The sequence below is a fragment of the Mytilus californianus genome, unplaced genomic scaffold (assembly GCF_021869535.1).
Source record: "Mytilus californianus isolate M0D057914Y unplaced genomic scaffold, xbMytCali1.0.p SCAF_1, whole genome shotgun sequence".
Lineage (NCBI taxonomy): Eukaryota > Metazoa > Mollusca > Bivalvia > Mytilida > Mytilidae > Mytilus > Mytilus californianus.
The window spans coordinates 24,676,891-24,748,979 of record NW_026262581.1 but is presented as its reverse complement, the minus strand read 5'-3'; the positions used below and the strand labels follow the sequence as shown (position 1 = coordinate 24,748,979).

The 72,089-nt window shown below is 33.5% G+C and overlaps 2 protein-coding genes across 2 annotated transcripts in view; both read right to left on the bottom strand.

Annotated features, from left to right (window-relative positions):
- The window catches only part of LOC127717786 (protocadherin Fat 4-like), a 31,211-nt gene extending 11,799 nt beyond the window's left edge, over window positions 1-19,412 (bottom strand). Inside the window, exons 1-7 of the mRNA XM_052223634.1 lie at window positions 19,380-19,412; window positions 18,635-18,872; window positions 17,681-17,862; window positions 16,173-16,409; window positions 9,134-9,383; window positions 4,293-4,433; window positions 1-1,659 (exon numbers count right to left, since the gene is read on the bottom strand). The exon at window positions 1-1,659 is cut by the window's left edge and continues 1,455 nt beyond it. Of these exons, the coding sequence (XP_052079594.1) occupies window positions 1-1,659; window positions 4,293-4,433; window positions 9,134-9,383; window positions 16,173-16,409; window positions 17,681-17,862; window positions 18,635-18,872; window positions 19,380-19,412 (2,740 nt within the window). The remainder of the gene's footprint in view (window positions 1,660-4,292; window positions 4,434-9,133; window positions 9,384-16,172; window positions 16,410-17,680; window positions 17,863-18,634; window positions 18,873-19,379) is intronic.
- Window positions 19,413-40,369: 20,957 nt separating this feature from the next.
- LOC127717735 (protocadherin-like protein) lies at window positions 40,370-54,958 on the bottom strand. Its single transcript, XM_052223545.1, has 5 exons — window positions 54,946-54,958; window positions 53,291-54,202; window positions 50,416-50,635; window positions 41,547-41,876; window positions 40,370-40,415 (listed from the first exon to the last, which is right to left on the bottom strand). Exons 1-5 carry the CDS (start codon window positions 54,956-54,958, stop codon window positions 40,370-40,372), a joined length of 1,521 nt encoding a protein of 506 aa, XP_052079505.1.
- Window positions 54,959-72,089: the final 17,131 nt, after the last annotated feature.

Here is a 72,089-nt window from a genome sequence, read left to right as displayed (position 1 = left end):
CGCTGTTTACTTCAACTACCGTCCCATCAAGCCGGAACGCATTTCCGGTATTTCCTGCTGTTAACGTGTATGTTAGGTTAGAATTAGGTCCATCATCAGCATCTGTACAAATTACTGTTGCAATAAGAGCCCCAATAGCCTCATTTTCATCGACATTGTAACTTCCAGTTGATGGTGTGAATTTAGGTTGATTATCATTGACATCAGTTACCTGAATATTAAATGTAGCTGTTGATGTATCCCCTAACCCGTTGTCAGCTTGAATGGTTAAACTATATGCTGCATTTGTTTCCCTGTCTAACATCTTACTCAGATATATAAAACCAGTATTTCGATCCATAACAAAAGATTGATCAGTATTTCCAGCAGTTATTGAATATGTGATGCTTGCAGTAGCATCAAGGTCTTGTGCTGATATGTTAAAAACCTTAGCTCCTATGGCCGTATCTTCTGCTAGTGATGTAGAATAAATTCCGCCAGCAGCAGTTGAAAGAAACTCTGTAGGAAATTCATCAACATCGGAAATGGCTACGAAACATGTTGTTGAACCTGAAAGAGGTGGGGTTCCACCATCTGTTGCTGTTACGATAAGTATGTATGATGATACAGTTTCTACATCAAGAGCAGAATTTAAGACTAATTTTCCGACGGCATTAATAGTAAATACACTACTAGGATCTCCGTTCGTGATAGCATATACGATATCCCCATTTATTCCAGTATCAGCATCTGTTGCTACCAAATCAATAATTTCTGTAGTCGGGGTTACGCTTTCAACAATAGGGATGTTAAAAAAGTCGGCTGAGAATATTGGATAGTTGTCATTACTGTCAAGGATGTTCAATGTTAGCATATCATCTGTAAATGTAACACTAATATCATCCGATATACGAATTGTGAGAACATAATTAGGAATGGTTTCTCTGTCTAGTGTATTAAGAAGATATATAGCTCCTGTATAAGAATTGATGGTGAATTTATTATCTCCATTGCCATTTGTGATTGAAAATGTTTTAGAAGCAGTTGCAGAATTTCCTGTTACAGTATAGAGAACTGTTCCGACGGATGTCGCTTCATTCACATTTTTTGTGTCAGGTAGAGCAGTAAAAGTAGGAGATGATGCAATAATGACATTAACATATACTGATGACGTTTTTGGTACAGTTGCTTGATCAGCCGCCTGAATTTCTAAATTATACGTCAGTTGACTTAGAGCATTGGCCACTGTCACGTCTCCATTTGCTGCAATACTAAAGTCGGAGTTTGTATTACCAGTAACGAAACCGTAGTTAATCTGACCGTTAATACCAGTGTCATCATCAGTACAATTCAATATGTAAATAACATCAGACACAGCAACAGGTGGGGATAATCGTATAGTTACTACGTTGATGCAACTGGGTGAGAATTCATTTACATCAAGGACATTAATTGTTACAGACGTTGCAGTAGATAATCGGGAAGTGGTAGACAGGTCAGAAACGTTGACATCTACTGTGTAAATATTTAATGCTTCGCTATTTAGACCTGTCAAAAGTCGTATGATTCCTGTGGTTGGTTCGATACTAAACATATCATTGTGTGTCGTCAGGGAGTACTCAATTCGACCATCATCTCCGTTATCTACATCTGTTGCAGCTATTGTAAATATGGATGTTCCTAAAAAATAGCATATGCAAGTAGATATTCTCACAAGTTCACATATCTACCTATTAAAGTGTTTGTTATTGGAAACAAATTACTGAAATAAAAGTTATTGCAAAAGTTTAATGTTTAGTTTATCTATATTGAATTTATGTTTATCTTAACCTGTCAATTGACTTCATTTTTGATTCCTTCAATCAATACAGAAGTTGTGCCTTTGCTATTTTAACAAACATGTAATTTTGACTTAGGACTAATAAGAATGAGATCCGCCACACGCATTTATTTTTAACTATACGAACATTTATATAAGTAAATTTTGATACTGTAGTCGTAGTATATAAGAGATTAAATATGTATTTGTTGGTATTAATTATAGTACATACTGCATTATGATGCTGGTTTATTTTTTAACTCTTCTTTTATACTTTTATCGTTGAGAATTTTATGAGTTAGTATATGCATTAAATATTTCAATATCTTGACATTTTTAAAGGCGTTTGTCAACTAGGATATCAAAAACATATATACAAGCAAAACTCGCTTACTCTCTCTCTGTTTATTTGTGATTTCCCTGGTGATTTTCCATTTTGTTATATTCAGGTTTCTCATTTCAAAAAGCAAAAGGGGGTCTCGGTGGCCGAGTGGTCTAAGTAGTTACTACTGTAATCACTAGTCAGTCAACACTGATATTGTGAGTTCGAACACCGCTCGTGCAGGTACACTCGACTCCAATCTTAATTGACTAGGATTGTCAGTTTTCCTATCGAAGGTCGGTGGTCTTCTCCGGGCACTCCGGCTTCCTCCACCAATAAAAACTGGTCGCCATGAAATAGCCCAAAAGCGGTGCTTAAAAGTGGCGTTAAAACACCAAAAATCAAAATCAAATCAAAAAGCAAAACTTCAGTCATGGAAAATCCAAGGCATCTTTTTTATGAAGTATCTTTATGTATAGTAATGAAGTTTGATAGATGTTTACTGCAACAATAAGGTTAACAATGATATTTTAGACATGATTAAGCATCCTACCGATTGCAGTGTCCTCTGAAACATCTTTACTGTATGGAAGACCAGTGAAACTTGGACTAAACTCATTCACTGGAGTAACAGTAATGACGGCTGTAGCTGTTCCTACTAAGTTAGGCGTGCCACCATCCCTAGCCTCTATTATCACAGTACATGACGCCTCACTTTCATAATCCATATTATTTGTTAATGAAATAATCCCAGTCCCGGAGTTGACAGACATTTCACAGCCAGTAGTTGTGTGTCCACCTTAATCATTAAAAAAGTTTATCGTAATTTTACTGTCAAGAACAGCCATAACCAGGGTTAAACATGACCAAATCAGTACCTCAGTATTTCGTGTTTTTTTTTTATATTCCTTCCAGATGATTTTTCATTCAAAATTGTAGACCCAACAATAATAATTATCAGACATTTTTCAGACAAGTGTAGTCTTTTGAGAACTTTTATTGTGATTGGTTTATGTTGTTGTTGGTACCGTTTCTTCAATATGCCAGCTAAATTTACAGTGCCCAATTGTTTCTTTAAAAATTGTATGAACAAAACAATTCTAAGAAAATCTACTAGGTAAGTACCTGTTAGCACGTATGTGATTTGACTATTTACTCCAGTATCATCAGTATCTGATGCCAATAATGGTGGTGTAAACGAAATCGCTGTAACAGCAGTATCCTCTGGTAATGTTACGGTGTAAATATCCTAAAACGCAATTAAAAATTTGGACCATACTAGTATTTAATACATATTTAATAATATATTTTATAGATTAAAAAAGTAAAGATTAAAAAAGAAAGAAACATGTTGTTTTTCTCTATTTCCATATTTCAATATGTACACCTACTTGAGAGTTCAACAAATTTCCAATTTTTAGTTTCTTTGCTTTGTCTAATTCTATTTATGAGTTAATGTAATATAAAAAAAATATCCATGCCTGTCACGAAACTATTCTAAATAATACCGTTCACTGCGGTAACTATGCTTATGTCGTATCGATGTTTGACAGACTGCGCGTTCACAATCTTATAACCTCAGCAAAGACGCGTTACGGTGTAAAATTATCAGTAAGGTAATACTGTTACATTATCCATTATACCTCTGTAAACGTAGGCGTAACATCATTTTCGTCTGTCACGGTAATTGTTATACTTCCCGTAATCTTTGATGCAGTCATTGTAGATGAATATGCAGAAATAGTAAGAACATGCGAGGCAGCCGTTTCTCTATCTAAAGACGTTGTAGTTATGTATATTTTTCCTATAATCAATAACAAGTAAAAATTAACTAAAAAAAATGCATGTATATCAAACATATAAACATTTGTTTTAATATCTCTTGTAAAATATTGGTTATTTTTTTTCGAACAGTATAAAATATAGCATGTTTGCATATGATGTATTTTGAATAATACTGAAAAAATTAATTGACACTGATTTTCTATACTTAAAACTAGAGTAATATGACGGGTGTCACTAGTGCAGCACTCTTTCAAAGCAGCTGAATACGACATCCGTATCAGAGACTTTACAAATAAACATTTGTAAAAAATCATTAAAAAAAAATCCTTTGGGTAAAAAGCTAATCACATCCACTTATAAAAAACATTATAAGGACCAATCACATACCAGTGTCTGCCACAATACCAAACAACGAAGTCACTGTTTCAATGCCGTATGTAATTGTGGAATCGGCAGTAGCAGCTTGATCAACATCAGTAGCAGTGATAGTCTGAACTGGTGTTCCAACTGCACTGTTTTCTGCTATGGCTACAAAGTTTCAAGATAATTCTTTAAAAATAAGGGCAGCAAACGTTTTTAAATGAAAATTATGATTTAAATCTTTTGTGAAATTTATTATGCTGTTGATGTTTAGAACGATATACATTATGATGATTTAAATAGTTTTTTCGCTTGATTTGTTCAATTAAGGAGGTGAATAAGTTACATCTATGATCACTCATTAGGGAGCTACCATTTGATTTTTATGGGGGATGGGGCTAGGATGAAAAATTGTGTCCTGCATTTTTTTTAGTTGTAATCTCGGTCCTGCCTTTTTGTTCACTTTATTCGGTCCTGCCATTTTTTTTATTAGTTTATCCTGACTTTTTATACATAATTTGTCATCAAATCGAAAGGTAGCTCCCTTAAAGATAGTGACTATGTTCGCCAGTGTTACAGTTTTGACAAGAAAGAATATTGAAAAAAGAACATTGTAGAAATATTTCAGATTATGTGAAGAAAAATAATAATTTTCCATATCACACAACTTATATATTCGTTTACACCATAATAATCAAAACATTTTTTTCTTTCTTCAAAACTGTTACAAGCAAACGACAGATCGTTTTTAAACTTGAAAACAAGTATACTTAATATCTGCATCCGGAATTTGAAATGACAAAAACAAACGTATTACAATAATTCCCATACTGCTGTACACTTTATATATTTTAGTATGTGGAAGTTCTAAGCAGTTGTTATGAGATGGTTGGAGCGTCTGTATTTTTGAGTCCCTAAATTCGTAATATTCAACGGATTCAAGTTCAAATGAGATATACACATTATATTAGTTAATTACGTGTATATGGTTGTTGAATCCTATCAAAATATAGTTCGTATAAAATAAAATACAGAATTTGTGAAATATTACAGAACTCACAAGCCGTATAAACCCCATTATGATCTGTATGCCATACAGGAATATTATCGTCAATACCGGTAACGATAACAATTACATATATTTTAGTAGGCGTGGCATATATCTGTGGTGTCGCATCGTTGACTGTTATTTCTATTGACCATTGATCTGCCTCTGTATCTACGTCTATTGTTGATTTCAATTCTAATGATGCTCCGTTCATTTGGAATTTTGTGGTATCTCCTAATGAAAAAATAAAAATAGCTATATCTCTTTAGATAATTCGTCTTTCTTCTTTTTCATGTAAGGGACCGGTCAAAATTTCTCAAGGCATGGGACCGGTGCAAATTAGCATGGGATATGCACTTTTTTAAAGCAAAATTTCCATGGGACCTGACTTAATCTTACATCTTAATTAGGTGTGCATGGGACATTGACTTTTTTATTGAATCAAATCAAAAAGGTTCTGACTGCAAACTATGTATATGGCCCTAACAGACACAAGGAAAGTCACTTATATCAATTCCCACATTTCACTTATATCATTTCCCACATTTGTTGGCATCTAACATTCTGCAAGTTAAAATTTTCAGTTCAGACAAAATTCAGAAAGTCACTTTTAAAATTTTCTTTAACTTTTTCAAATCAACTTGGATTTTCATAAATTATGACAGTAATCTCATTGTTATACTATTCTTACTAATTCCAAAGTTATTCTGTATTTGGTTTATTGATGTCAAACTTAATATTTTAACCAATACATGAAAAAAGCTACAATTTTCAGTTAAGACTAAATTCAGATGGTCACCTTTACAAATTTCTAAAACTTTTTTCAATTCAACTTGGACTTCCATAAAACATGACAGCTATCTCATTTATATACTAATCTTACTAATTCCAAAATGATTTGGTATTTTGTTTATTGCTGTCAAATCAAATGTTTTAATCAATACGTGAAAAAAGCTAGATTTTTCAGTTTGAACTAAATTCAGATGGTCACCTTTAAAAAAATTCATAACTTTTTTAATTCAACTTGGATTTTCATTAAACAAGGCAGCTAATTCAAGTATATACCATTCTTACTAATTCCAAAATAATTTGGTATTTTGTTTTTTGCTGTCAAATTTAATGTTTTAATTAATAGACTGTTAAAAAAGCTAGAATTTTCATTTTCAATTTGGCCAAAATTCAGATGGTCACCTTTAAAAATTTCCATAACTTTTTCAAATCAACTTGGATTTTCATAAAACATGACAGCTATCTCATTTATTTACATATCTTACAAATTCCAAAGTTATTTGGTATTTGGTTTATTGCTGTCAAATTTAATGTTTTAATCAATATGTGAAAAAAAGCTATATTTTTCAGTTTGAACTAAATTCAGATGGTCACATTTAATTTTTTTTTATTACTTTTTTAATTCAACTTGGATTTTCATAAAATATGACAACAAACTGCTCGACATAACACAATATCAAGTTACTTGTCGTGTAAAACATGGCATTCTTAAACATTAGTGAAACACATTTAAAAGCGTTGTCATCAACCCACATGTCAGTAGTATTTGAATGATGTATGCTTGTCTAGCACAATGGTTTGAAGGACAGTTTATACTGTATGAACTAACATGGGACACCAAATTATTTTGTTGAAAAAATAGAATGGGACATAAACGTTTCTTCATTTGTTTAACCATGGGACCTCAACTTTTTTTATAGATCATTTATGTCTTGCACCGGTCCCATGCCTTGAGAAATTTTGACCGGTCCCTAAGCACGATGGAATACGACCGATTTAATTAAAGCCAAGTTTTTTTCTCTCTTTACAATTACTTACTAGGTGAAAAAAGAAAATATCATATTTATGATAACATAAATTTGATATAATTTCAAAATAATTCCAGCAGTTTTAAAATTGAAATTCTAGATGTTTTTTTGTCTCTTTGTGGTGTTAAGAAATACATTTTTGTTGATAGGACAATGAAAACTTAATTAGGAAATTTAATAGTATTTACTAACTTATTTAAAGACCATCTATGACAGAGAAGAACAGCTATGTAATAAATCAGCAATAAGTATGACTTTTACAATTACATTTATTTAAAAAAAAATATTTTACACTAACCGGAAGTAATGCTGTATGTTAGGGCTGCTGCTGATGTTTCTACGTCAGAACATGTGCCAGATAGGTCTTTCAGAACTGTATTTACTGTTGCATCTTCTTGTATAGTAACCGTGTGTATATCAGGCGTGCATACCTGTTGAAAATACTTGCATATTTGTAGCTGTCTAATTTCACAGAGCACGGGTGTGTAATCAGGACTACTTCAAGTACGAACAGGAAATGATTGTGAAACTCTTAATTTGGAAAAGGGTTATTTCAAACATAAATATGTGTCAAAAATCTACAATTATTGTAAGAAATATTTTTTTTAGAAATCAAGAAGCAATAACTCACAATTATATTGGTAAAATCTAATTATCAAAATTCAGTGCAGTAAGTTAATTGTGTATCCTCATGAACAATCGATCTTGACAAACTTTAACTTAGAAAAAAACTAATGTTCAATATGAAAAAGCTAGATCATTTGAGAATTTAAAGGGGAGAAGTAATTAGAATCTTAAATTAAGTCATTACAGAAACCTAACATACATTTCAAATGAGAGAGAGACAACAATTAGTGTATAGCAGAAATATAAAAAATAAAGACAGGTCGTTTCCAAAAAAAGACATAAAATCAAAATATATGTAAGATGGTGTATGCATAGCTGGTGCAGACATAGCTGGATTTGTATGCCCTTACGACGCATAAAATAGTATTCATTCTTCAATAAATGGGATTCTGACTCTTTTTACTCGCATGTTTATAAGACATTGATATAATATTGTTTTATACTAAACCTATAGCTACCATCAGAGCTTTAGAGTAGTAAAAAACATCAAACTTTTTTGTCGCCCCTTATCTAGTCCCTGATCATTAAGGAAAGCAATTGTCATGAAAACGACATTGTACAAAATATCATTACTATTTAAGAAATAAACGCAAACTTGAAGTGTTCAAAGAGCAACAAACTGTCTTTGACAGAGCTTACCGGTGCATTATCATTGACATCAGTGACAGTTATAGTTAGAAATTTCTGTACTGTTTTAACAGGTACGTATCCTGCATCACCAATTTGAAGCGTCAACACATGTGACGTAGCAGTCTCGAAATCCATATTTTTCAGCAGTGTTATCTTACATGTGAGGGACGTTGTTGTTTCTGCACGGAACATTGCTGTGTCTCCAGCTGTCGTCAACGATATTAAGAAATAATTATTGATAGACATATTTTGAAATAATCCTCAATTCACCTTACAAATATATCTTTCAGCTACAATTGGTATTTTCTCTAATACTAGTATATTGTTGGTTTTTCTTAATAACTTATGATATTAGAGTGTCCTTTGGTGTCATCTGACTCTTTTTTGTATCTTTTCCTCCTTTTTCTAAACTTATGATATGACTTAAAATTATATGAATTGATTTAAATACAGAAACTAAATTTACACAGATAAGACATTTTAAACCGCATATGGAAACTACAAAATAACAACTTAGACATGCTCAACATTTCATGTAATTATGTTGACATATGCAAATGAAAAAGTTTCAAAATGATATATTCATAGAAACAGTTTTAAAACGATTCCTATCACCAATCGTAAGGTTAAACTTCAATGACGCCACAAATGCAAAGAAAACCAAATGAAAACTTTTTCTGGATGTCACCCCCTAATTTTTTTAACGTTCATACCGAATGCTTTAATGAAAAACACATTAAACTTACCTGCTATTGAACAAGTCACTGGCTGGAATGTTCCCAGCACTGAGTCAATCAGATCTAAATCAAATATTGTAGTTTCATAAACAAATCCGGTTCCGTCTACAATAGTGTTTTGATTTTCAGGAAGAGTTGTGGTAAATATTCCTGTATCTAGGAATTCTGGGTTGTTGTCATTTATACCAATTGAATTAATAGTTAAATCCAAATCAGACGATAACACTGGTGTCCCACCATCACTAGCGCGTACTTTTATCTAAAGAAGATTAAAAAGAGTAAATTTCGGAACAATATAAAGATTCCGCAACCGATTTTTTTTCGAGGGGGATGTTTACTGATGTTAGGGACTCGTTGATTTGAACAAGTTGCATCTTGTTTTTTAAAAATCTTCTCTACGTGTCTGGTCTTTTATGTTTTTGTAATAACATTCAACTCAGCCATAAATACTGTGCAGTCATTTTGAACAATATATTTTGCAATGAAACTATATTTGCCGATCTTTTTCCATACACTTCTTATTGTTCATCTTCTTGTAATGATAATAGCGAGAATATTGTTAGGAGTGCTACATTTCTATGTTTAATGAACCGCAAAATATGGGTAACAATCATCTCTGAAGTTGATGTGACCACCAAATCATGGTAAGCCAACTTAACCCAAAACTTTAAACTTAAAACTAGGACGAACTAATGTTCACAAAGACTGAAAAATATTATATCACCAACTACTGTAGGTCGGGCAAAAAAAAACATCAACACGTGTTGTGCATGCCTATCGATATCAATTGTTTGTTTACTTCCATTGGAACGTTTCTTTATTGGTAAGATCCGTCAAATAGCCAGTAGTTCGGTCTTGATTAGATTCAAATACAAACAGATGAGGTATAAGGCCACAATTTGGACCTAAATGCGAAAATCAAAACACATAATATAGATATATATGACAAAACATCTTCTTGATGATAGAGTTTAATTTTGGCTTACTCTATTTGCATTTTGGCTTCAAACTTTATCTTAGTTCTTACCATTTATATCTAAATATGAGTGAGAGACATACCCAGAAAGACGGTTAATGTGGCTAAAATATATTTTTGGGGGTAAGACTTTGGCTTATATTCAATTTTTCCAGAAAATATGTTGAAAATGACAATTTTCAGTCAATTATGTCTATTTTCAACATGTTTATGCTTTCACGGTGACATCACAGCTAATATTTATGTACAGATTAAATTATTCTAGTCATTTATATCTAAAACCTTGTACAATTGCTGCTCTTAAATCCAGTAAGGTCTAGATCACTCAAAAAAACAGCAGGTGCCGTATCAGCAGATGGCTGATCCAGACCTGTCTCCATAAATCAATAATTTTGCTGAAATTAAAGGTGCAAATACCTCAGGCAAAATCTGATTTTTAACTATTTCGCTGCTTTGTTATGTACGTCATTTTGTTTGTTTTGATGTCCATAAATATTTATCTTGTGTGTGGTCCATAATTTCTTTACACCGAGCATGCTTGATGATTGTTACTTCGGAAACATATGTAGCGCTCACTGAAATTGTTTCAGATATTCATTTATAGGTTTTATATTTTGTAAGTTTTTTTTTGTATTCAGAAATATTATTTATTTTCTAAACAACTTGAAAACGTTCATTTAATTCAAGACATTTAATTCTTTAAACTCTGAGCGTTAAAGTAAAGTAATTTTTAAAAGTAAGCTAGGATTGATTTATTGTTGAAAAAGACCGGCATCAAAGTTCTGGAATATAATATTCGATACATCGATAAAAATGTGCAATGATTTATGTTATATTTGTCAGGTAAAAAAAGATATCAATCATATAGAATGAATACTAAGTAACAAAATGGAGATAACTTTTGAAATGAAAATCTACATGAAATTTTAGAACAAATATATCATAAGAACAAGGCGATTAAAAAAATCTGGTTTCCTGCTCTCAGTATCAAAATAGCATGAAATGAAACAATAAAGATATTACACTATGGTTTGCCATGCATCACTAATATAATGAACCTTTGACTGTTTTTTGGAAATTACTGTACTATACAACTTCAGTCATGTTATCGACCCTAGTTCGTGTTGCTCGGTCTTTGATTTTCTATGTTGTTTTGTGTACTGTTGTTTGTCTATTTCTTTTTTAGCCATGGCATTGTCAGTTTATTTCGACTTATAGTTTGAATGTCACTTTGGTATCCTTCGCCTCTCTTTTACTATTTAAGATGCCTTTTCTGGTTATTTTGGGTAGTTAGGCTAGGTATTATTGACATACTCCTAATCCTTCTGTTTTCTTTAATAAAACACATAGATAACAGATCTTACCTGATATGAAGTTTTAGCAAGAAAAGCATCGTAATCAAATGTTTTAGCCAATTTAATTTCCCCATTCTCTCCATTAGCACCAACTGTAGAAACGCTGAAGTACACATCATCATTCCCAGATACAATAGAATATGTAACTTTGCCATTTGCATTCGAATCGAGATCAGAGCAAGTCAAAGTTATTAATTTGTCTCCAACACTTGCATTTTCTGCAACTTGTGCAACAAAGGCAGATGAAGAGCATATCTACAAAATAAGAAAAAAATCCTAAATGTTATTATATTCTTTTTTATAATTGACGTCAATTAAATAATGAAATTCTGGAACAATTAACCGATGTTCAAGTATAGCAGTATCCGTCTCAAATTAACGGTTGTGATAATAAAAGAAATTATTTTAAAGGTTAAACATCAATAAAAATATGACAAAACTTTGTGTCTGACGATTTTTCAACATAAAATGTTAAGGCTAATATTGAAATTGATCTAAAATTGTCATTTTAAGACAACAATTCAATAAATAGTCTATTCAATGGCGATAATATTATAATGAGACAATTGAAAAGTCATATGTGTTTTTTGAGATCATTTTTTGGTTAACAGTTCCTGTCTATTTATAAAAGTTTCCAAGATAAAAGATGAAAAAATTGTCAAATATTTCATTTAGCCTTATTGATATACTTGAATTTTATATACTAGTAATTTGCTAACAGTCCAAAAAATATTTCCTTCATATTCAGCACTACAAAATAATTAACAATAGATCAATTTGGTAGACTCTAAAAGGTTACAGTAGTTGATCCATTTTCAAATCTCGTAAATCGATTAAAAAGAGATAATTCTACGTAACATACAAGAAACTGCGAGAATTGCATGAACTCCAAAATTAGCGAGACCGGATGTGTCGACAAGGTATGCGTCTTCTGCCATGCATGCATCACTTACCATGCGAATTCACTCAGTCAAAATGTCACAATCGGGATTAAGACTCAGACGACTTTACTGGTATCTGAAAATTTAAGACCGCGAAAACATGTCGCTAGTGAGTTGAGACACCGACACATCGTATTGGTAAATCTAAATTGCCTGTGGAATAAGAAATCATTTGGGGGAAACAACCCCCGTTCTATTTTCAATAACAAAGGTCATGCTTTGTGATATTTAAAGGTTTGAAAACAAGGTATAGATCCTAATCTGCACACTCCTATTACTGTAACATTCTGTTCTTTAATGGCGCCAAAAAATCCTTACCGGTGCATTATCATTGACATCGGTGACAGTTATAGTTAGAGATTTCTGTACTGTTTTAACAGGTGTATATCCAGCATCATCAAGTTGAAGTGTCAAAACATGTGAAGCTGCTGTCGCAAGATTAAATTTCTTCAGTAATGTTATCTTACATGTAAATGTTGTAGTTGTTTCTGCATGGAACATGGTTGTGTCACCAGCTGTTTGAACAAAATCAAGCGAATTAAGAAATGGTATATAAACTAAAGAAGTATTAAAAGTCGGAAGTAACATTTCAGGCTGTATTTGGCAAAACTTTTAGGAATTTTTGGTCCTCGATGCTCTTCAACTTCGTACTTTATTTGGCCTTTTTAACTTTTTTTTATTCGAGCGTCACTAGTGAGTCTTTTGTAGACGAAATGCGCGTCTGGCGTAAATACAAAATTTCAATCTTGATATCTATGATGAGATTATTTCTTCAAATGCAAAAACAAAAATTGGCGTAAAAATGAAGATGTGAAAACTCATAAATAAACATGAATATCAATTCAGTTAAAAAAAAGAGTAACGTTATAAGTATCAAATTTTAGTATCAGTTCAAGCCTATAAATTTTACAGACATCTTAGTTGATTCTATACGAAACAGTTTGTTACCAGTTTATCAATTTCTATTTTCTGAAATGACTTCTTAAGAATAAAATAACAATGAAGGATACAACGAAGAATGACTGTAATTATAACGCCAAAAATTTTACGATTGCCATGTGGGTCTTGCAAGTTCGGTGGCCTTCATAGATTAACCGTTTCAGAATATGATGAATGTTTTAAAAAGCGTACACCAAACCGCTGCGATTGGAAAATAACAGACAAACAGATGAATTGACGCTATTTTTGGGGTACAAACTTTCAAATTAGCCATTGTCCATTAGATGTTTACAGGTCTCGGTTTCTCAAATTTAAGAAACATTTCCACTGTGACATTGAACGCACACTTCAACTATTGTTCATTGTTCACATTTAAAGATGCTCCTGGTTACGATACAATCTACTGGCGGTCAAGATCTTAAAGATGTCATAATGATTTGCAACACTTAGTCGCATACCTTTATGCTAAATTACATTTAAATATCAAAATCTGAATTTTTTTGAAACTCCCGGAAAACGTCGTATGAGATAAAGAATTGGAAGAAAGAGTCATGCTACTTAAATAAAATGGCTACCTTTGTCGAAGGGGACTATAATTACTAACACAATACTGACCTACCGGTTAAGAGATGTATTGCTATGACTACATGTAACACACCAAAGACTTACAAGCTATTGAACAAGTAACCGGTTGGAATGTTCCAAGCACCGAGTCAATCAGATCCATATCAATTATTGCGGTTTCATATACAAATCCAGTTCCGTCAACAACGGTTTTATGATTCTCTGGAAGGCTTGTTGTAAATACAGCTGGATCAAAGAATGTCGGATCGATGTCATTTATACCAATTAGATCAATAGTTAAAGCAACGTCCGAGAACAACACTGGTGTCCCTCCATCGCTAGCGCGCACTGTTATCTACGGACAGAAAAGATATTAATCCATTAGATATCTTAAATATAATTGGATAAAGGACAGGTTTTGTAATTTAAAATCTGAAGTGTCAAAATTAAAGAAAGATGTGATATAGATTGAAAACAAAACCGATGATTAAAACTTATTGAAAAACGGACATTTGTAGTTATGATAAGGGTGAAAAAATGTCAGCTGGAATTCTAGGTTAAAGTTGAAAACGAACTTATTAGAGGTTTTAGGTATTCAATGAAATTTAGAATGGAAACGGGGAATGTGTCAACCCGATCAAAGAGCAGAAAACAGTCCAAGGCCACCAATGGGTCTTCAACACAGCGAGAAAATCCTGCACCAGGAGGCGGGCTTCAGCATGCCCCTAAACAAAAATGTATACTAGTTCAGTGAAAATGGACGTCACATTAAACTCCGAAACATATAGATGAACCAAAATAAAAAAAAAAAAAATACAAGACTAACAAAGGCCAGAGGTTCTTGACTTGGGACAGGCGCAAAAATGCGGCAGGGTTAAACATGTATTGTGTGATCTCAATCCTCCCCTATACCTCTAGCCAATGTAGAATAAACAAACACATATATAAAGCAATACGACCAGTAAAACTCCGTTTAAAGGAAGTCTGAGTACGGTGTTAGAATGGGTAACAGAAGTAACTATAAGCAGAATGACGGTGATAACATAAATGTTCTTTATCTTCGTATTTGTTTTTGCGTTCCAAATGTTTTGATTCGAGCTCCACTGATGAGTGTTATGTGAGGGCGTAAAGGGGGGATCTGCACGGAAGAACGCGAAATAAAATTGCCATTTCACGATGAACGAACAATTAAAAATTTCTTGCACGTTGATCTTTTTACCGATTTCACGAAACACGGTGTATAACGAACCTTTTTCACGGCTGCACGTGAAATAAAAATGGCAAAACACGCTGCACGAAAATAACCCTTTACCACCCTCTTATGTTGATGTACTAAATCATAAGCCTGGTATCTTTGACGAGTTTTCAATATCGGAGCAGAGATTACAAAGAAAATAATTGAATGTTCTTAATTTTGCCAGACCGAAGAATAGAGATACGCCTATGAATGAACTTGATGAATAATTCAAAAAGAGGAAAGTATAATTTCTCCTCAGTTTTTTTTTTTTTTTGCACCAGGGCTCATTTCATAACTTCTTTCATTTTTTACCAAACTGGAAAGTATCACAGCCCGATTTACCAATAGTTTGGCTTATCCACAAACAGATCACCAAATTAATAACGCCTGGCAAAATTTGAATATTTACCCGAAAATGTATAAGAAAAAAGGTGACAAAACCAAACTTGAAATGGCGAGGTCACGTAAAATAAAAGGCGTACAGTGATTTAAAAAAACGGGAGAAAGCGTCTCGGTTTGATGTGATCTTCAATTATAGCTTATATATTCTACCATGTTTCCACTTTACTTACAGTATGTAATGAAATATTTGATTTTGGAGCTTTTGCCGAAGTTTCAACCGTAATCCATTGGTCAAGGGGGTCAAGGTTGGGCAGGATTGTGGCTGCTAATGATCAAATAGACCGTAGTCGTGAACACTTTTGTGCTGCTGACGACATTAAAATAATGAAATGTTCGTCATGTAGTTATAATCAATACAAGCATTATTCTTGAAATATTGTATCATAGTATATTACGTGTATTTGTATAAACTCTATAAAATTAAACATAGGCTTGAGTTATGTATGGAATCATCAGTATATTTCATGAAATATCGTTACAAAAATATTTGTAAAAAATGTTATTCTATCATTTCATTTAAACGTATTGTGATGCTAATTAAATATAGCTCAACATTATTTGCTGTTTAAATTGGATGTTGGATGATAATTGGAGCAAAAAACTAAAATTAATATTTTTGACTTTAAAAATTTACCTGATACGTAGTCTTAGCAAGAAAGTTATCATAATCAAATGTTTTAGCCAACTTAATCTGCCCATTAGCACCAACTGTAGTAACACTAAAGTACCCATCATCATTTCCTGATGTAATAGAATACGATACTTGACCATTAGCATTAGAATCCAGATCTGTGCAGGTCAAAGTTATCATGATGTCGCCAATACTTGCACTTTCTGCAATTTGAGCGGCATATGTAGATGCAGAGCATATCTGAAATGTAAAATAAAACATATACTTTATATGTATGGGGACCACAGGGTTGAATGTACATGAGGTATAGAAATATGCTCATCATTAAATTTCCCCATCCAACAATAAAACCCATGCTAAAGAGAGGCGTTCGATCATCTTGGCTGGATGTATAAATGCACAAACACGTCCAGTCGAAAAAGGAACGTTTAATCTAATCCCACGTGAAGGGAGAGTACCAGGGTCTCTTCACTTTAACAGACATTGCAGCATCTATTTGATGGGGATAAAGATGGCTTGTTGCAAATCTAAAATGATGCCCATACCCTGCATACTCGCATTTAGATGGCTGTAGAAATTACGATCCCCGCTTCTTTTTATCATTTCTGATAACCTATATCTTGAATTTATCAATATGGTTCTTTTCTTGAATATGGATGAAATATTTGTCCCTGCCTTTGACATTAAGCAAACAACAATCAATCAATCATGATTTGAACTGTACATGATACAGATTGATATATCTTTTTGCGTCAAAAATGCGTTCTTTTTCGCCTCTAGATTTCAGAATATGACAATTTGTCATGTCTTAATTGAAAATATATTATTTTGGAGGATTTGTAATATTGAGGAAACGATAAATTCTGTTTACGTCATTTAATGCTCTTAAACGCTTCAATGTTAAAAGGTTTTAAAATTTTGGTATCGTATGAAAATTGTTTCAGAGACACGTGTTGTGCACACGAAAATCATATCATACTTTTGTAATTTGATATAATTGTATTACATGTATGTTTCATAAAAATCCGTACTGTTGATTGGCTGACAACAATCTAGAGGCATTCCAAAATTAGATTTTATTTCCCAATAAAAATCAACATTCATGACAGTACGTGCTTTTCGTGATAACGTCACAACAATGCAAAGGAAAACACACGGAAAATGTTATATATACAAAATTAAGAAGGTGTGGTATAATTGCCAATGAGACAACTCTCCACTAGAGACCAAATGATAAAGAAGTAAACAACTATAGGTCACCGTACTGTCTTCAATAGTACATGTATTTCATGGTTGTATAGCATAAGCATGTAATTATAAGAATTGAATACTTCTTTTTGTAATTTTAAAGGGTTTTAAATCGTTGATCGTGCGTCCATGTTTATTATGTACATTTATGTAGCGCGGAAGAGCTTTATAAAAAACGTGCCTCGGTGAATGCTTTTACACCCAAGTAACATTCGAAAAAGGATCATTTAATTCTTAAATAATGAAGGCTAATGAGTTCTTACCGGACTGTTGTCATTTTCATCAGTAACAGTGATTACAAGATTGGTCTGTGCTGTCTTAACAGGTGTAAAACCTTTATCTGCTATCTGTAAGGTAATGGTATGGGATGTAGCCACCTCGTAGTCTAAATTACCAGCAAGTGTCACCTCACATGTTGCTGGGTTGACTGTGATTAAGTCAGAGTCTGGAAAAAAATTCATATAATAAACAATTAAAATAAAACATTACTAAATTATTGAAACCGCTTTTTGTATTAGTCTTCTGCAATGGAAAAGAAATTAAAAAAAAAACATTTATAAAAGCACTAAACCGGACCGTATATCAATATTCTGCAAGGTAAAAGGTCAAATATGTTGCAAATTCAGAAGTCTTTCATTTTTCACTGTAAATTTACAAAGGTGAAGAATTAAGTAAGTTTGAAGAACTGTTACATTATAAAATCACGTTTGAAAAATGCCATAACGAGTGCATTAGGGATAATCAAATGAATGGAAAAGTAGTTATAATTACAATGAACATTTCGAAATTATTTGTCAGTTGTTGAAAAGGTTCTAACTCCCTTAGGATGTCCTCAGACGGATTTGGCTATTCTTTCTTTTATATTCGGTTATAAGCTCCTCGCGTGTTCATGTAGTTATAAATCCCTGGCTTTTAAATTTTGGGGTTCGAACGTTCATCATGAAGGTAAATCTAGAAAAGCTCTTCGGAGGCATCAAATTAAAAAATTTCATGTTATACTTATTTTCACTCAAAAACAAATCCATGTGACTCGTTAGAACTTATGTGGTTTCAATACGGAGTACAGAAATTCGTGGTAAAAAATCAAATAGAATAATGTTTAGATAATGGTTTTGTAACCTTATACTAAGATACTGCATGCATATACAGTATGCTAATTTATACAACTTGTATTTGTTATGAAAAAATGTCAGAAATAGAATGTTAAATATACGTACTGACTTTGCTACATGTGAATGCTTGTAGAGTCCAAGCATCATCAATTACATCTAAATCAAGTGGAGTTGGAGTATAAACAAAGCTTCCGAAAGGTCTGTTTTCTGGAAGAGTAGTAGTATACGGTGTAGACCAGAATTCTGGATCTAGATCGTTGACAGCTATCACTTTTAGGGCTACTACAACATCAGATGCAGCGGTCAAAGGAGGTGTGCCACCATCAATGACTTGAACATTGAGCTGAAAATATATTTTAAAACAAAACACATATTCGTACGTTATCTATTTAGACTGGGATCCCATTGGAATACAAGTTTAACCTTTTTTAAAAATGTACGGAATACTTCGGAATTCGCAGTATCATAACTGAAGTCAAAATGAAGCAATAATTGTTAACCGTATCTTGAATACCCATACTGTACAGTGGCGGATCCAAAAGGGGGGGGGTCCGGGGGTTGGAACCCCCCCCTTTTTTTGACGATCAATGCATTTGAATGGGGATATAGTTGGAACCAACCCCCCCCCCCCCCCCCCTTTATCCTGGGTTAGGACCCCCTTTTAAAAATGGCTGGATCCGTCCCTGCTGTAATTTTATCCCGTATTTAATACAATCTCCTGTCCGCCATGTTGTAAAATATATATCTCATTCTAGCCAATAGAACCTTAGTCACATCATGAGGCAACCAATCAGAACCGAAATGATAATATTATCATCATATGTGTTTAATGTAAGATATAAATTCAAACTTTTTCATTGGTGTTCGCAAGGTCATATGTCATTCTTTAATCTACTGTAACAGTAAACAATCAGGGTAATGACCTCTTGTGATTTTAGTTTCGACTAACGTCTCTTTTTGTGGCGTTAAGTTTCAATAAAATTTTGGTTTAATTCAGAATGTACTTCTTACACTCTTTCAGTTTTGGAATAAATACTCTAAATATGACACAATGTACAAAAAATGCATTTTTGAGCTACCTTAATCGAATATAATTTGAATATAGGTTTACAAATATGTCATACTTTTGTTAGAACATGTAAGTAAACATACGAAACTGGGAAACTGAAGCAACGATTGGAGGACATTTTTTTAAAATGGCCCTACTGTGAAATAATTTCAAGAGAAATTAGCTCTAGATCTGGTATTACATTAGAGTTGTACAGTAAACAAAACACTACATGATTTTGGTCACGTACGTTTAAGGAGCTTTTCTGGGTTTACCTTTACCAAGAATGCTCAAAGACAAAACTTTGAAAGCCAAGGATGTTAAAATAGTTGAAATGTTGAGGAACATTATGACAAAATAAAGAGAATGATAAAATCCACCTACGGTCAATCTTTCCTTATATAGTTGAAACTTCAGTTTCTTAAAAATTTTCATAATTTCACCGAATCTAAAGGATTGTGGGTAAAATCATTGTTCGTATCCAAAAATGAAAATTACGTCCTGTCATTGGTTGAATTCCCATTGTTTAGGATATGGTTAGCCAATCGTAACGATCTGGTGTACGCTTTTGAAAATATTACCTAGAATGCATTAGATTCTGAAATGGCCTGATTTAAGGGCATACGATACAGTTATGATCCCACGGTGAATTTTCGACCAAAGTTTGCATACAAGCAATTTTTCACCTAGGCAGTTTAAAGATGTAATAAAATATATACTTTCATGTGCTACTTTTAAAGATAAATGGGGTCGAAATTTTAGACATTTACTGAACATTTCGGTTTCTTGGACATTTCTGTCTTTTTAAAAGTCACACCTTTTTGTTTCAAAAGGTAAACGCAAGCAGATTTTGGTAAAAACTTCTGGAATATCTTCTCTACATAAGTGTGTTTTAAATTGTGTAACAATTCTCTGGAAATAACTCATTTTATCACATTTTCATGATTTTAGTATAAAAAAACAACGGCATTTTTAGCTGTATATTTATCTATTTTAAAAAAAATTCATCGGTGAAATGTTCATAAAAATTGGCACACATAATCTTCATACATAATCAAGCCAAGTGTCATATTCAAAAAGTGGGGTCCATTAACTCGTTTATAAGATAAATCAGTTTGAATGATAAAAATCAGTCGAAAATGCATGTTTTCTCGATATGTAACAGTTTGAAGTCGCGAAAAATAACATTTTACGTTAGCAACGTCATTACCTCCCCTGAAACTGTATCGTATGCCCTTAATAAAAGCTTCATGTTATAAATCACGTCCGTGCGAAAGCACTGATTACTGAACTTATGGTACTCTCGGACTATCAGTGCACCAGCAGCGGTATCGACGATGTGAAAGGAAATGAAAACAATACATTGTCAATTTGGTGTCTGTAGCGCTTTTTTAGATGAACCTTTATCAGCAACATTTAAAACAAACAATCGGAAAGCCAATGTCAATTTGCCAGTTCCGTAATTGACCCTGTAATTAGAGATCCATTTGTTAATTGTTTCCTTAAGGATGGACACACATTTTTATTGACAACAAAGAGCTAGCGGAAAGAGCAAATATTTCTGTACGTAATGTGAACTCTTTAAGTTTTGCAAATATTGTAAACATTTAATCTTTTGTTAAGCTAACTGAAAATTTTAATATCAAGTTGTTATTTTTTCTTTAAAACTTTATTAAACCCCTATATATCACATTCATTTTATCATGGATTTGCATAGGCAACACTGCCCATTTTGTTTGCGGGTAGACCCATTCTACAATTGGCAAAGGGAAACAACCTGTGTCTAAAGTGTGTAATAACAGAATCAACTCGGTAATTGGCAAATGAAATTGACAATTGAAAGCTTTATTCCTTGTTACTGTTCTGTGATGGTCTGTACATCTCTGATTCATCTCGTTCAGATACTGCCCACGTGATTGCAGTTCCGATTGTCCTTTTAAAATTGTTGGATCGGTTACTTACCTGTTATTTGTAAGCTTCAATATCGCCAGTGTAAACTTACCGTGAAGGAATGAGGAGTTACAAAATCGTCATAGTCAATGGCTGTACCTAGACTAATATCGCCAGAGCTACTATCAATACTAAAGAGTCCCAGGCCATTTCCTGAAGTAATACTGTATGATATAGTGCCATCTGGTGGTACATCTGCATCAGTACATGCTAACGTCAGCAAAACTGTAGTTGCCGTTGTCGTTTCAGGAAACGATTTACTAACGGCATACACTGGACATGTCGGATTGTTATTTTGCCCTATAACTGAGATAATGAAAAGAAAGTGTACCGATATGCTAATATAGATAAACATGTTAGAGAAAATCTAACTTCTACTTTCTGGCAGAACAAAATCGAAAAGTCCTGCAGCGTTTTGTGCAACTGTAACTGTTCCATAATTTAGCTAACACATAACCATAAAAGTATGCAGTAGGAACGACTGTTTCGAGCATTTCTCTCGTAACTTGATCAGTTCCTTCCAATTTGCACTTTCTTTTTTTCAATGGCCATGCGGGATGTATAAATACACAGTCACGAACGGTATGGGTAGGAATGATTAGTGTAGAAGAGTCTCGTTCTCCTGTTTATCTAATGAGCTACTTCGACATATGCAACCTTTTCGGTCGTGACTCATGTACTACCATACCTTCTAGTTTCGAGTGCTAAACCTTCCTGTTTTTGCCCTTACTACGCTTAGAATATTTGCCACTGGACGTTAATGAATACATTTATTGACTTTCTGCTTATTGATTTACCAAAATAATGCAATGCAATAAGTTATTAAAAGAACGTGATATGTCGTGTTAAAACACCTTATATGGACATCTTCGGTATTTAGATTCCCTCATACTACGTTTAGTGCATAACTGAAGATTTTCTTACGTATCTTCTTCTTCTTCTCTTAATTCTTCCTTGTGGTCAACAAGGCTTCAATACTGAAGAATGCATGTTGTTGCGCATGCGTAATTGACATGAACATGTTTACAATTCAATAATAATTTCAATAACAATTGAAGTGTTTGTGATTAAAAATAATAATTTTTATGTACATGTTTTGGTTTGAGTGTGGTTATTTGAAAATGGCTAGAACAGCCGTAGTTAACTGATTCTGAAGCTGTCAACAGAGGTGGTTAGAATGATTGTCTGAGGGAGCAAGTTCCACTGTTTGATTTTGCGAGAGAAGTACGACCATTTTCGGTGTCCTTGGACGTTTGTATATGTATGTGTGGTTTGCTCAAGATATACATTGGAATGGTACAAGTAGTTTATCACTTTCTAAAATGAAATAGGTCGGGTTTTTATTCGTCTCTCAGCTAGTGGTGGCCGTTTTAACTTGTTTCACATGTTTTTGACACTACTAGTGTAATCGTAGTTGTTGTGTAGGCAGCGAGCCGCTTGTCTCTACCTTTTCAAGTTTTATCTTTGGTCTTTCATATGGTGGCCCCAGACACTACAACTATACTCTATTCGGGTCGTACTAGTGCCAGATATGTGTCATGCCAAAAAAGATATTTTTAGGAGGGAGTAACCGCTAACCAAGTCCAATAGGAACGAGGGATTAGAAGTTCGGAGCATCATGAAAGGAAAATGTTGCGACTTTTGTATCTTAATCAAGGTCAAGTTTCATGTAGCTGTTGTCTATTTAAGGTCAAGTTACTATTTTTTCGATTTTCAGTTATAGTTCAACGAGCCAAAGTTGTATGCAAAATTTTACTAAAATCTGTGACATATCTTGTTTTTAATTTGTTTTTATCTAAGGCCGGAGAAGTGTTATAAAGTTCACCGCACTTTATTACCGTATCATCTGTTACAGTAATTATAATTGACAGATCAGCAACTCTCACATGTCTGCACGTTCTTAAATAAACATAATTAAATAGATCAATTGAAGTTCTTATACACATGTTGTCATTCTGTAATCTGACCATCAAACGATGTACTTGTTAATAAATTAGTTATAGAAACTGGATTGTATTATATTATATAGCAAATATATTACACATTTTGGCGACGAGGAAAAAACTGAATATTAAAATAAATGTGAATTTCTACACGTAACAATGCCGACTTACGGGAAATTAGACTCTTTTGATGAATCCGAAGATTAGACACAATATGTAGAACGTATCGACCATTATTTTAATGCTAATAAGATAGACGAAGAAGACCAGAAAAGGGATATTTTCTTAAGTGTATGTGGGAAGAATACCTACAAATTAATAAGGGATTTATTAGCACCAGCCAAACCAGGAACGAAATCACTGGCCGATTTAACAAAACTAGTGAAAGACCAAGGAGATCCAGTACCATCAGAAATTATTCAACGATTTAAATTTAACAGTAGAACAAGACACAGCGATGAGTCAGTGAGGACATTTATTGCAGCACTAAGAAGTCTGACAGAACACTGTAATTATGGTGACACGTTAAACGCGATTTTACGAGACAGGTTAGTCGTCGGAATAAAGAGTGACCGCATACAGAGGAGGCTGTTAGCAGAGCCGAATTTAACTTTTGACAAGGCATTGGAAATTGCTACCGCTATGGAGACTGCTGAGAAGAACGCACAAGACATCCAAGCGAGTGGGACAAATGCAACATTTCAGAAACAAGTCAACAAAGTTTCAAAATCATATACAAGAAACAACTCTGGAAATTCGAAACAAGGATATTGTTACCGGTGTGGAGGAAATCACTTAGCCGGCGATTGCAGGTTTAAGGATGCAAAATGCCACAGTTGTAAAAAGAAAGGACATATCGCAAAGAAATGCCGTAACAACTCTGCCAATGGGAATTTAAGTGAAAATCACAGAGAATTTAAATCACGTTTTAAACCACGTGCTCATTTCATGGAGCAGGATGAAAGTAGCGAAAGTGAAAGTGAAAATGAAGTTTACTCAATTTTTCATTTTGGAAATAAATCTAATGAGGCATATAAAGTGCAAATCAATGTGAATGAATGTGAAATAGCCATGGAAATAGATACTGGAGCGTCAGTTTCCTTCATGAGCGAGGATACTTACAAGGATTACAAGTCGAAATTCAGAATCGAACCGACAAGTGCTAAACTCCGAACATACATGGGAGAGCAGATTCCTGTAATAGGACGTGCAATCGTCAATGTCAACTACAAGAAGGAAAGCGCAAAGTTACCATTACTGATAGTGAAGCGTAAAGGTCCGAATTTACTTGGCCGAGACTGGTTGAACAAACTCCAACTGGATTGGAAGGATATTTTCTCCGTCGTTGGAAGTGATAATCAATCGAGTGATTTAAATGTGATCTTGGAAGCAAATAAGGAAGTTTTCAAAGATGAACTTGGAACTGTAAAAGGCATGAAAGCCAAGATTTATGTTGATGAGAATGCCGTACCGAAATATTTCAAGGCTCGCCCTTTGCCGTATTCGTTGAAGGATAAAGTGGGGATGGAACTTGAACGTCTTGAGAAGGAGGGTCAGATTCAGCAAGTGGAATTTTCCGACTGGGCCGCTCCGATAGTACCTGTAGTTAAGGAGAACGGATCTATTAGAATTTGTGGTGACTACAAGGTAACCGTTAATGCCGTTTCAAAGTTGGATAATTATCCGATTCCTAAAACTGAGGATTTTTATACGCAACGCTTGGAGGAGGACAAGAATATACAAAATTGGATTTAAATCAAGCATACCAACAAATTGAACTTGATGAGGACAGTAAAAGGTATGTGACTATAAACACGCACAAGGGTTTATTCAGATACAATAGACTTCCGTATAGTGTAGCGTCCAGCCCAGGTATTTTCCAGAGAACACTTGAAAATGTTGTTCAAGGTATATCCAATGTTTTGGTTCGAGTAGATGATATACTGATAACGGGTAAAACAAGGGAGGAACATCTAAATACTCTTTCTGAGGTTTTGTCTAGATTTAAGAGAATCGGAATTCGGTTAAAGAAACAGAAGTGTGTGTTCATGGCCGAAGAAGTTGTTTAATTTGGATTTAAAATAAACAAACACGGAATCTATCTAGTCGAGAGTAAAGTTGAGGCGATCGATAAAGCCCCAAGTCCGACAAACGTGACAGAACTGAAAGCTTATCTTGGAATGCTGAACTATTACAATAGATTCTTAGCGAATTTGTCTCACTTGTTAAAGCCGCTACATGTACTTATACAGAAAGACACAAAATGGAGTTGGGAAAAAGAACAGGAAAAAGCGTTCATAGAGTCAAAACAGCTGTTGAAATCCGCATCAGTACTTGTACATTTCGATCCGAAAAAGAAATTAATCTTAGCATGTGATGCATCTCCGTATGGAGTAGGGGCCGTACTTTCGCATAAAATGGACAACGGCAGTGACAAACCAATAGCTTATACATCTCGAACACTTACATCAGCAGAGAAGAATTATTCCGTTCTTGAGAAGGAGAGTCTGGCCATAATATTTGGTATCAAGAAATTTCATCAATATTTGTATGGACACCCCGTTACAATCATAACCGATCACAAGCCGCTTATAGGTTTATTTCGAGAAGATAAACCTATACCGACAATGGCCGCATCTCAAATTCAAAGGTGTGCACTGACTTTAGCTGCATATGAGTACACGATTGTATACAAAGAAGGGAGTCTGAATGGTAATGCGGATGGACTAAGTAGACTATCGCTGAAAACAAACATTGAAAAGACACCAACGCCAGGTGATACTATATTATAAATGGAACATTTAGCCACTACGCCAGTTGATGCTAAACAAATTCAAAAGTGGACACGCAAGGACACAATACTGTCTATGGTGCTTAGATACATTTTGAATGGATGGCCGTCAAAATGTCCCAGTGAAGACATAAGTTTTGATTTTTCTACCCTATATACCACTTTGCCTCATATTCTTATTAAGAAAAAATTCACACACCTAATTAAATGGGCATTTAAAAAGTCGGAATGCGAATACATATGTTCAAACTCTTTTAGGTCATTTTGTAGTATCAACAAACAAAAGAACTATGTCAATTGGACATGCTTTGATACTATATCTTGAATTTTTACTTGATAATATTTTTGTTCGCTTTGGAGATTCCGTATATCGTCAAGTTATCGGAATTCCAATGGGGACTAACTGTGCACCACTTATTGAGGACCTGTGTTTGTATTGTTATGAGTTACAATTTATGACTAAAATCAGCAAAGACCCATCGAAACAACATCTGATACAAAAATTTAACAATACTTTTAGATATTTGGATGATATATTGGCTCTCAATAATGACGACTTCAGTATGTATACTAAAGAAATTTATCCTGTTGAACTTACTTTAAATAAAGCTAATACTAACAATGACCACTGTCCTTTCCTCGATCTTGATATCTATATCATTAACGGGAAGCTTAATACAAAAATTTATGATAAAAGAGATGATTTTTTCATTTCCTATCGTTAATTATCCATTTTTAGATGGTGACGTTCCCTTGTCACCATCTTATGGTGTTTATATATCTCAACTTGTACGATTCGCTCGTGTATGTAACAACGTAATAGATTTTAGCGAGAGAAATTTATGTATTACTGAAAAATTATTACACCAGGGTTTTCGATATCATAAACTAGTCAAAACATTTACTAAATTTTATCATCGGTACAAGGACATCATTCGTAAATATAACTCAACATGCAGACATCTTATACGTTCGAGTATTTCACATCCAATCTTTTATGGTAATATTCTTTACAAAGCACAAAAATGTCAGTATTCACCTCAAAAGCTAACAAAACCTTTAAACAGACTTATTAAGAAGGGATATAGTTACGATACTGTTGTCAGGTCATTAAAGATTGCATATTTTGGCTTTAATATTGATTTACTTATAGGGTCTTTGCATCGGAATTAAACACATTTATTCTAAAACCAGATGTTGGCATGACACGGGTTATGTTCTTCTCATATATTTTATGACGGTATAATACTAAACCCCTAACAAGAGGGATTGTGCCTGATATTCATATGATGAAGACATAATCTTTCAATCAGTTTAATTGAGGTCTGGAGCTGGCATGTCAGTAACTGCTAGTAGTCTGTTGTTATTTATGTATTATTGTCATTTTCTTTATTTTCTTTTGTTTCCTATTCTGACATCGGACTCGGACTCGGACTCTTATACTGAGCTTTACTGTTCGTACTGTTGTGCGTTTGTTTTTACTACATTGGCTAGAGGTATAGGGGGAGGGTTGAGATCTCAAAAAACATGTTTCACCCCGCCGCATTTTTGCGCCTGTCCCAAGTCAGGAGCCTCTGGCCTTTGTTAGTCTTGTATCATTTTTAATTTTAGTTTCCTGTGTATAATTTGGAGTTTAGTATGACGTCCATTATCACTGAACTAGTGTACATATTTGTTTAGGGGCCAGCTGAAGGACGCCTCCGGGTGCGGGAGTTTCTCGCTGCATTGAAGATCCATTGGTGGCCTTCGACTGTTGTCTGCTCTATGGTCGGGTCGTTGTCTCTTTGACACATTCCCCATTTCCATTCTCAATTTTATAAGACCGTATTATAGTAGAAAAAATGAACTGTGTAGTCAGGACGGATGCATATTGTGGGGAGGAAGAGTAATTATACCACAACCAGGACGTGAGGCCATGTTAAATGAACTACACCAAGGACATCCAGGGATTACTAGAATAAAAAGTCTAGGAAGAAGCTATATATGGTGGCCGGGAATGGACAATGACTTGGAATTAACTGTAGTTAACTGTTACAGTTGTCAGGAAAACCGAAAATTACCAGCAGAAGCACCGTTACATCCGTTGGAATATCCGAGCCATCCGTGGTCAAGAATACATATAGACTTTGTAGGACCATTCATGAACAAATCATTTCTAATTATGGTTGATGCGTATTCAAAATGGATAGACATACACGTCATGAATTCTACAACATCCGAGGCTACGATTGCAAAACTTCAACAAACGTTTGCAACACATGGATTATGTGATCTCATTATTAGTGATAATGGAGCCGCATTTACTAGTAAGGAATTCGCCGATTATGTGAAATCAAATGGAATTGAACATCGCACTTCCGCGCCGTGGCATCCAGCTAGTAATGGTTGTGCTGAACGAGCAGTTCAGAGTTTCAAAGAAGGTATGAAGAAAATCAAAGAAGGAACTGTCCAGGAAAAGTTGAACCGTTTTCTTTTCAACTACCGTATAACGCCACAAACAATGACAGGATTGGCACCACCAGAATTGCTGATGAAAGAAACTCAAGTCACGTCTAGATTTAGTTTTTCCAAATATCGAGAAGCGAGTTCAGGAGAGACAACAAAAACAAAAACATTATCACGACAAGAAATCTGTGAACAGACAAATAAATGTAGGACAGGGAGTATTTGCCCGAAATTTCGCAATTGGTTCAAAGATTAAATGGATTCAGGGAGAAGTTATAAAACAATCAGGACCACTTTCATTTCATATCAAATTGCCAGATGGACGTGTCATTCTTAGACATATTGATCACATCAGAGTACGAAACTTTGATTGCACAAACAATGAAAATGAAGAAAAATGTGATTGTTTGAGCCAGAAATAACTATACCCATAAGTACTCCTGAGATCGAACAACCGCAAATCGAGAAACCGTCAAACATGACTGAACAAATGGAACCACGCTATCCGAAGAGAATAAGAAAAGAACCATCGCATTTTAAGGATTTTGTGTTGAATTAAATTGTTGATTTATAAAGAGGCATAATAATCATCACAACCGTTTGAAGTGCATTAAGTACTTCGCAGTGCATGTGTGTACATATCATTTAGTGTAAGAAATAACAAGACCAGTGCGAACATTTCTATTTTATTTTCTTAGTAGGACATTATAGTTTCAGTGCAGACAAACTTTAACGAATGAATCTTTGTGATGTGACATTTTTATTTGTTTTCAAACTGACATTGACTTATCAATCAGTAGCCGTGAAAAGACATTAATTTTCTGTAATTGAGTTAATTTGTTTTTAATTTGTTTTTATCTAAGGCCGGAGAAGTGTTATAAAGTTCATCGCACTTTATTACCGTATCATCTGTTACAGTAATTATAATTGACAGATCAGCAACTCTCACATGTCTGCACGTTCTTAAATAAACATAATTAAATAGATCAATTGAAGTTCTTATACACATGTTGTCATTCTGTAGTCTGACCATCAAACGATGTACTTGTTAATAAATTAGTTATAGAAACTGGATTGTATTATTATATAGCAAATATATTACACAAAATTTTACTAAAATCTGTGACATAGCCCATCTTCTGTAACTTGACCTTAAATAAACAACAGCTACATGAACACAATGACATGATACGCCTGTTGCCATTTATTTACACACTCTCTGGTCGCGGCAACGGAAATTACGTCACAATTCCGACCAGATATGTTTTGTATTCATACACTTCTCACGCCTCAAATTACTTTTTCTCCCTCTTTTGTAATGCTATAAAAGCTTTATATATGGTAAGAAGTACTATCTTATAAAATTATATTATAGTTTTTGCTATTTACATATATATATATAATTCAACATGCATTGTGATGCTCGATTTCTTATTTATACATCAAACAGTTGACAATAAATACGACATGAAAAATATTCTCGATTTGAACCAATGAAAATTCAGTAATTATCTTTTGGTTTAATTTGTGAGTTATAGACCTAGTTTGAAAAAGATCCAATCTAAATATTGGTCGACAAAAATATGAAGATCCTAAGGTTACAAGTAATGTTGCTTAATGAACCCATTGTGTTGATTGCTGTCCCCTTCTCAAGTATATAAGCTGAATATATTTTAAATACAAGGACATCAATATAAGTTTCACTCGCCGCAGCACACATTTTACTTGTTCAAGTTTACTTGTACATTTAAGGGGAATAACTCTTTTTCTTTACTTGAAAAAATCCTACAAAAATGTAGGCATTAAAACGCCATAATCAAAAAAACTACAACCATTGGGTAACAGATTCATTGCTTGGGACAGGTAAGTAAAGAATATAGTTACCCCCCTTTTTCAGTTTGTATAGGCAATGAAACAATTTGTCCTACCTATTGAGTTGTTTGTCTCTCTCAAAAAATTGGAAAGTAAAAATTGAAAAATAGAAAGTAATTTGAAAATGGGCTACTTTTATTGGAATATTCAAGCAGTTTTAATCTGTAATCAGATGAGGACTTCTAAATATTTTGTTCAGTCCGTTGAAATATAAATGTTCGGTCTCAAAATGATATTCTAAATCTAATAGTTATATAAAAACAATGTGGTATGATTGCCAGTGAGACAACTATCCACCAAAGTTCAATACTTTTTTTAAATTGTTTTTTCTTTCAAAAAATAGAATAATATTATATAATTTATTTTAATATTTATTTAAATTATAAGTAACAACTGACTGACCGAAAAATATTTTTATTATATTATGATTATATCATGATTGATAAATTAAAATACTATACAGGACACATTGCCATCAGTATTGCTAATTTTAATCATGAAAGGATTTTTTTTTGTCTTTATACTTACCAAATGAGTATTGTAATCCAAAAAGTATTATTGAAAAATATACAGCATAAATTTGTACTTGATTTTCACAGGACGGCATCATGAAAAATGTAATATTAATTTTCTTGTGTATTGATGATGTCACGTCAAAATATACATAAAATGAAACAGCGATATACAAAATATGACCTCTTTTGACAACATGAATTTAAAATGACATCTTTCACTTCCCTGATTTGGATGAATATAAGTATTCAAAAATCAAAGACATGATATTAAAATGAACTTGTAAATATTTACGATTGATGAATGCATCTATTAAGATACAAGTGAATTTAAGAGTTTAAGCTTACAAATATTGTTTGTGGGTTCGAAATATGTAATTACAAGCTTTATCCCTTTATTTTTTTCCATAATTCGACACAAATTAAAAAAGGATAGCATAGAGATCTTTTTAATTCATAATGAGTCTATGACGAATGAGCTTATATTAAGTCCAATAAAAAATTTAAATTACATTTTCACTTGAACGACTTAAGTTCTAAACGTACATTAAAGATACAGGAACGTGAGCAAATTGTATTCAATAGTATAGTAAATAAGAAATTTTATTATTTACATAAATATATATTACAAATTAAAAGGAGTGCTTTATGGTAAATGTAGCGTTTATGTTAATAAACTTATATTATAATAGTAGCAGGCAACTGCGAGTGCAAGTCTTGAAAGTTGTAATATTTAAACCGAATTTCGTTATCTTTTTTTGTGTCAGATTTAGTACATCTCATTTTACAGTAATTTAAAACGATCACAGTTTAATATCTATATAAGTATACACATATAATTAGATTAACGTAGAAATAAACGACTACTTTATTTAAGAATTGAATGCTTTTTTATGATTTTATTGGGTTGTAAAAGCGTTGACCGAAGCACATTTTGTATGAAGCGAATCGCTTCATATTAAAAATGTACGCACGATCAAATCTTTTACAACCCTATAAAACTATGAAATAAAACATTCAATTCTTATAATTACAACCATAAAATTAGGAGTTGTATCAAGCTTTTCGTTTGTTTTTCAATGCATTATTTAACATTGTCAGGGATAGCACGTGCTGTCATATGTGTTGTATTTTATACAGAAATAAAATATGATATTGGGGTGCCTTGTGATTGTTGTCTGCCAATAAAAATAAAGGATTCTCATGAAACATACATTCATATTTGAGTTACAGACCTTGCTTAAAACGTACATTAAGAGTATTACCAATGTAAAATTTGTTTCATAAAAATAGGGAGATGTGGTATGATTGCCAAAGAGACAACTCAATGTAACAATAAGGAGATGCGGTTTGCGAAAGAATTTTTTCGCGATGAGATATGTCTGTATCAAGCAAAATCTGTCAGTGTGATCTTACATCGTGTGAATACATGCATGCAAGTTTCTTTTTCTTGGGCCTCTCTTTACTTGAATACAAAATATTTGGGGTATACGTCATTGAGACAGCAAGAGGGCGACATACAGCCTCCGACAATAGATACGGTACAATATGTCAATCTTTAAGTCGCCCCTAGTCTACATTAGTTTAAGGATGTACTTAGTCAGATTTAGGAATTTTTGTCAGATGTTCGGGCTCCTTGGTTTTTTTTCGTACGATACAGGGTAAAATATTTTGCCCCATAACACCCATCTTCATTTTCATGTAAGATTTCAATAGATCATAAAAGGTCATTTACCAAAATTTAAGCAGATTCTAGATTTCTTTCCTTTCGATTTGAGACCCAAACAATACCAATGCAAATATAAGGTAAAAGTCCGAGTCAGCATTTTCCCGCCATTTAAAAAAAAAATAGCTGCAAAAGGAACTTCATAACCTTTCAATATTTTTAGCTTATTTTGTTCCTTAACTAATGCTCTTTTGACTTATAGTATCAATTTTAGATTCTAGATTTTTTTTAAGTTCACCTTAGTACATCCTTAACTGAAACTATAAAAGATTTGACACAAGCAATCAATTTCCAAATTAACTTAGAACATTACATACGACAATAGTTACTATTGACGATGTTTCTAATTTTGTACAATCACATGAACATGTTTGCATGTTCTGTTTCCATCTCAGGGGCGGATCCAGGATTTGTAAAAGGAGGCGCAATTCCTTAAAACGGATTATATACCGCCGGGCGAAGCAAGGCGAAACATTTTTGGACGATTTAATGCTAAAAAATCATATAAATCGTAAAAACATGATATACTTATTATTTTGGTGATTAAAGGGGAGGAGGGCGTACGCCCTTGCCCTCTACGCCCCCCACCCTTTTGGAACCGTCACTGATCATTGCATGTATCATATAATCTTCTTAAATGATTTCTTTGTATAAATATAATCATATAATCATTTAGTACATGTAGCGTGGCCGTTTATGAACCTTTTTTTTCCACAAAAGACGAATATACCCAAGACAGTGAAGATCATTCCTTCTTTAAAAGTTTGAGATTAAAAACGTTCAAATTTTTATTTCATCTTTTCTTTTCGTTTGATGAAGTGGTGCGATAAGGACATTATTTGGTCTTTCAGTGGAACGTAAACTTTTAAATTAAGATTTCTGTATCGGTTTTAAAGTTTAGATAATAAACATCCACTTTAAAAGAGGTAGGTTAATTTTGACCCGTATTGTCATACCAATGGAATTAGAAATCTGAGAAAAATCTACTGTTTGTTTTTGCTCACACATTGTTGTCAATATAATGGAATTATATGCGACTGTCATACAAGTGAGAGGTTCAGCTAGCTATAAAACCAGGTTTAATCCACCATTTTCTACACAAGGAAATGTCTGTACCAAGTCAGGAATATGACAGTTGTTTTTCATTCGTTAGATGTTTTTGAGCTTTTGATTTTGCCATTTTATAAAGGACTTTCCGTTTTGAATTTCCCTTGGAGTTCGGTATTTTTGTTATTTTCTTTCTACTTGTTTCGTAATAATACAAAGACATAGATTTTGGTAGAGTATTATTTAATAAATTTGGACCCTCAAATCTCTAGCGCGCGCAAGAAACAAGACAATAATTTACCACAGTGTTTTCAAGTAGGAACACCACATACAGCGCTTTGTTCACCCATCCGTTAAAAAATCCATTTCACGAACATGTTTCAGACCTTTACATATTTGACATTTAACATATTAACAATACAAACTAATTCAAGCTTTCTCAAACGGAGTAAGATGTCTATAAGAGATACACACATAAGACAAAATCTGTCAGTTTGGCCTTGCATTATAAGTTTAAACATACATGTAACTACGTTTCTGTATTATGAGGCCTTTGTTTTTTATAAAATATGAATGCCTGCTCAAATCCAATCTGTTAGAAAAATCATATAATTACAGAAGAGTGTCCTCCATGCACTTGCACTGCACTATTATTAGAATAGTAAAATAGAATGATATACAAAGGGATGAAAATTATATTTTATACATGTAACTGTTATATACAAACATTAATATAATATATAACAACAAACCAGTGTATACTGTTTTGTATCACTACAATATAATAGTTATTACGGTGACGTTGAATTCCCTGTCATTTATTCATTATCCACGCACGAACTTGTCTCAGATAATAATATATCTCTGTACATTAACCTCACTTTCAGGTATACAGATGTGATTTTTTTTTCTGAGACAAGTGTTTGTGACCATTCACAAGAACTTGCGGTCATCCGATGTTCAGTACTTCAGTACCTTGATTTATTTTATCTTCACCTTTTGTGTTCCCTGATCTATTTCTTTTGCTCCAATGTGTCATTTAAAGAATAATAAGTATCTTTACACGATACTTCAACTTACTTCTTTTGTTTGTACACACTGTGAGTGTCTTTGACAACATAATAAAGCTTGCCGAGATCGACGGATTGCAAGGTTGCTATCTCATTGACGTTTTCACCTATTCTATAATTTTAATTTTGTAAATACATATAGTACAAACCCTTTAGCTAAACTATTTGTAGGAATTTGTGAGAGAGAAAAAATGTCCATAAAATGAATGATGTATATCGAATTACCACAATATTGTAGATATGAAGGTTCACGACTCTAACGGACGTGAAATGACAAACGGTTGTGTTTCTACAGAGATTCATTGATTACTAGAACAGTTGGAAATGCGACAATTTTTCCTTTTTCATTTAATGTGTCGGAGCGGAGTATTTCAAAGAACAAAAGGCGAAATTCATTCGAATAAGAAAACTGTAAAAAGAATATAATGGTTTCTTGTTACGGTAAATAGAGTCACACTCGAAAACACGTTTTTTTTTATTCGTTGTCTTGATTTAAGGAGTGATATTCCTCTCATACTTCATAAAAAATCTTTCAGATCGGAAATAAAACGGGTATACAACTTCAACATGTCTGAGATTCTTTCCAAAATGCTTGAAATCTAGGAAGCACTTGAAGAGAATATATATACGGATACAATTTAGTAGGCATGGCGAAGTAGGTGTTTTACTGTAGAAACCTAATATCATTCCGATAAAATTAAACAAACAAAAAAAAAAGTGGTGCAACTATGTTAACGTTCCATGGTGTTCCTGGGGTTGGACCGCCCCTCCTCCTTTTTACAAAATGGCTGGATCCGCGCCTGGCCTTCAACAATGATAAAACAAGAATGTGTCCATAGCACAAGGATGCCCCACTCGCACTATCATTTTCTATGTTCAGTGGACCGCGAAATTGATGTCAAAACTCTAATTTGGCATTAAAATTAGAAAAATCATATCATAGGGAACATGTGTACTAAGTTTCAAGTTGATTGGTCTTCAACTTCATCAAAAACTACCTCGACCAAAAACTTTAACCCGAAGCGGGACAGACGGACGGGACGGACACACGGACGGACGAACAAACGGACGCACAGACCGAAAAACATAATGCCCCTAGGTGGGGCATAAAATGACTACATGTCAGCGATTAAAGCCGGTTAAAAACCACATTCCTTATCATAAAATTTTGCATGTTCTTTTAATCGCAATTGGTCATTATACATATCGAGATTAAGGAGATTGGTAAGAACTGGAGAAACGAGTTAACAATGTCACATTCATGTAACTGTTCCAAGTCAGAAGCTGCGTAACTGGTTGTCTTTAAATATACACCTCAAAGTTGTTAACCATTTAATGAAGTTGGTGTTTATATTTAAGTCTTTGAGTGTGTCTTGATTAATTTAATAACAATTTGTTCTATTTTCAAGTATATCCCACATGAGGGGGTGATACGGGATGCTCATTTCCCACTTTTTTCTGCTTTCCACTTGTTTTCCTTCTTTTTCCAAGATCCCACTTTTTAACCCTATATCCCCCATCTTTTTTTTCCTCTTTAGTATGTATTAATATTTAAAGCAAAAACGGACCATTATTTAGCATACTCGGTTACAAAGATTCAATGAGTATGCTTCAACAATAAACAAGTTTCTATACTTGTCAAGCTATAAATCGCCCCGAGTACATAAGTTGTGAACAGATTTACAGCTCTTCTATAAAAGCATGCAAAGCAAACCTTTGATCAACTTGCTTGCTATGTTTGTTTGGATGTTTGTAAACAAAAGGTAGGTAGTCTGTTTCAGTCTGTTTACTATATAATGGAATTTGATTGGACAATAAACATTTACTTCATTGCATGTCAATTTTTATTGTCCAATCAAATCCCAGTATATATAAAACAGACTGAAACTCCGCCTACCTATTGTTTGCAAACACCCAAGCAAACATAGCAAGCAAGTTGATCAAAGGTTTGCTTTGCGTGCTTTTATAGAAGAGCTGTAACAGATTGAAACAATCAAAGATCTTCTTATAACACCAACTTATCCACTTGTTGTAAATGATATCATGGGGATATTTGTATATACAATTTACTTAAACAGTATGATTTGCGTGCACACATCACGAGTTCTTGGAATAACCTTAATTAGGTACGCTCAAAAATTTGGAAAAGACAAATAATTAAAATGTTTGAATTTTTTAAATCTACAAAGAACCAAAAGGAATAGCCTGAACCACTAAGGTTAACACTTCCTGGTGGAGTCGGAATTATAGTTTTAACACAATTACATAATTGTATTAACTGGATTTACAAAAATATTAACGATAAATTTACATGATTGATAGTTCACTTACATAAACATCAAATTTGTATATGTTCAAAATGTCTTTTTATATTCCTACAAATGAGATTTTATGAATAATCAAAACTACGAAAGCTCTCGATAGTTTGATTCTGTAGCATATTTAACATAATATAATATTAACATTTGAGGTAATGGTGTGTCAATAATCGTTGTACCTTTGTACTTTCGTTGAATAGGCAGTTAAAGAATTATTTAATTTATCGACATCCGGCTTGTCATCACCATATTTAAATATCCAGGGGTTGAGCTTCTTTTGTGTTAAATCGCTTTTAGTACGATTTAGATTATATGGCATAGGTGGTCCAACTGGCTTTCTCAAAGTCTGATATCCTAACCCTGCCTTATCCAGCATTTCTTCCCATCTTTCTTGTCTAGTTAGGTATTCATTCTGTGTACCATTTATTGACGTACACGATGCGTTCCATGGTTTGAACGGCCGTGAATGTCTGTTGTATGGATTGTCTTCGTCTGTCATATTGTCTTGTCTGTCAGATAACATATCACTCTCACTTGGAACTAAAACAAATACAAACTTGTAATCAATGAATAAATAAATAAGTTAGAAAATGAAATGAAATTAAATTGAAAAAAATAGTATTATAAATAATTATATGAAAACGAAATACTATCTTAAAACTAAGTCTTATAAATCTTATAAAATGATTTACATTTATACAGAAAACATGACCTTTTTCTGATTGACATGCATTTTAAAGGAAGTGTCATATTGTTTCATGATTGTGATTATGCTATTAAACATGTGCCTATGAATTATTTCGTAGGTTTGAAATCGGAAATTCTACCAATTCTTGCAAAAACTTTCCAATATTTCTCATTACTGTTCATGGTTGACAAATTCAGGTTATTGAACATTATTAAATTTATGTTGTGACAAGAGACCGACGAAACAACACTTCAACATAATTGAAACAATGCAGGACGTTCTATTAATCAATTTTTTGTCAGTTATTGATTTGTGTGTGCATGCTTTACGTTCAGTGGCAAATATTTCACCCCCTCACGGTGACTGGGGATAGAAATAAGGTAATATTGGTCCTTTCGACCAGCAGTAAAAGCTTGCCGAAATGCGACGTCCGTTTATCTGTGCAGGTGGTATGAAGTTCAGAATGGGACGTTAAATCCGAGAGAGAGAGAGAGAGAGAGAGAGAGAGAGAGAGAGAGAGAGAGAGAGAGAGAGAGAGAGGGAGAGAGAGAGATTGAGAGATTGCCTGGTTAATGATTAAAACAACAAAAGGACAACAAGCAATACAGACATCAGCCAACAACAACAACTACATTACATGCTGCTGAGAGAGAGAGAGAGAGAGAGAGATTGTTGGACGCCAAATTTCTATTTCTATTCAGAATACAATTGTTTTCATGTAGCAGTCCAAATATTCCTGTTGTACCACTGTGCAGAACTTACATCTTGTATTAATTGTTAAAAGTTGCTCGTCCTGAATATGCATGAAATAATTACCATTTGGTGATTAGCCAGCAACAATCAATCAATAAGGACAATAACGAATTAATTATTAATACACTATGTATATTCTGCGTGGTAAGTTTAGAACATGGCGGATGGCAAATTTATTCTGCACCTAAATAATGAGGACTTGTTGGATAGGGCAGACATTTTTACATTTCATCGGGCATCAAACGGACTCCTCAGGAAGTTGTTTAAAGAGTTTTGAAACTTCTCCAACATGGGACGTCGGATTTAATGTCCCCATATCGTGGTTGCGTATTTGTACATCCCACACAGCAAAAGGGACAACTCAGTATATCAAGAGTGTTACTGCCGGAAGTGGAAAGTCCAATCATGGCTATATTTCTCTTCCCCAGTCAACCCTTGAGTTTTTAAATCAGTGGTAAAAACCTCAATTTCATTCCGTTTAAAAAGCCTCAGTCGTTAACGTGATCAGGTATGTTCTTATTGTCATACCAAATCGTAAAATTTTGACAAAATGATAACAATAAACATGCATTGTTTGTCTAAAATGTGTGTCTTCCAATAAAGAAATGCCTGCCGTCAATATGTAGTAGATGTATGAGCAGAAATGGCGAAGTCCATGTTTCAGCTTAGATACTGAAAAAATCACACTCAGATCAAATATTGAAATAGACGGTGTACAACTTTCTGTCCGATAGAAGAATCTGTGCATGCATTGTTGATATCTGTCAAGCTGGTTTCAGGGAGTGAAGGATTGACAAAATGTGTCGCCGACGACACATCATGACAGAAAGGATCTCTATTTGTCGCTCAAGCTTCACCGTAAGGCGACACAACAATAATGGTCGTCCATATGTGAATTATGATCTGCTGACCCTTCCGAAGCAGATAAAATTACCCCCGTTTTTTCTGTGGGGTTCCTTTTGCTTAGTCTTTAGTTTTCTTTGTTGTGTTTTGTATACTGTTGCTTGTCTTTTTGGTCGTATTACGGTTTTTTTTTTGCCATGGCGTTGTCAGTTTATCATCGACTTTGAGATTGAATATCCCTTTGGTATCTTCTGCCATTCTTTTCCAGATATGTCTTGTTTGCCTTTATAGTTAAGGATGTTCGCTCCTCTTGTTTATGAATTTTTGCCAGCTATTCGGAATCCTCTGGTTTTGTTCATGTAGTGTCATTAAAGATTTTGCCTACTAACCCTATATTTTCTTTCCATAAGTTGATTACATATAGTTTAAAATGCCATCTTTGAAAATCTTACAAAATCCTTGTTATTTTTCATCGTTTTTGAAAGAAAAAAGGTGCCATTGTTAAATGTATGAAAAATCTAAAGAGAATTATTTCCCGCCAAATTTTTAATGTCCTATATCTCGAAAACAAGCACACAGACCCTACATTTTTTCTGCTTTTTTAGTTTCTTTATTTATATACTATCAATTTATAACAGTCTTTTAGAACAGAGTAGCGAACATCCTTAAGCAATATTGCAAAACTGTCTTAAATGTGTAAATCCATAATAATTAATATCACCATAGAAGAAATCCACTTACATTTAGTAAAAAGTTTTGATGACCCATCAAATCTAAAAAAGACAAAGAGTCATTAGCAAATACTTATTTGTTCTAGTAGTTTCAGTGTAATAACTACGTTAATTTATCAATCTCAAAGAACATACTGATATTTATTCCTCTTATTAATGAAGCATACTAATTTCAATATTAATATGTCAATTTATCTGTTTCCCAAGGATGTCATAACGAACTTTAAAGATTTGCATAAATTTTATCTTTATAAAAAAAAAAGCCGCATGACGTTTTACCCAACTATTTTATTCATATATGAACTTCAAAAATGAGAAACGTTTCTTATCTTTGATATGGGATTGATGTTGAAATATCTTGTGTGTTTCAAGATTGTGTACTTCCAGTTAGTCGTTAATCGGAGAGTTAAACACAACATTGAGATAAAATAAAATCAAAGTCAATTTAATCCTCAATTCGAATTTTCTGGTTTACGACTTGACGGAAATAATATCATACGTAATCTTGCAAAGTTGAACTATTTAATATTTCTGTTAAAAAAAAAAATCTAATGTAAAAATTGTCCAATCAACCATATGTTTATCCGTCTTGCAAATTCTGTTCAACCATGATTAAATCATGATGGACCGAAGCGCCACTTATTCATGAAGGTCCATCTGAACAGGTGCATACTAGTATAACTACTTCAGTAATCATGACAACGTACCTCAATTATTTAGGGGACAAATATTGACAATAGGCGGGTTTCAATGCTTGTGGCTTTTTTTGACAGGCTATATTAATAATAATGACGCTACTTTGTAATGTACGCCATGAGTCATCTAATAATCAGACTCATCAGTACATGGCACTCAATTCAAGTTGCAGTTGAAAGGCCAAATCAGTTACAAAATTGAAGATCATTGAAAACCAGAACTCTAATAAAGTTGTGCAAAATCTGACTATCGCCATCTATACATGGGGAAAGAATACTTAGTGTATCGTATGATTTGTACATTATGACCAGTAAACTTACAGAAAATCCCAGTACTAATGATATTTTTTATCAGAACAGAATCACCGACTACTGGGATGACGGTGACGAAGTTATTTCATTTCATACTCGTCAATTGCAATGGGTATGCTATATATAATCCTGAAAGCGTAAGAGATTCTACTGATGACAACACATATCAGCGTTATAGATAATTTAAGTCTTCGTCTTACTTCTTAACATTAATGATCAACGCATTGTCATGACAAACATTAAACAGTACAATTTTCTATACGTATTTCATACCCGTCTGAACTTTCTCTGGTGCAATAGAAATATAATGTCAAAATGATTGCTAATAATATCAGGCTGAAGATGATGGTCAACACGACAGCTATTCCTACATCTGTCTGGAACCAAGACGGTGGTGATGACTCTTCCTTCTTGTATGGACTAACCGAATTTACAGGAAAGGTATCGAATGATTTAGATTCGAGAGGGTATGCTGGTGTACCATCATCTGATCGACGAAGGACTTTTAAAATGTCGTTTTGTGTTAAGAATGATTTTTCGTTCTGAATCCCTTCTATAGTATCTGTTGATCGATCTTTGACAACGTATACTAATGATTTAGATCTAAAGTAAAGATGAAAGGAATGGAAATATTACTGTATGTAGTATATATAAATTGCCATTAACTTATAAAATTGTTATATTGATAAATTTTAAGATATTTCGCTATTCATGGTTGTACATTAGTTTCGTTTGTTGATTTACTCGAGCGTTTGATTTTTGCAGGTTTTATGAACTTCCCCTTTTTGAATTTACCTTTGAGTTCAGTATTTTTATTAATACTCTTTCATTTTTATTTGGTCAACTCGTAAAACAAAGTACATTAACACTCAACATAACATCTAATAAGCTCATTCAAAATTTACTACACTAAAGTCGATATAAGCAATTTCATATTAATATTCAGTTCTATTCATGGTCATTAAGTCACATGACTTGAATGTACAGGGTTGTAAAGGTTACTATCTGCGGGGCCAGACAAAAGTTACTTCAAGTCAGACGACAAATAATAAACGAACATAATCCGTTACAAACCACATTGTATACCAGTAGAGTTATTAATTAATGGCATTTAATCTGTATACATAAAGATATGTCGAAATGTCAGAAAAACGAATTTTACTGTTACATTTTCACCCTTGTATGTGTTGCTAAAGTTACCTTTTTAAATTCTAAGATTGATTAAACAGTGTAATATTCCAAAAACGTATTATGAAGAACAATATTACATTCTATGGAACGCCATAGCTGTCTTATGTGTCTTTTTTATTGCTTTTCTATTATACGAAGGTGCTTTTCTATTATACGATGGTGGTTTTCTATTATACGAAGGTGGTTTTCTATTATACGATGGTGCTTTTCTATTATACGAAGGTGCTTTTCTATTATACGAAGGTGCTTTTCTATTATACGATGGTGCTTTTCTATTATACGAAGGTGCTTTTCTATTATACGATGGTGGTTTTCTATTATACGAAGGTGCTTTTCTATTATACGAAGGTGGTTTTCTATTATACGAAGGTGCTTTTCTATTAAACGATGGTGGTTTTCTATTATACGAAGGTGCTTTTCTATTATACGAAGGCGCTTTTCTATTATACGATGGTGCTTTTCTATTATACGATGGTGCTTTTGTATTATACGAAGGTGCTTTTCTATTATACGATGGTGCTTTTTTATTATAATAAGGTGCTTTTTTATTATGTGATGGTGGTTCCTGTGATTAACCGGAAGTGTGGAGTTTATTTGAAAAAAGGGACTGTGGATTCATTATTATTCGTTGGATACCAATTTTCGTCCTTTACCCACGAAAATTGGTACTCAGGAAAATAAATGAATCCACATGCAGTGCCATACCGCAAGGGGAAAGTTGGGTTTAGTTTGGAGGTTATTACTCCTAGGTTTTTTTTTCTTTAAAAATTTTCCATTGATTTTTTCTAATTTATATATAAAAGCAACAAAAACTAATATGGAAGGAGAAACACACCAAACAGGATGTGTAGATTAATATATATAACAGATTAACTAAATATTGTGCAACAGCATGTTATTGCACAATAGCAAAAAATCTGCTATTAATTTTTTGGTGTTTTTTTTATATACTAGTATGCTAAATGTGACCATCTTGTTAGATTTTAGATATCAGGCTATACTATGGAAATTCAATGTACCATTTCAATTTTCTATAAAGATATTTTACCTCAAATAACATTGATTTGTGTCAAAACCTGTGTTATGTCAACCTTTAATATTGTGTCCAGGGATTGACCTCTGAGCTCGTATCAGACTGTGCTGGGCGAAGCACTTTGTTTGTATTGTATTTACTTTCATTGCATCAGAGTTTGATTAGAGTTAATGACAGTTGAACAAGAACTACTTGTTGTATTAAAAAATATGTTGTTCAAATATCAAAATGAAATAGTTAGTTCAACATTTTAAGTAGATTTTGTATCGCTTAATGGAGTCAAAAAGCGAGACATAGGTATGCTGTTTCCGGCGGCGTCAACAATGTATTAGTTTGTGATTAGGTCTAGTTTATGGTGAAGCACTAGTGATAAGTTAAAGATATTTGGTATGCAGTTGTATTAGTATTGACACATCTCATTACCATGGAGATTATTGGCCATGCCCCCTCAGTGATGGTCTATTGACTCTGAAATTATTCCTAGGAATCATATATTAGTTTGTGATTAGGTCAATTATTGGGGAACCAATAGTGGTAAGTTAATGATACTTGGTAAGCAGTTGTATAAGCATTGGCATATCTTATTTCCATGGAGATTATTTGGCCCGTCCCCTCAGTCATTGTCTATTGACTGAATTTTTTGTTTAGTTTTTATGGAGCCTGCGACTTTTGTCACAGAAAGCTCGACATATGGATAGTGATCCGGCGGCGTTAGCTAACTTCTTAAAAGCTTTATATTTTAGGTGGAAGACCTGGATTGTTCATACTTTGTATATAGATGCTCAATGATACTAAGTTTCCGTCTGTCACATGGCCAATGTCCTTGACCTCATTTTCATGGTTCAGTGACTGCTTGAAAAAAAAGTTATGATTTTTTGTAATGTTAATTACTCTCTTATTATGAGTAACAGGATAACTTTATTTGGTATGTGCGTACCTTGTAAGGTCCTCATGCCAGTCGGACAGTTTTCACTTGACCTCAACCTCATTTCATGGATCAGTGAACAAGGTTAAGTTTCGGTGGTGAATTCTTTATCACAGATACTTTAAGCAGTAGGTCCAGTATTTTTGGCGTATGGAATGATTGTAAGGTGTACATGTCCATCTGGCAGGTGTCATCTGACCTTGATCTCATTTTCATGGTTCAGTGGTTATAGTTAAGCTTTTTTGTTTTGGTTATTTTTTCTTATACTATAAGCAATAGGTCAACTATATTTAGTGTATGGAATAATTGTAAGGTGTACATGTATTTCTTGTTTGGTTTATATTACCTTTACCTGATTTTTATACTCATGTTTATGTGATAGTTAGGCTTTCTATTTAGGACTATCAACATATTATCAATGTTTAGTAAAGAAGGCGAGACATTTCAGTATGTGCACTCTTGTCATGTATTAGTTTGTGATTAGGTCAGTTTATGGGGAACCACTAATGGTAAGTTAATGATAATAGGTATGCAGTTGTATAAGCATTGGCATTTGTCATTTCCATGGAGATTATTTGGCCCCGCCCCCTCAGTCATGGTCTATTGACTTTGAATTTTTTGCTTAATTTCAATGTATTTGTTTGTGATTAGGTCAGTTTATGGGGAACCACTAGTGGTAAGTTAATGACAATTGGTATGCAGTTGTATAAGCATTGGCATATGTCATTTCCATGGAGATTATTTGGCCCCGCCCCTCAGTCATGGTCTATTGACCTAAACTTTTGCTTAGTTTTCATACATTAGTTTGTGATTAGGTTGGTTTATCGGGAACCACTAGTGGTAGGTCAATGATATTTGGTATGCAGTTGTCTTAACATTTGAACACCTCATTACCACAAAGATTATTTGACCTTGCCCCCTCAGTTATGGTTTATTGACTTTGAAATTTTGCTTAGTTTACATGTATTAGTTTGTGTTTAAGTTTGTTTAAAGGGAATTATGATAAGTCAATGGTATTTGGTAATAGCATTGGCACATCTCATTTCCATGGAGATTGTTTAGCCATGTACCTTCAGTCATGGTTCATTGACTTTGAATATTTGCAAAACTTGCATGTTAAAGTGTTGCTATTTTGATTTCAACATATGCATTATAAAAATTACCAAAAAGGGAGACATATCTCTATGATAACAGTTTATTTATTTTAGTAAACCTGACTGGAGGAATTTCAGTAGAAAAAATCTATTTAATTTGAATTTTCTGTGTTTGATATCTTCATACCATGACTCTAAGTTTTAAAAAGGTATCTGGGGGGGGGGGGGGGGGGACATGCCCTCCAGACCCTCTTAGAAAATTTTTCGCATTTGGCCCTCAACAGTGATACTACTAAAAAAAACTGAGAACATTCAAATATTACTGATAGACTCACTTTAGATAAACACATCTGCGTTATAGATGAGCATCACCACACAAGTTGGAGACTGTTCTTAGTGTAAGAACGGTAGAAGATGCCTTGAAATGAAATTTAGCTCAAGTTCAAGATAGGTGATACTCCTATATAGCCAAATTTAATCACTGGAAAGCATTTTCGCAAATATTAGCATTGATTTCATTGCATTAAAATGCTTTTAACCCAAGTCTAATAGTAAAAATAAGTACATTCAGCTACATACTAGTACCTCGGACAGTTTCGAAAAGTACATGTTCGCTAAAGCTTGCCGACACATTTTTTTAAAATCAATGGACTTGTGTACTCCCGCAATACTTGTGACACAGTAAAACCTGTCTTAACCGAACCGATTACAGTTAGTTGAAGTAGAGACATATAAAACAAGAGATTGGAAAGTCTGAATATTATACAATATAAAATTGAAGAGGTTTCGGTCTGGAACATTTGATGACAAAATGAAGTTTTCATATTATCATGACAATATTTTGAAACTTACTAAATAACAAAGTATTGAGGGGCATGTGTTGATTTTTGATACTTCTTTTACAACTTCTGTGATCGGTATATTTAGATATCTTGTTAAGATTTTGAAAAATTAAGGAATATTTCTGAAAACTTAACTACTTTCTTTCTTTATATATGAATCTTATACATGTTATATTCTTATCAAAGCATGTGGCTGCAATATTTCTCGAGATTTCACAAAGTTGCTTATCTCTAGTATTATATGTCTCTGGTTGAAGTACTTTTTAATTTGGCAAATTGTAAGACCAATAACTTAATATTCAGGACACAATTAATGATTTTCAGTTCAAACACAAACATTTTAGTATTTGTTCATTATAATTTCATTTAGCTGAACCATGTAGCCAACCCTTATATATAAAAAAAAAGATAAAACAGGGAATGGCAATAATTCGATATAAAACATCAAACAGCACCAACACCACCAATCAAGCCATCAAAATAGAGACATTCAGCGACAACACAACAAAAAAACGGAAAATGTACAGAAGGTAGAGAGAAGTCCCGACTTGGTACAGGCACTCTGGCAAAACTTGGCAGTGGTGGGGTTGAACCATGTTTATGGGTACACTAACCTTGCCCCTCAATCTACTCGACTTCCTATCATGATTCGAATAACGCGCAGCATAAAGACTTGCACAATACAATTGTCAACTCAGCGTCCATATAAGTTAGAGAAATTGGTTATAATAAATACTAAAATAGTTAGAGGATATACAGATCTGTACATTGTACATGTACTACCTCTACACAAAATGATACAGTTACATATAACCAATATACCACTTTAAAGCTTGAAGTTGTTGAAAAGTCATGGGGTTTTATGAGATTAAGTATATAAAGAAGTTATGCAGTTATCAATTTACGTTCAAGATATGAAGGCAATTTAGTAAATTACAAATAAGTTTAAATAACCAGTTTAGTTATTTCTTTCAATGACTTCCAAACATTCAAGATAATAATCTATTCCAAAGTTAGTATTGCTTCTTATCAATTGTCGAGTTAAATCCAGCCTGCATTGATCACTTATCATGTGTGCAAGGGGTCCAAATATTGGTCTCTCGCCCTCTTCTACATCATTTTGATCCACATAGCCTTCAATTCCATAATCTTGCAAATTTGCTTCTCCTTCGGTAATTCCTACGGCATTTTAAAGTTGACCTGAAGTCCACAAGCTCAATGGAGATGAATTAACAGTGCGTAGTCTATGACCAGCCCATGCCTCTGCCCAAAATTGCAGCTTCCCGTTTATTTCGTCCATGAAAACAAAGTGGAGAGCAGCTAAGTTTGTCAGTTTTAGTGGGTCTAGATAACATTCATCTTCCATGAAATAAAATAAGTTGTAAAAGTAACTAAGCACTACACATCTCTCCATAGTCTCTCAATCCGTTGATTATGAGTGTTTTTTCCCGTTACCATACTGTTTGGGCCTTTTTGAATCAACATGTAGTTTGCCACAGAAACATTTTCCAATCCTTTGTCAGACCTAACTTTATTGGGTATCCCATACTTTGCAACACCGGAGAAGAAACAATCCAAAACTGTTCTTGATGTGTTGTTGTCGGTACATTTTAAAAATGTTATCAATCGACTAAACCCGTCAATGCCACCTACAATAACAAATCTCCACCGGACAAGTTTATGATGTGTATCTATGTGCCAGAGGTGATTTTGGACCCATTACATTATAAACACGCCTATGAAGCCTACCAGTACGTCTCGCCTGTACACCGGCGGTATCTAATCGATGCATACACTCCCTCAGTCTCCATCTCTGTACTCTTATGCCTTTTAATAGAAGCATCTGTTGCAATAGTGTTTCGCCACACGATGGAAACTCTTTCATTATTTGTCCAAGTGTCAAGTCTAAATCACTGTCATCAATTTGTGTAAAATTCATTTTACTTAATCCGAACTGTGACATTCTTCGGTGAATGGTGCTTTCAGACACGGACAACAATTTAGAAATGTCGGATACTTTAAATCCATTTTCCAGAACATTTTTAGAACAGACTTTGGAATATCAAATTTCGGAGGGCCGCATTCAGAGTTTATTTTATTAGGGGCAGACGTTCCATATTTTACACATTCAGTTCTTAACTTCATCATATCTGCCCTACTAGATACACCTAATATTTCCATTTCATGTTGTCGAAAGCCTACAACGCTCTCAAAGTTTGGAAATGCCTGCTGCAAGTTTAATTTCTGTAAAACGTTTAACATTTTAGTATTCACAGCCATGGCCGCCATGTTGGTTCGGTGAGATTCAAATACACGCCACGCTTCCGGTTAATCACGGGAACCACCATCACATAATAAAAAAGCACCTTATTATAATAAAAAAGCACCATCGTATAATAGAAAAGCACCTTCGTATAATACAAAAGCACCATCGTATAATACAAAAGCACCATCGTATAATAGAAAAGCACCTTCGTATAATAGAAAACCACCATTGTATAATAGAAAAGCACCTTCGTATAATAGAAAAGCACCTTCGTATAATAGAAAAGCACCTTCGTATAATAGAAAAGCACCATCGTATAATAGAAAAGCACCTTCGTATAATAGAAAAGCACCATCGTATAATAGAAAAGCACCTTCGTATAATAGAAAAGCACCTTCGTATAATAGAAAACCACCATCGTATAATAGAAAAGCACCTTCGTATAATAGAAAACCACCATCGTATAATAGAAAAGCACCTTCGTATAATAGAAAAGCAATAAAAAAGACACATAAGACAGCAATGGCGTTCCATAACATTCCTTTTTTATGTTTAAATATACGAAAATCTTACCCTGTTGACAACAGTTTTCGTCTGCCCACGACAGTATCTTCATCTATTATGTCCCATATCCCAACTCGATTGTCTAGAGGAAATAATGCTTGCAATGCATACTTTAGCATATTCCTGAGAAAAAAAGAACATATTGAACATAAAAACCGAATACGTTTTATCTTTAAAGTTGTTTGACCGATATGAAGAACGGGAAATTTGGATTGATACAGGAACATATGTCATAATTAAAAGGGGCATAATATTTTTGCCTTCCAACAACCCTTACTCAAAATAAGATGTCGCATGAGCTTAAAAGTGGAAGAGAACATGTATTATTGGTGTGGAAGAGAAAATATTATTGGTATTGACACATTCTCTCTTCCACTTTCAAGCTCATGCGACATCTGTTTTTGAGTAAGGGTTGTTCGTTTCAACAAATTCAAAAAGGGGAAATTCATAAAAGTTGAAAAAATCAAACGCTATCAATCAACGGAACAAAAACTATTTTTTTAGGCATATTATTTAGTTTTATATAAAGAATTTGCCTAAACAAATAGTTTTCCACTTGTTCCGTTGATTGATAGCGTTTGATTTTTTCAATTTTTATGAATTTCCCCTTTTTGAATTTGCCTTGGAGTTTTTTGTTCTACATTTTTACAGCATTCCTATTCCCTTCATTGTGTAATATGAAAAAGGAATATGTGTTGTACCTTCATGGAGTTGATCTACTAGTCATCGCTATACAAATTGAAGCATATTTTTTGTTAATTCATGTACTTAACATTTACTGAATGTAAATGCAAAATTATGTATCCAACTAAGGTTTCAATATTTAAAAAGAAAGTTGACATGTATATTTGATCTATATTCTGTCTTTGAAATAGGAATGCATTATCCTTTTTTTATTTTGTAGATAACTGTATCTTTTTTTTGTTTCGTAATGAAACGCCTGGATTAACTAATTACATTAAAGAACACTTTTTATATTCAGACCTTTGCGCCCTGACTGTAGTAACTGGAACTACATGCTCTATTACCACCATATGTTGGTTTGGAATCAATGTATCTACACGGATTATACCAGCAGCACTTTTCCATGTATCATTCGTCTTTGTCTGAGCTATACCCCACATAACATATCGAGTATCCCTGAATAAAAAGTTTTCATTCTGTACATACAAATCACCCCCATCCGGGTGGATGTCAAACACACCTCCTTTATTCATGGTCAAAAACCTTATTGGGTCTGCTAATGACTGGTATATTCCGAAATCATGAGGTGTGAATGTTGTTAAACTGTCCCCATTATGTGCATTTACAGCACATTCCAATGAAAAATAAGTAGCAGGTTTATCTTCGTATGGTTTTGTATCCTTTACATCTATAATATTAACCACTACTTCAGCTGTTGCAGTCCTTGAAGGATAACCTGCATCCTCAGCAAATACAGTTAATGCTAGATCAGAAATCATTTCATAGTCCGGTATAATTTTAAGTACAAGAATAGATTTCTGATTATTCATCTCAAATAGAGCATTAGCCAGCGGATCTGCTGGGTCAATGGTCAATGTAATATTTCCATTTTCATTAATGTCGTCATCTGTTACTGAAAAGATTACTACAGGCAAACCCACCGGACTATTTTCTACCACTGAAATTTCTCTATATGGCATTAAAAACCAAGGATTGTTATCATTTATGTCGTCAATTATAACATGAACTAATTTATGATAGTTTGTTTTATTATTTATGCTGTCTACGATGAATATGGTTAAAAAGTACTCATCAGCATCCTCTCTGTCGAAAAACTTCTCTGTCCTTAATATTCCGCTAGCCTGTTCGATTGAAAATAAATCAACACTGTCTCCACCTATTAAACTAAAATATGCTTGGCCTTGTTGCCCATGAATATTATCCGGAAGTACTTTGCCAACATACGTTCCTATTGAAACATTTTCTGGTATCCTGAATTCAAAATGAGATCCTTGATTGATTACTGAAGGATAAATAGCTATATTTACTTTAGCCGTCGCACTTAGCCTAGGATATCCGTTATCAGCTGCTTTAATTACAATTTTGTGAAAATCTGCTGCCATATGAAGAAAAGCATTTGTCTTTATTTCTCCGGTGGTTATATTTATCAAAAAGAAATTATCTTCATTCCCATCAATTATAAAGAAATCAATTTTCGAATTTAAATCTTTATCGGAATCTGTTGCGTTAACTTTTGCAATCACTGCTCCTGCTGCAATAAATCTATCAATTTTAACATCATAAATCGCGCGCGATAATATTGGGTTGTTGTCATTAACATCAACTACAGTTACAACTAATGTTGTTGTTGATGTTTTAGATGGGACACCACCATCTTTGGCAATTATTTTCATATTATACGTTTCGTTTTGTTCTCTGTCAATTTTTTCAGATATATAAATATGACCCTTTTGCAAATGTATTCCAAAATTTATATCATCATTCCCAGATTCTATTGAATATGTCACCTTGCCATTTAAATCAAGATCAGGGTCATCTGCTTTTAGTTGATAGATGATGTCTCCAATATTAACATCTTCCATAACATCAACATAATAAACAGGTTGTCGAAAACGAGGTTTATGGTTGTTTATATCGTTGACCTTAATCATAACCTTAGCTCTACTACTACGTCTTGGACTACCGTTGTCAGTAACTACAACTGACAATACATAACCCTTCTGTACTGAAGCGTTAAGAGAGTTGTTAACGGATATTATTCCTGAAGATGAGTTAATGGAAAATGAATCTAAATTTTCACCGGCAACAATGTCATATTCTAATTCAGCGTTTTCATTTATATCATAATCTACAGCCTCGACCTTTCCTACCAAGGAATCTGTCTTTGCATCTTCGTCAACAAGGAAGATGTAAGCAGCGTTTGAAAAGAAAGGCGAATTATCATTGACATCCAACACGTCAATTTCAATTGTCAAAATCTCATATAAATTTCTGTTATATCTGTTAACGCATTTGATATTCAACGTATGACGTTTCATATTTTCTCTGTCCAAATTTCCAGATATAATTATTTCCCCAGTATTAACGTCCGTTGAAAAATATTTTGCGTCATTTAAACTTTGTAATATGTACTCTAAATCTCCAGGGACGTTCCAGGTCCCTTCCGTTGCCCCACTTAAAGTGGCATCGACGTCGTAAACTGTAGTTCCAACAGTTATACCTTCACTAATATTTATTTTTACGCTCGTTTCGTAAAGTTTAGGCGATTTATAAACCGGAGCAACGTCAACTGTTACTAAAATGGACGATGACCTCGGAGGACTCCCTTGATCCTTGACCTCTAACCCAATTATGTAGTTATTAATGGTTTCGTAATCAAGTGGACTATTTACGACAATGTTAGTGTTGTTTAATCGGAATCCGTTTCCAGTATTTCCAGATATAATGCTATACATCAAATTGGCATTTTCTGCAATATCTTTATCATCACATTGTATTTTCGTTACTATGGTACCACTAGTCTCGTTTTCATGTACATTTGCTGAAATGAAATGTTGCTGACAAAATGGATCATTGTCATTTATATCAGACACGGTAATCGCCACAACTGTTGATGTTTGGTCGCCTGCCCCATTGTCAGCTTCTACTGTTAAGTTATATTCCGGAACGTTTTCACGGTCCACACGTCTACCCAGTATTATGTTTCCTGATTTACTATCAATAGTAAAAGAACCATCATTCCCGTCTGTTATTTGATAATGCATATGCGCATCTTTATCCGGATCTTCCGCCTGAACTGCCAAAATATAAGCACCAAGAGGGGCATTTTCAGGTATTGTATATCTAAAAGGATTGCCAGTTACAAAAGTGATTGGAAATTCATCAAAGTCCTTTACAAGCACGACAACTGTTGTGGTTCCGGTTAAGGACGGTTTGCCTTTATCATGCGCGATGATTGTTAAGGTATAATCTGTAATAGCTTCAGCATCTAATGCTTTGTTTAAAATAAGTTCCCCATTTGTTGATATGGTAAAAGTATTTCCGATGTTCCCAGATTCGACGGAGTATTCAATATCTGCATTAATTCCATCATCGTCATCCTTTGCTGAAATCTGACCTATGCTTGTTTTTATTGGAATATTTTCAACAACTGAAAATTCGTAGAAATTGTTATCGAATGTTGGTATATTATCGTTAGAATCCTTAACGCGAATATTGACAGAACCTGTAGATGAAAGTTTTGAAATGTTATCCGTAAGTTGCAATGTAAGCGTGTATGAAGGTGTCTGTTCTCGATCAAGTTTGGAGATCAAATAAATGTCACCTGATACATCATTTATACCAAATATTCCATCACTGTTGCCAGATTTGATAGCAAATCTCATAAACTGGTATTTGGACGTAGATTTAACGACATATATCACATTTCCTATCTTTTCATCTTCATTAATATCTAATGTTTTTGGTAACTGCAAAAATTTAGGTTCTCCAATGACATTGACCTCGATATGAACTGGACTTTTCTTTGGTGGAATCCCACCATCGAAAACAATAACCTCCAAGTTGTAGGCAGGTTTACTTAATACTTTAGCCACAACTATGCGACCTTGTGAGTCGATTGTAAAATCTAAATTGGTATTGCCTTTGTTAATAGCATATGCCAAATCACCATTTGGTCCCACATCTGAATCGGAACATTTTAACTTGTAAACCAAATCTCCAATGATAGAAGATGAAGGTACCTCTACGCTTGCAACTGTTTTACACAAGGGACCTTCTTCGTTTACATCATCAATCACTACTGTCAAAGTTGTTGTTCCTGTTTGTTTCGCGTTTTTTGATTGGTCGATCGCATGAATTTCAACAAGATATGAACCAGTAGTTTCGCGGTCTAAGGTAGTCACTGGTCGGATTATTCCACTGTCATTGTCTATGGTAAAAAGGTCTGAATGAGTAGATATAGAATAAATAATGGTCCCATCTTCGCCGTGATCTTCGTCCTTAGCCTGTACTTGTGTTATCGATGTTCCTGTTGCAAATAAGATAATACATGAAAACAAGATGTAAGAAAATGGTATTAACTGTTTAACGACAATCAAAATATGTTTCTATTTAAGTCATACAGCTCCTAACGTTTATACATATTTATACATTCCTACCTTTCAAATGTTTGGGTTTGAGATTTCCTGATGAAGAAAATCCAGAAAAGCGCTTCGAACGCATACAACTTATTAACAAAAATTATAATTTCTGTTCCGAAAAAAAAAGATCTTCATGTCGTTCATATTTATCCACTGCAATAGCGTAGACTTTTTCAATAAATTTTCTATCGTTATTTTACTTTCTCAAAACTTTAATTTAACCTTTTGTACAGAATACAAAATGACGTCACCACAAATGTAAATGTTGTCACATCACAAGTGGTAGATGTTCTTAAACAATTTATTTTTAGGATTAATACCTCCGATTTGTATCTAAATTTATAACGCGTACGTAATATATTTGGAATTAAAGTCATCTTTCTTTTACAAATTTGAAGAGTTTTTGAGTTCATTGGGACACACAGTAATGTATAAGAAGACATACAGTGAAACCTGTTTTAAGACCACTCAAGGGAGAGAAAAAAAGGGGTTTCATGAGACGGTTGGTCTTTTAATACAGATTTGATCTATATGAAATGCACTACAGAGGGATCTAAAACTAATGGGCCTAAAACACAGGTTTTGCTTAATACAGGTGGTCTCTTAAGCAGCTTTGACTGTATAATAATACCATGTATTTCCATTTTATACATGAATTGACCTAAAAAATAATCATTTAAATGTAAAAAGGTATACATATATAAATGAAAATATCCCCATAAGACAATAGGTTTTGGTTCCTTACCATATGCATTTTCTAATACTAAAAACTATACTCGGTAAAAAAAAATCTGTCATTCACTGTTTTGATAATAGACAGAGAAAATGGTCAGAGAAAAATTATCATTGATTAACTTAATTTTCATTTAATATTAATATAATTGCTTGCCTGGAGTAATATTTTCTAGAACAGAAACGGTATAGGATTGGCGAACAAACGTTGGAGGGAATTCATTGACGCCTATAACGCTGACCAAAACGCTGGCTGTTGTCACCAAAGGTTTGTTGCCGCCGTCACTTGCGACAACAGTTAGAAAACACGATTGTTTACGTTCATAATCGAGTTGGCTATCGGTTGAAATTTTTCCTGAGTTCTTATCAACTGACATTCGACAGCCGTCGTCCATATTTCCATCTAAAATAAGAAAAGAAAATCCTAAATAATATAGGTACCCTACCATAACATATATAAGTTTGATTTTGTCCGAAATTTAATTTACAAGTCTAACTAAGGAATAAATAACCTCAATGCTCTTCAACTTCGTATTTTATTTGGCCTTTTTAACTTTTTTTATTCAAGTGTCACTGTTGAGCCTTTTGTAAATGACACGCGCGTCTGGCGTACAAAATTTTAATCCTGGTATCCATTATCATTTTTAATGTTAAGGAAATATGTACCATAATTGACAATGTTATAGCTAAAATATATTTTTTTTTCCATGAAAAACTGCGGAAAAAATATATTATACTGTTACAACAAGTTAATTTCGGGAAAAAAAAGAACTAGCGTGACATTTCATTATTCTCAAAATGCAATATGGTATGGATATGTGTACTCGAATCGTAAGAATGTTAAACTTCGTGAAGCCTTGATTCTATTGCTACTTGTAATACTTGCTTATACATCTGTTTTCTGGGACTTCTAATTCGGAAGTCTTATTTTGCAATTATCATATACACATCATAGTGACGCATTTAATTTACAATATACCTATTTGAAAGAGAAACATACTGAATTTACATTTTTAGAAGCAATTTATTTCCTGTGATATGGAAAGCTGGGAGCAATTTCATAAGAAAAACTTAGTACATAAATAGTATATATAATGTCTCTTTTGTAAACAAAAGTTTTAACGAATATTTAAACAGTATAATTTCGACTATTCATGTCATTTTCTCGTCATAAACGACATGTGTTTCTGTTACGAGCCTTTTTAGCTATGCTCAATGCCAAGAGTCTGAAAAAGCTCTGTCGTCTCGAGGTAAGGTGGTAGCCTATCTCTGTCAGGTCAAAACAAATACATTTGTAATGTTGTAATGGTATTTTCTGCTTTTCAACTTAGCATGTGGTATTAAGGAATGAGAGCTACAATTTGTAGGTTCGGACTCAGATAAATGTAATCGGATGTTGTGACAATTATTTCTGAGCGCAGCTACCTTGTGACCTAGGACGTTAAAATCGTCAATGAGTCGATCTTATAGAAAGTGTTATTCACATCCATATCACATAATGCAATGTTTTCGTCATGAATGAGCATGTTATAATATATCTGGCAATGGGTGTAATTTTAATCCATCAATTATATTATTTGAAATGCTGTACACACATAAAGATAATAACAAGAGCGTCATAGTTATCATTACCTAGTATTGAGTATGATATCTTTTTGTTCCTGCCTTCGTCGATATCAGTAGCACGGACACTGAGCAGGACGGAATTTATTTTAGTATCTTCAGGCCAAACAGAAGAGTATATTTCCTTTAAAAAATAATTAAAAAACATCAAGAAAATACTAGAATAACACAATGGAATTTATTATGTTTTTTGTGGGTCGTTAATTGTAAACTATCTAAGGATGTGCTGACATTGATTTATAGAACGGAAAAATACCATACAATTTTAAACAAGCAACATCAGTCCCTTCTATGATTGCAGACGAACTTGAGGCATGTATTATAATTGAGATTCGAAAACTGAAAGATTTCGATTTTTTTCATTAAGCATATCATTACAAAAATCTTTTTTTTTACCTGAGAAAACACTGGATAATTATCATTTTCGTCCGTAATCTTTATAGAAATTTCACCAAATATTTTCTCCGATATCATGTTTGATGAATGTGCAGATACAGCCAATTTGTATTGGTCTTTGTCTTCTCGGTCAAGCTCTGGACTAGCAACAATTATTTTTCCTTGAATGTAAACAAACAATTTAACTCAAAATAAATCATAAAAACCATTTAGACACTTAAGACACTTAAGAAATTAACCAACTCATCTTTGGGTATTTTCATTACTGATAATGCCGAATGTCAAGAATGTGTCCATAGTACACGGATGCCCCACTCGCACTATCATTTTCTATGTTCAGTGGACCGTGAAATTGGGATAAAAACTCTAATTTGGCTTTAATATTAGAAATATCATATCATAGGAAACATGTGTACTAAGTTTCAAGTTGATTGGACTTCAACTTCACCAAAAACTACCTTGACCAAAAACTTGAACCAAAAACTTTAACCTGAAGCGGGACAGACGGACGAACGGACGCACAGACCGAAAAACATAATGCCCCTAAGTTGGACATAAAAACCATGCTCCTATTTTAGGTGTATTGAAAATAATAATATAACATCTGTAGCCGTTGTATGATAATACATATAGATTCTTACATTGATACCAGTGGATTATCGGATTTATCCAATCGAGATAGTTAAATTATCAATTTTAAAGTCTGAGCCTTGGCGAGGACTTTAAAATTTATAATTTAACTATCGAGATTGGATAAATCCGATAATTCACGAGTAACTATGTAAGAATCTGTTTCTCTAATGATTAAAAAATACATTTTCATTTTTTGTTAAACCAAAACCCCCTTCGAGTGCCTTCCACATTTCACAAAAGTGTCAATTTCATTAACACCTGTTAGCATATTTTGAGCTGATAAAGGTTATGACCCTTAAATTCATCCAATTATCTTCTGAGATCACCGGCAACCACACGTTGGTTAATTTTTTTTTATACAATGAGTGCAGAAAGGTATAAATTGTCATAGAATTAGAGAAATATAGATTCTTACATTGATACCAATGGATTATCGGATTTATCCAATCGAGATAGTTAAATTATCAATTTTAAAGTCTGAGCCTTGGCGAGGACTTTAAAATTTATAATCTAACTATCGAGATTGGATAAATCCGATAATTCACGAGTAACTATGTAAGAATCTGTTTCTCTAATGATTAAAAAATACATTTTCATTTTTTGTTAAACCAAAACCCCCTTCGAGTGCCTTCCACATTTCACAAAGTTGTCAATTTCATTAACACCTGTTAGCATATTTTGAGCTGATAAAGGTTATGACCCTTAAATTCATCCAATTATCTTATGAGATCACCGGCAACCACACGTTGCTTAAATTTTTTGTATACCATGAGTGCAGAAAGGTATAAATTGTCAAAGAATTAGAGAAACGGATTTCTCTAATTCTATGGAAATTTATCCCTTTCCGAACCCATTGTATAAAAAAATTTAATCAACGTGTGGTTGCCAGTGATCTCAGAAGATGATTGGATGAGTTTAAGGGTCACAACCTTTCTCAGCTCACTGGATGCATCAAAATATGCTAACAGGTGTTAATGAAATTGACAACTTTATGGAAAGTGGAAGGCACTCGAAGGGGATTTTAGTTTAGCAAAAAAGGAAAATTAATTTTTTTATCATTAGAGAAACAGATTCTTACATAGTTACTCATGGATTATCGGATTTATCCAATCTCGATAGTTAAATTATAAATTTTAAAGTCCTCGCCAAGGCTCGGACTTTAAAATTGATAATTTAACTATCTCGATTGGATAAATCCGATAATCCACTGGTATCAATGTAAGAATCTACATATATCGACACAAAGAAGTATATCGACCGCAGACTAGTTTATCATAAGTGTGGAAAAAGTATGTTCCATGCCTGCCTTATTCAAATACTTATTGAGCGTCTTTGTATTGTCTTACTAAGATGTTATTAATGACACACCACAGAATGACAAAGCCAATTTGCTGTCTTGGTAACGTTAGACTGTGTGTCACAATCATGCAGAATTTTCTGATTTGGAACTAAGTTTTACCGTAATATCATGGCAGGTATTCTACACTTATTACACCGTTCAGGTTCGACATGGCTCTTTAAAACTGCATTGCGTAAATGTTTATGTACTATTGAAAGAAAATATCTATCTATTATTCATTATTTATTTATTTTTTCCGGTTGTGTTGCCATGTTTCTATAACCATGGACTGACTCCATTAGGTTTTAATTGCAGAAATATAAGGCATTCAAAGAAGTTATCATTGAGGAACAATACACACATTTATTTGATACTTATATACCATACCAGTATCTGTTTCAATGGTAAATGCTTTTGTCATGTCTTCGATGGCATATTTTATTTTAGAATGTTTTGTACCAGGTCTGTCGTCATCTATAGCAGTCACCATGGCAACAAAAGTCCCAACGTCTGAATTTTCAGGAATCGCTGTAAATGATTTTAAACTTAATTACGTAATCACTCCTTATAAATAATCATTTGATTAACTCTTTACTGTGAATTAAACAAAATCAAAAGTGAAATGTTGTATAAAAGATTAATATATTAATACCTTTAATATATATATATACCATGTTTATATTTTTTCGTTTGGGCTTGTATTATATTTTCCTTCGGGTTTATATGATCCGTTCATCCTACTTCGACTCTTTAAAATTCAAGTCTAATCTAAATTGAGGTAAATTATATGGCCTTCCAAATACTGTTTCGATCCCTAACATCACTGAAGAGACATTAATTGTCGAAATCCGGATATGGTGTAAAAATTTTTAAACCTTATGTTTGCGGTATACCATCGTCTCCGCAAGTTTATTGTTTTGTTTGGTATTAAATTAATAATTAAGATCCATGTTACATCTCGTGATCAATTTATTTGGCAATCGTCAATGGCAGCCAGCAGGGTTTAAGAACATCAGTTGTTCGACCTAGTCAAATTAGTCAAATGCGATTTGTTAAAATATACTTTTCACTTTTTTTGGTCTTTTGGAAAATGTTGTTTGTGCTGTATTTTAACCCCTCTACCAAGAAATTTGTTTTACATGCACACGTATAAAAATTGCGGTTTTTACAGCGGATGACCGTGAGGTCATTCCGGTGTATTGCTATCGCCTAGATTTCCATTACGTAACATTCGTTTTGGGTTTTTAACCGATCTATAAACATGATGAATACGTAGACATCATCAAGTGCAAACTAACATTCTTGATCGCTTGTTATAAATTCATTTCTTCAATGAATACTCATCAAATACTTTTTAAAGAAGATAAATTAATGATATTAAAATGTATATACATATAAGTAAAAAATCATTAATATCCATGCACACGTATGCGGAAGAATATCTCAAGAACGTTTGCAATCTCAAGGAACGATAACTCTGCATGGATGATTAAACATTTTTTGCGGGAAAATACGAATGCCTACTCAAATCCATTCTATTAGAAAAATCGAATTATTACAGAAGAGTGTCCACCATGCACTTGCACTGCACTATCATTAATATAGGAGAATAGAATGATATACAAATGCATGAAAATTATATATACATGTAACTGTAATATACAAGTATTGATATAATATATAACAATAAACCAGAGTATACTGATTTGTATCACTACAATATAATAGTCATTACGATGAGGTTGAATTCCCTGTAATGAATTTATCATCAACGCACGAACATGTCCCAGAAAAAAATTATATCTGTACATTAACCTCACTTTCAGGTATAGAGATGTGATTTTTTCTCTGAGACAAGTGCTTGTCGGACCATCCACAAGAAGTTGCGGTCATCCGATGTTCAGTACTTCAGTACTTTGATTATCCAACGCAATCATAGGTTTGAACGTTGTTTTCAATTTAGACATGTTACCATTTATTTGTAATACTTTACTTGGAATAGATTTTGAACTAGTAACACAATATTCATAACAATATAAATATAAACAATCGACAATTGCACGGACGAAAGATGTAATCAATTGATTGAGTGTTGGTTGCTTAACGTCCAGTGGCAACTAGTTGATACATGCTCAGGATAATGTAATAAACTGAATATAAACATCTTTTGATGGAATATTTGTACTCTTAAAACATTACACCTTGTATAAGTATGGTACAGTATGATTAGTTGAAAGCCTGTATATTTTTTTTTTCGTTCTCCGCAAATAATAGAAAAAACAAAGAATATGGGGTATCCATTCATGACACGCAATCAGTACATGCACAGCAAAAAACACACAAAAGCAAAGAATCAGCGCTTTTATTGCTGGTCTTCATCTCAAAGTCAGCGAGGCCTTCAGCACGGAGCAAGTTTAAGACGGCCCCAAGCATGATTCACGACCTTCAGTGAATATGCCTCAAATTACATATTGTGTCGTAGTACCTTATAAAATGAATATTCCTTTTTTACCGACGCGAGCTTCTTCTTGCCAGACCAAGATGGAACGTTCGGGTCATTATTTACATTTTCTGTACTACATAATTAATAACAAAAATTGATGAAAAAGTTTCGATTACATGTAAACAAATACATGTATATCAGATGACAGCATGGTAGGAAACGTAATTTTCTAAAAGGTAGAAGAAATATTCGATACATGTTTGGGTTTTAGTGCATTTTGCAACAATCACTGCCTATATTCATCGTTTTTTCTTCTTCTTGAGAATCTTAACGCATTAAAATAATTTTTGTACTTACACACTGTATATGTTCCATTATTTGCAGGATGCCAGAGCGGCTTATGATCGTCAACATCCTCAACAAATATATTGATATGCACAAACGTATCAAGCCGAGGGACACCATGATCGCGGACCTCAACCTCTACTGTCCAGAAATTGTCTTCTTTGTCGGTATCTATTTCTTTTATGAGTTTTAATTCTCCATGATCTTCCATAGAAAATTTGGTACCATCACCTATTAAAGAAACAACCATTTTTCCCAATGCAATATCTCACAATTTGAATTTATAAATTTAAGAACTGCGAATTAAAAAAAAAAAGATGCTGTGTGGTTTATGTAATCCATGATAAATTTGCACCGACATGGCAGTAACCGGTGAAGTTGGTTGGGTGCACGCAAAGGAACGACGATGGTATAAGATATTGGAACACGCTTGTATATATGGACGACACTCGTGTATTACTTGGGACTACGAAAGGTGAACGAATAATTGGTCATCTGAAGTGAAAAACATTATGGCGTTTATAGGATTGGAGAACAATTTTTTTTTTTACAAAAAACACATGTGATTTACTTGTGTGCAAAACAGTACTAAAAGATAAATGCTCCGCAGACTGGAAGAAAGGTTTAGCGAACTTTCCGAAACTTCAAACATACAGACTCTGAATACAGCTGTGAACATTACATAGAACTTAATCTTAACCGTAGCGAAAGATCAATATTAGGCATTCTTCCACTCAGGTTTGAAACTCGTCGTTTTGTAGGTGAAGCAGAAGATGACCGATTGTGTAAAATGTGTGATGATAACTGTGTGGAAAACAAATTCCATTACCTCATAAACTGTAATTTTTATAACAATCTACGAGTTCAAACTTTCTCACAAACTGAAAATTTGTATATTCTATCAAAAGATGAACAGTTTAAATATTTACTATGTCAACATCCGAGAAAAACTGCTAAATATCTATTGCAAGCTTTCAGTAAGAGAAAAAACTTTTTTATGAACATTTTCGATAAAATTGATTTTATTTTGTTCGTCGTACCATTGACATTAATGTTTAAAGTGACTTATCGGGCCCAAAGGGTCGGGTGCTATAATTATTTTTTTTAAATTTTCACTGTATTTATATACAATTTTGTGAAAAACATATGTCACTATAATAGATAATTTAGTTAGTTAGTTAGTTAGTTAGTTAGTTAGTTAGTTAGTTAGTTAAGTTGTGCTTTCAAGGAAAGTAAGTAATCAACTCCAAATAAAAATCGCATAATCAATAAAAAGGTTAAGTCAAGCTTGATTCATACTCCTAATGTTTTTTTATCAGGAGTCTTTGGCATCTCTTTCCATATCACTGCCCCAGATTAAATGTACGAAAACTTATGGTTTTTGTGCGGTTCGTCATAGAAATTGTCAACGACCAATCCTGATAAACATTCGAACGCAACTAAAATAATATTAGTGTACGTCAGACAAAATTAATGAAAAACAGGAGATATTGTAAGATTGCCAATGGGTCAACTACCCATAAAGACTGATTTTAAAGATTATAAATATGTAAACAGTTACATGTCATCGTACGGCTTCCGACAATGAGAAAATCCCATACTGTATAGTAAGTTGTAAAAGGCACCTTGTATCATTCATGTGAAAGTTAACAATTCAAAAGAATAAAACAACGCCCCGATTTATACAACAACAATTAATGAAAAACAAATATGGCAGACAGCCACTCTTGTCACAGTATAATACACAGAAATTCAGTATACAGTTGTGGAATAAGCATCATTGTGACGTAAGAATTGGATCATACAGTGATCACTGAATAATCTTGTGAACATTTTATGGGACATATTTTACAATTAAAATTTCAACATTAAAGTCAATTTTCCTCCTGATATATATAAAAAATAGTCAAAAGTTCAAACGAATCTATGTTTAAAGATATAAACTACCCTTACATACAACATTGATCTGGGTTTTGTTTATTTATAAAGTGAAAATACATTGAAAATGAAATATTTTGAACAAAATTAGGCCATAACTTCAAACTTTCTCAATAAAATGTGTTTTGGTGCCTCAAGACAAATTGAATGATCAATTGACACCTTTGTTGTTTTTATTCCAGTCATATGAACAGTCTCTATCATGCTCTTCTAGACTTTATGTAAATTGTTTTTAAAAAGTTTTATGGACATCATCATGATTTGGTTGAAGAAACAATCTCTTCTGCTTTTCCTCACCAAATGACCCTTATCAACGAATTTTTACTTTCCACGAGCAACATTCCATTAATTCCGAAGCAAGTGAGTTCACCCTCGGTTTTTGTTGGGTTTTATGTTGCTCAATATTTAGTTTTCTTTGTACAATAGTATTTTTTTTCTGTTGCTTTTCTTTGCGTTATTTTTTTTTATAATGGCCATGTCGTTCTCGGTCTGTTTTTCTTTGACTTCCGATTTTTATTACCCCTTGATTTGTTCTCCTATTTTTCAACGCAGCAAACATCTATCATTAGATTCAAAGGAATTCTTAGAACACATCAATAATACTTATGATTACCTTTATATAGCTTGTATGTCAGGTGTTGAGATTCTTTGTCTTTACAATCCAGTTGTATCAATGAAGAACCAACTTGTTTAATTTCAGTCATTTTCACAGTGTAAATTTGTGAGGAACATTCCTTGAACATAAAACATGAAAAGGATAACAGGAAGTACAAAACATATTGGGCAGAACAACAGATACAACCAACAAGCAACACCAGACTTCTCCAAGACAGCAGACGAGGATAGTATATCAAAATTCAATTTACTGGTATTAAATTTAGCACTCGGACAAAATTTCTAAATGTTATAGTTTGACTCTTTATCCTAGCGTCAAAAGTTTTTCTACATGTTTAATTTTCTTTACTCAAATGCATGTATCAAGTCAGGAACATGATAGTTGTTTTCCAGTCATTCCTTTGGTTAATATAGACGAGCGTTTGGTTTTGTCAGTTTTTATGGACTTCCCTTATATAATTTACCTTGGAGTTTGGTATTTTTGTTATTACATTTTGAATAGTGAAGTTTATTTGAATTTGTTTATACCGTTAATAGCATTAAGAATTAAGCGTCTTTATCTAGAGCTTTGTGAAGGAAAACTATAATCACAACTTAATATCTTAATGATAACAAAATATCATTACAATCATACATTACACAAGGGCATGTGTCTCATAATTTTGATTACTTTTATTTAGTAATTTCTAATAAGAGAACTATAAGTGCGTTTGTAAACAAAGTGGGAAGCTCACTGTTTTATTTCATTTCAAGGAAGTAACTGTACAAAGAGTTCCTAATGGAAATCATAGAATGTGATTTTATGTATACAACAATGAAACAGCAACCAAACGCACTAAAGAAACCAACAACGAAACAGTAATCAAACGCACTAAAGAAACCAACAATGAAACAGCAACCAAACGCACTACAGAAACCAACAATGAAACAGCAACCAAACGCACTAAAGAAACCAACAATGAAACAGCAACCAAACGCACTAAAGAAACCAACAATGAAACAGCAACCAAACGCACTAAAGAAACCAACAATGAAACAGCAACCAAACGCACTAAAGAAACCAACAATGAAACAGCAACCAAACGCACTAAAGAAACCAACAATGAAACAGCAACCAAACACCACAAAGAAACATTCAACAATTATGAGTTGCATGCCAATTGCAAACTGCACTCCCTTCGTTACTTTAAACTGACGAAATACTCCTTGCTAAATGGGTATAAAAGTTCAAACTATCGTCGAACAAAATAAAGAGTGTGACAGAACTGAAAATCAATTACATTGTACAATTCATCCTAATAGAATTCTACATCAAATATCAAATTATTCCTCACCTCCAAAACTGACAGATATGTTACGAAACGTGTCCATACTTAGTAGGTATTATAAAAGTTTAACGCATCGTCAAACAAAAAGTGATAGCCCTTCGTATCTAAAAATTAATTATGCAGTTGAACTCATCATTATTAAACGTTATTATAACGTCCCACATCAAAACATAAAATCATTCCTTGATACAAAAACTGAGTAATATGTAACAACAAACGGACGGACAAGGTATACCACGCACTACGTGAGTAAGGTACTAGTATTAAAACAGATGTCAGCCTGCGAAATCATCTCTTAGACAGTTTTACGAACTACATCATGTCGTATTTTGCCGTCAATGCATATCGATTTCATATATGCGTATGGTCTTGATCCAATTGTTGTAGCCACATGCCTTCTTCCTTTACTCGTTCATTACTTATCACCGATATAAACACTTCATGAACAGTAAAACTGGTGCATCTGGTTCAACATGGACTGCTAACCTTTCCGGAAAACATGTCGTGTTGCTCAGTCTTAAGTTTTCTATGTTGTGTTTTGTGTATTGTTGTTCGTCTGTTGCTTTTTTTTCTTTTTTTTTTGCCATGACGTTTTCAGTTTATTTTCGACTTGTGAGTTTTAATGTCCCTTTGGTATCTTTCGTCTCTCTTTTGTTAATTCATATGAATGTTGGTTGGATTCATGTTGAACATTACATTTTTCCTTTTCAGGGAATAAAGATTGTTGATCGTTTTCATCATTTAAGCCTCGGCATTTTCTGTCATTTTTTGTTTTATGATTTGTGATGGGCACTTTTGTATTTTCTTATTTTGTAATTTTTCGTCTTTGAGAAATGTACATTGTATCTCCTATTCAATCTTTTAATTTTATTTTTTTTTATTCTTTCAAAACGTTATTTGTGTAAAGTCAGGTGACAGTCATGATGTATCATCATCTGTGCAAAACCTCAGTGAAAATTTTTTTCAAAAGAAAAAAAAATGTGAAGATGGTATTATGAGGCAGTGGGTGGGGTTTACAAAATAATGGGCATTATGAGGCAGTGGATGGGAGTTTACAGAATAATGGCAAAACATATATAGAATATAGAAAATGGAGAAAAAAAAAGAAAGAGTAGAGAATAATGAGGTGCTAAAATATAAAGAATGGAGAATAATGGGGCAAAAAATATAAAGAATAGAGAATAATGGGCAAAAAATATAAAGAATAGAGAATAATGGGCAAAAAATATAAAGAATAGAGAATAATGGGCAAAAAGTATTAAATAATAGAGAAAATGAAATGAAGACCCCCCCCCCCCCCCTCCAACCCCGTCCACACCCTCTATCATAATATATTATCAACAGTATCAAAATAGTTACAATAGAGTACGGATTTTTGAATTATAAGCTTTAATTGTCTATTGACATGTGATTTTTCTCAGGCTTTAGTTGGTGATCATATATTGGTTAAAAGAACTGCATTTCTTCCCATGATTCTATAGATCTTTTTTCTTTGTTTTTGTTTTTGTTACTGTTGCTATTTTGACTTTTGTTGCTGTTACAATTAACCAGTTGAATTCATACTTAATAATTTTTATTTTTTTACATACAGGAGGATGCTCGTTCACGTTGTGTACTGTTATATTGAGGTTGAAGGTAGCTGATCTTTGAGGAGGCTGATCTTCATCGGCGACTCTCATGATTAAAACGTGTAGTGGGGCTGTCTCGTAGTCAAGTCGGTGACGTAAATAAAGCCTCCCTGTCATTTCATCAATGTAAAATACACCTTGGCTTGTGGATGCTGATTTAAGGAAACAAATATAATTCTAAAAAATCAATGGAATTGAATTCTGATACAACAGCAAAAATTACCCTTAAAATTTTTAACGAAGAATGATTTTAAACATAGAACGTCTGTGCAATGGTAAAGTAAGTTTTTCTCGTATCAAATGCTTTGTAAGTAACGATACGTGTTTTATTTAAGAATGAGACTAAATTTCTTTTTATTTTATTTGCTAAATAGAGTTCATCGAAAAATATCATGTACCTAAAGTATTTTTTCTTGATATGTATACAGTATAAAATAAATTGTAAAACATTACTCACAGGTCAAGGTTACTTTTGTTTTCTGATTCTTTCTTTGAGCATCAAGGTCCTGGTCGTATGGTTTTGTGTCCAGAATCATTGTTCCTACAGCTGTATCTTCGTTCACAACTAATGAAGGTGGCAATGATGAAAACTGAGGATCAAACTCATTTACTGGGGTCAAAGTTATATCCAAGGTAACGGTTACTTTTAATGGCGGCGTTCCGCCATCAATGACAAATATTTCCAACTGAACATTAAAAAAGAATTAATGCATTTATAACATAGTTTAAGGCATGTCAATTTTTATCTCTTATACTTAGCACTCAATCCAATACTTTTTAAGCCATTTTTTTTAACAAAACGGTGGAAGAGCGAACATGACTGTTTGATATATTTTTTTATATCTAAAACTATCATCACATATACATTTTCCATAAGGTAAATGCACAACACAGCTCGTAGCTCTCTGCTTCAATACGCAACGCTTCAGAGGAGTCACTTACTATCCTCCTTGAAGGAATCTATGGGTATAGATACCAATATTCTCAAAAGACTGGTTTGAACTCTTTACCGACCTCTCTATCCTCACCCCGAAGTGTACATCAAAATCGCAACTGTCCTTCGAGGAGGACGTAAACAATTGAACCATGTACAGACCCCTCGTTAAGAGAAGATTCATTTTAGTACCGATGCTAAAATCTGAATTTTCTGTCACAACCAAGCTTTTTGTGGATTCCCTTATTGTACAGCAACTCAACCCTCTTTCATTTCAAGTTTATCGTATACAATCTTTTTCAATTTCAACACTTCGATACATGTACAACCTTTTTGTCATGCAGGGCCATTTAACTCTCGTATGCATCATTCCCATATAACCACCACCCTAAGTTGTAAAAAGTCAAATAAAAACTCTTAAATTTAAAGGATGATACATGTGGAACAGGATCTACGTACCCTTCTGCAGCACATGAGATCACCCGCGGTTTTTAGTGGGGTTCGTGTTGCTCAGTCTTTGGTTTTATATGTTGTGTTTTCTATACTGTTGTTTGACTTTTGCCTTGGCGTTGTCAGTGTGTTTTTGACTTATGAGATTGAACATGCCTTAGATATCTTTCGCCTCTTCTTTTCATGCATTTAGAAAAAATAAGAAAAACATGTGTTCATTTGTAAAAAGTTGCACTTACAGTAAAAGAAGTTCGAAAGTTGATGTCATCATAGTCGAACTTTCCTGCGGTTTTAATGTTTGCTGTTGTTCCCGTCAGCAAGAGATTAAACTTTCTAGCGTCATTTCCGGAGGATATGACGTATGTTAATGACCCATCAACGCCGTTGTCAGTGTCGTCACATGTTAACGGAAAGACTGTGCTGTCTACGGTTGTGTCTTCTGGTACTTCTATAGTATAAAATAAAGAGGGACACACGGGGCTTGTGTTTGCACCTAAAATAGAATAATTCATTCTCCATATTACTGATGACAAGATTACATCTACCAGTATACATACGTTTTAGGCAAGCATGACCATGGTAGATTATCAGAAAGAATGAAAATTTCAAAATTTCGCAATAAAATTTGTCTTTTTTATGTAGAAGTAATGTTTATGATAACCTGTTATCTGTCTGCCATATTTGTATTTTGTTGAATGTTCTTTGTTGTAGCATAAATCAGGCAGATGGTTCTCTCTACGAATTGTTTTTGTCTTTTACAGCCTACGGCCTCAACCTCCCCCCTCCCCTTTTATGGATTTTACTGACCCTCCATGGATCCGTAGGTGGTAAGTAGCAATCCATGTAACTTAAAAATATTAACTTTTGTTTAAACTCTAATTAGTTAACACACATATTGACTTTGGTAACCCCTGGTTAATCGTTAACTCACTTAAACTTTGCTTTCCTAGATCATCTATGTTATACCATGATACACCGATATGTCCCTATAGGTGACTGTTGGTCCTCTTACATTTAAAGATATTGAGTGAATTTCATTTTGTTTCGAGTATGATTTAATGAAATTGTTTACTAGTCATGAAATATTATTAATTTTAAGCATTTCTGGAAGATCTTTAGACCAATTGGACAGGACTTCTGATGAGAAGTTTGGAGCATTCTATGAAAATACTCTGGCCATTGTTAGTCTTGTATGATTTTTAATGTTAGTTCATTTATATGTTTTGGAGTTTAGTATGACGTCCATTTTTACTGAACTAGTACACATTTTTGTTTAGGGGCCAGCTTGAAGCCCGCCTTCGGGTGCGGGATTTTCTCCTGTGTTGAAGACCCATCGGTGGCCTTCGGCTGTTTTCTGCTTTTTGATCGGGTTGTTGTCTCTTTGACACATTCCCCATTTCCATTCTCAATTTTATTTGTATGTATCAGACTTTTTTTTTTGAAAATTAACCAATACTTTATTCATTTGTAAATAATCCAGTACAATCAAAGAAACTAAAGAGAGGAGAACAGGCTTAATATACATCATGATTCAGCAAGAATATAAAATATTGTAATAGTGTACTAAATACAGTTATGATACTTAAGGTGGTACCAAACACCTTGATTAAAATTAATTTGGCTCGTTTAATTTTCATAAAATTTTGACAAAATATTTACTTTGACCCTTTGACAAAAATGTAAAAATTTTAAAAAAATTAAACCACACACTTTATCGGAAAAATTTCATTGGATATATAGCAGTTTGACAAACACTAATTTTGATCATTGAGAAGCTTAATATTTCCTTAACAATAGAACGTGATTAAAACGTTCAGCTGATTTTTACAGAGTTACCCCCCGTACTGTTATGTACTACCTTAAGGATATTCGCTACTCTGTTTAATGAATGACTATTATTTATTTTGAATTTATTGAACCATAAAATTATTTTTTGACTCTTCACATTTTATGTAAAATGTGAAGAGTCAAAAATTAATTTTATGGTTCAATAAATTCAAAATAAATTATTGTCATTCATTATAAATAAATTTCTATCAAAAATAAGGCTGAAAGAGCTTTTGATATTATTTATATTAACAATAACAACGTACACACATGTTGGCGTATGAATATACAACGTCAGAGTGGGCGTGTCGCCATAAAAATTGACAACATTGAAAATAAAGGTAATTCTTTTAACCAATCAGAAGACAGTAAATACACCAAATTTATTTATTTCAAAATAATAAGCTTTTTAAAAGACTGTTATAAATTGATAGTATATAAATAAAGGAACTAAAGAGCAGAAAAAAAGGGTCCGTGTGCTTGTTTTCGAGATATAAGCCATTGAAAATTTGGCGGGAAATAATTCTCTCTAGACTTTTCATATATTTGATATTGGCACCCTTTTTTTTCAAAAAGTGTGAAAAAAATAACAAGGATTTTATAGGATTTTCAAGTATGGCTTTTTAAACTGTATGTAATAAAATTATGAAAAGAAAAGAATGGGTTAGCGGGGAAATTTTTTTAATGGCACTACATGGATAAAACCAGAGGATACCGATTACCTGGCAAACATTCAAAAAAAAGAGGAGCGAACATCCTTAACAGAAAGAATAATATTTTCAATGATCATCATGGCAAAAAATAAATCTGAAAATGAAATGGAATTTGAACTGGCAAACAGTGTCATGAACATGTTACAATGAATAATGTCTTAATTATAAAAATAAGAAGATGTGGTATGATTGCAAATGAAACAACTCTCGAACAAGAGACCAAATGACACAGAAATTAACAACTATAGGTCACCGCACGGCCTTCAACAATGAGCAAAGCCCACACCGCATAGTCAGCTATAAAAGGCCCCGAAATGACAAATGTAAAACAATTCAAACGAGAAAACTATCGGCCTAATTTATGTACAAAAATGAAAATAATGAATAAAAAATCAAATATGTTCACAGCAACAAACGGCAACCACTGAATTACAGGCACATACAGAATGTGGCAGGGTTAAACTCGTTAGAAGGCACCAACCCTCCCCTAACCTAGGAAAGTAGTGTAACAGTACAACATAAGAACAAACTATAAAAATTAGTTGAAAAAGGCTTAACTCATCAGATGGATACAAATACTGAAATAGAAATACATCTAACAAAACACAGAGTGGACGTGGACGGATACTTATACATCCCCACAACAAAATGACACTAAGTACAGATCTGAGAGTACTCGCAGTTACTGACAGCTAGTTCAAAGCCAATAACAACTAATAAAAAAAATCATGCATCTAAGACTAAAATATCAATCATTACACATCCAACATCCAATGGATTTAGAGTAAAGTCGTCATAAACAGTCGGAGAAATATACGACCTTGTGCAATG

Coding starts and splice junctions, on each gene's coding strand:
- LOC127717735 (XM_052223545.1), bottom strand. Junction 41,877..50,415: donor TCATTAGCAGACCCAATAAG/GTTTTTGACCAT, acceptor TCTTTACTTTAG/ATCTAAATCATTAGTATACG. Junction 40,416..41,546: donor ACCAGAGAAAGTTCAGACGG/GTATGAAATACG, acceptor TTCATTAATAAG/AGGAATAAATATCAGTATGT.